General features: G+C 47.2%; 1 protein-coding gene across 2 annotated transcripts; it reads left to right on the top strand.

Moving 5' to 3' along the window:
- Positions 1–8,722: 8,722 nt before the first annotated feature.
- Positions 8,723–51,851, top strand: LOC144124666 (uncharacterized). 2 transcript variants are annotated; one of them, XM_077657485.1, is made up of 10 exons: positions 8,746–8,838; positions 17,384–17,591; positions 20,948–21,068; positions 24,500–24,642; positions 32,240–32,345; positions 34,399–34,550; positions 36,438–36,582; positions 41,158–41,297; positions 46,933–47,053; positions 51,365–51,851. In XM_077657485.1, the coding sequence occupies exons 4-10, from the start codon at positions 24,528–24,530 to the stop codon at positions 51,510–51,512; spliced, it is 927 nt and encodes a 308-aa protein (XP_077513611.1). In that variant the 5' UTR covers positions 8,746–8,838; positions 17,384–17,591; positions 20,948–21,068; positions 24,500–24,527; the 3' UTR covers positions 51,513–51,851. The 2 variants fall into 2 exon arrangements, with proteins under 2 accessions (XP_077513610.1, XP_077513611.1); XM_077657484.1 differs by lacking the exon at positions 17,384–17,591 and having other exon boundaries at positions 8,723–8,838.
- The last annotated feature ends 291 nt before the right edge of the window (positions 51,852–52,142 follow it).

The following is a 52,142-nucleotide window of genomic DNA, read 5'->3' as shown; positions in this document are numbered from 1 at the left end:
GCCATAAAAAGCGGAGCGCGGAGTCGGCTTGCACAGTTCTAAAGCGGTGCACCGGCGGCACACACCTTAAAACGTATTCCTGCTTTTGAAGCTGACAGCGCAGTGACACCTACCCTGACCGGATTGTCTACCGGGCCGGGCCACCTACGCGTCTACTGGTATGTACTGGCACTGCAGCGCATCAGGAGCTCGACAACGACGACTGCGCATCGACAGGCGCCTGCTGACGCCATAAAAAGCGGAGCGCGGAGTCGGCTTGCACAGTTCTAAAGCGGTGCACCGGCGGCACACACCTTAAAACGTATTCCTGCTTTGGAAGCTGAGAGCGCAATGACACCTACCCTGACCGGATTGTCTACCGGGCCGGGCCATCTACGCGTCTACTGGTATCTTCTGGCTCTGCAGCGCATCAGGAGCTCGACAACGACGACTGCGCATCGACAGGCGCCTGCTGACGCCATAAAAAGCGGAGCGCGGAGTCGGCTTGCACAGTTCTAAAGCGGTGCACCGGCGGCACACACCTTAAAACGTATTCCTGCTTTTGCAGGTGAGCAAATTTTTTCTAATCACTTTCTTTACTTTATTACTTATGCGCCGCTGCCGAATAGTGCCCTATATTTGCATCTTTTTTTGTTGTTTTTTCTGCTGAAATCTGATGACGAAAAATGCGAGACTTATCAAAGCAGCTTGATGAATTTCGACGAGAGATGCGCGTTGAAATGCACACACTCAAGGACAGTGCCATGTTTTGCTCGGACACTTGTGATAATGAGATATAAATTCAGAAAGACATTAAAGAACTGAAGGACGACATGAAACAACTCATTCGAAAAAACGGAGAACTTGGAGAGAAAAATCTGGCCCTGCAGGCTCGAGTTGAGGAACTAGAACAGTAACAAAGGTCGAACAATCGATAAATCGAAGGTCTACCTGAAAGCTGCAATGACGTGGCTGCAGTTAAAACCATATCTGAGACACTGGGTGAGGAACTGACAGATGCTGATATTGACATATGCCACAAAGTTGGAAGTGCGAATTCCAGTGATAAAAACGTAATCATCCGCTTCACTTGCCGGTCAAAGCGAAATAGCATCTTGGCAAAGGCACGGAAGACACGCCTAACAACTAAGTCCATTGGATCTGATGGCCCAAGCAAGTCAGTTTTTGTTAATGAACATCTAACTCGAAGAAATAAAGTGCTGCTTGGTGCTGCTATTTCTCGTAAGAAGGCAGCAGGGTGGAAGTTTATTTGGACCAGCAATGGCAAAATTCTTGCAAGGCAAAGCGAAACATCAACGTTTCTACGCATAATGTCAATGCGTGATTTGGATCTCGTTACGTCTGTAACCGTAGACTCTTCCGCAACTGTAGGCTCCTCATGAGGTAAAATGGGTGGTAACTATAGAAAACTTCGACAAATGCCAAAATGCCTGTCCCAGTCCTTCCCGCAGACTTAAAAACCGCACCTTGGAATTGACTATCTTTTCGACGCTCCCCTTAAATGCTTTCATATTAATTCCCAGTCTCTTTGCAATAATTGTGATGAACTTTCCATGCTACTGGCAAGTTTTGGTTTCGACTTTGCTGTACTCATGATATCCGAGACGTGGTATGTAAATGAGCATGTGTTCACGCTTCCCTCATACGAATCTTTTTTTCTAAATCGTCAAAGTAGACGGAAAGGTGGTGGTGTGTCCCTGCTGGTGAATCAATCCGTGAAGTGTGAATTGCTCCCAGAGCTAAGCTTCATAACTGATTGTTGCGAAGTTCTCACAGTTCTCAGCAACTGTACTGTTTTCAGTTTTTTACCGCCCTCCCAGTGGTGATGAGAATGCTTTCCTGGAATGTCGGACTCCCTCTTTCATTTCATTGATGATAAGAAGTATAACATTGTATAGGGCGTTGATTCCAGCATTAATATGTCGTGTAATACTACTATTCAGAACAATTTTGAAATTCTTCTTTCCTCAAATGGCTGCTCAAACATAATAAGAGAACAAACTGGCATTACTTCCGATACGGCAATTTTGTTTGATCTTTTTATTTACTAATTTTGATATAGCCCACATTAAGAGTGGTGTAATCTGATGCAACATTAGCGACCACGTGGGAATTTATATGTGTGAAGAAAAACATCGTACAAAGAGGTTGTCTGGTCAGCCTTATTACCGCCAAATAATCACTGAGCGTAGACTGAACACCTTCCGCAGAGCAGTAGAAAATGAGACATGGGATGACATTTGTTCTATAATGTGTCCTAATAGCGCATACCACGCTTTTTTACGCAAGTTTGTCGCTCTGTATCAAAATAATTTTACCCTTACGAAGGTAACAAAACGAAGAAAAATTAGGAAGCCATAGATTACATCGTCTTTGTTGCATCGCATCGAGGTAAAAACAAGCTTTACTGGAAATTTATCAAAACGAGAGAGCATGATGGCTGGACACAGTACAAAGGTTATCGCAACCAATCAAACCGCGATATTAGAACCGCTAAGTACTGTTACTAGAGTGATATCTTTGAGAGTAGTGGTGGTCGTACGAATATATTGTGCAAACAGCTTTCCAACATCATTAACCCTTCAAGTATTACCAAAGCTCCTGATATTTTAACAGTTAATGGTGTTGATATGAGTAGGTTCGACTTGGTTAATGCGTTTAATGATTCCTTCCTTGACAACTCGCGGTCACAATATAACCCGGAAGCGATCGAATTTCTCGAGATTAACAATACGCAGAGTTTTTTTCTTACTGCAGTTGACAATGAAGAAGTTCGATCAATCTTCAGGGAACTACACAATAGCCCATCGCGTGATGCGGACGGACTTCAAATTTCTCCTGTTAAGTATTTTATAGACGTTATTTCACCCTCACTGACTCATATCTTTAATCTATGCTTTAGAACTGGTACGTTTCCCACGAAGATGCAAGTTGCTAGTGTACTGACTGTATTTAAAAAAGGTTATTGCAATAATATCGCCAACTATAGACCAATATCTCTTCTACCAGTGTTTTCCAAAGGCCTTGAAAAAGTGGTCGCTAAACGCCTGCACCAATTTTCTGATCGCCACGCTTTTATCACCCGCTCTCAACGCGGCTCTCAGAAAGGCTCTTCTACTGAAACTGCATTGGTGGCCCAAAAAGAATTTATCTTAGAGAACTTTGAAGAAAAAAAAGGTTGCACTTGGAGTTTTCATAGACCTTAAAAAAGCATTCGACAGCATTCGTCATGACACTCTTCTCGCGAAAATTCAGAGATATGGTATCAGGGGCCATGTGCTACAGCTAATTCGTCCTTGTCTTTCGCACAGATATCAATACGTCTATATCAATGGATGCTCCTCGCACATTACTCAGCTCAAAACTGGCGTCCCGCAAGGGAGTACCTTAGGTTCACTTCTCTTTAATTTGCACATCAATGATATTACAACTATTAATAAGAATGCATGCTTAATATTATACGTGGACGACGCAATCATATTCTTCAGTGGTTACAACCCCGATGACCACATTATCCTCGCAAATAAGACGCTTTCAGCGCTTGTCCACTGGGTCAACTCTAATGCTCTACAAATAAATCTTTCGAAAACGAAAGCAACGTTCTTTCGTCCCAAAAGCAAAATATTAAGTTTCTCCAGACAACTTTGCTATGCCTCGAGTAGTATAGAAATTGTTTGCAGCTTTAACACATTAGGAATCTGGTTTACGGAAAAACTGCTCTGGGATACACATATTTATCATATATGCCTTAAGGTTGTTCGTGTAGTTGGCGTACTATCACGGTATCGCCATTTTTTCTTTACCTCAATTAATGTGCTCCTGATTAAAACTCTCTTTATGTCACATTTGTATTAGTGCAACCTAGTTTGGAGAACTGCTCCAAAGACCACTCTTCATAATATTTACCTCCTTCAAAAGAAGGCCTTAAGAATTATTTTCAACCAACCATATGATAATCCTTCCCCAGCCCTTTTTTACAATAGTAACGAGCTGAGAATATTTAGTCTCTGTGGTATACGTCTGTCCTTGCGCTACAAAGAGGAAACACGGGACAAAATTTCAACAATATCTCAAATCGCTAAGCTTGAGCTCCTAGTGCCTACATACCCACTACGCCGTCCACGGCACTACACCCCTAACAAGCCACGAACTAACTACGGGCTACAGATGCTTAGACATTACCTTCCCGCACTACTCAACCGTCTCTTTGATGCAGGCATTGACTTTAATAAATGCAGCAATGCTGACCTCTGGGCGTTCTTTCACTAAATCTCTTTTTTTATGGTTTGTGGTTGTTATGTATTTCTATACGGTCGAAATATGAAGGATCGTTGAATGCTAAGCGTAACCCGTCATCACGCCAATATCATGTTGCCTTCATTCATGTATGTTGAAAATTGTTCTTTATGCGTTGTCGATGTGTTCACTGCAGTAAAATTAAGTGCTATAATCTCTGTATATAGAATGTTTAAATAATGCTTTCAGTGCATGCTTTGAATTTTGTGTATTACTTGTCCTTTATGTTATATCGCGCGCTTAGTTTGTGTTTCCGCTGTTCATTCATAGATTGTGAATTATGCCTTAGGTTTATGTATGCCTTTCTTGTTTGCGTGTGACCAATGGCACCACTAATGCTGGAAGTTGTGGGGCTCGGGAGCTTGTCAAGCAACGGCTTTTTTTTTCCCCGGGGCTCACTGCTCTCTGTAGCAAGAAATAAAAAAACTGAAACTGAATATCACGAGTTTGAATTGAGTGGGCGGAGAAGTATTAATCTTTTGAAGAAACCATGTTGCGCATAAAAAGACAACCACAGGAAAGGCCAAAGGAACAGAAAGAGCGCTCTTTCTGTTCCTTTGGCCTTTCCTGTGGTTGTCTTTTTATGCGCAACATGGTTTCTTCAAAAGCAATGTACCAACTTGCCCAACAAGAAGTTCTTCTAAGTATTAATCAATTTCAAAGTCGCAATTTCACAGCAATAAATACGTGTTTTGGTGCCTATTGAACTTCATCATGCGCACAAAAGCCCCACATTCGAGAGAGAGAGAAAAGTGGTAGATGAAAGGCAGGGAGGTTAACCAGTAAAATGTTCCGGTTGGCTACCCTGCACTGGGGGAGAGGAATGAGGGGGACGTAAAAGAATAAGTAGTAGTAGAAAATGCGGTCCGTAGCAAGTACGACAGGCAATGACACAAGCACTGTAAGTCACAGGCCGCCGCAGCTGTAGCCGGCACACCTTGAGGGTTGCCGACTGCTGCAACCTTAGTAGAAACTATCGAGGGCCCTCCATCACAACAAGGCAGCGCAGACGTTTCAGTGTCAAGAAAGGCTGCTTGCCGTTGAGGCTGATAATGTTGATGACAACATAAGCATCGCACTTCCTCTAATAAGGATGAGGCTAGAGGATGCGTTGTGTCAGCTATTGGACAGCTGCAAGCACTGGATTCAACAAATCCAGAATCTGCAGTGCATTCTGTACAGCTGGTATGTGCATGCTGGGAAGCAGCACACGCATTGCATTCATCACAGGCTTTAGCTTTGCAATCACTTGCTCGTCTGCGACCTGGTCCGGTTTCTGACCTACTACCCGACCAGCAGTAGGCTCAACACACTGGGTGCGCGGTGCTGGGGTGGGTGCTGGGTGCTTCGGGAGTGATGGCCAAGTCACTTCGCGGTCCCGGTCTTGGACCGGAGTTGTGACTTGTGCCTGATTAGCAATGGGCTCGGGACTCTGAGTACGCAATACCTTCTTGGTCGCTGCGGGTGTGTGTAGCTCATTCAGAGATGGCCACGACCCGTCTGCGACAACCGTCTGTGCCTCTCCGTTCATATCGCTCCCAATCCTTGTTGTAGTATGCGGAGGGGAAGGACAAGTTGCGGAAATTCTTGGACGATCCTTTCCAATGCTCGTTACACTTTCGGAAGGTCTTTGACGAGGGCGACGACGTCGTCGCACCTTAGCGGCAGCTTCCCTATGTGTGGAATTGTCTCTTGTCAATTGTTTGAGTATCACCCTTTCCCTTTTCAGGCGAGGACCATCTTTCGAGGCAGCGTCATGAGGACGGCGGCAATTGGCACACGTAGGGACTGTTGCCCGGCAAGAATCGCCGCTGTGTGGCTGAGTACACCGTGGGCACACGATGGGGAAATTGCACACTCTACTCACGTGTCCTATCTTCATGCATTTCCGGCACTGGAGAGGCTTCGAGACGAAAGACCTAACTGCACGCCGAAAGTGCCCAACCTTCACGTACGTTGGATTGCAGTCCCCTTGTGTTGTATCCCGTACCGTTGGGGAACTGCCCGGTCCGACTGCCCGGAGCAGCAGGAACTCGGGCGGTTGATGCAGGCTCATTGCTTCCGCGTTCGGTTACTTCACCACTCGTCGCCAACTGTTGTATCCCGTACCGTCGGGGAACTGCCCGGTCCGACTGCCCGGAGCAGCCGGAGCACCACCACGTCAAGCACCCGCCACGTACATACTTCGACCAACTCCCCTTTTATTCCAGTTCAATGATGAATATATATACAGATGTGCGAGTCAGCTGACCAGATAGGGCGCATGCCTAGCGCCACCTAGTTTATACAAACATAACTACAGAATACAATACCACACCTTGGAAGGTCAACTTAATGCACTCTGTCCTCCCAAGGCGCTGAGCTTGCAGTATGGCTACACCGTCGATAGCTGGTTGAATCAAAATGGGCAGATCAGAGTCACGGATGGCTACGTCGACGTCGTAAATTACGCCTGCCGTAGTGCCACTGCCTAGAAGGACATGCGAACGAACGCTGATGTCGCCGAGCGTTGTGATGTTGCTCAAACTCTCAAGCGCGTTCCGGTCCATGACATCAATGGCGACGACATTCCTAAAACTATTCACCCTCACATCTTTAATTGCTCCCGGGACGCGAGCCTCCAGGAACGCAGACGTGACTTGCCTATTGATGTGGTTGAAATTGTCGGTGGGAGTCTCTGGCACAAATAGGACAGTATGTGCCGATGATCCTCGCTCCGTAGTAATCGTGGACGTACTGGACGACGACGAGTCCTCACCTTTGCGCAGTCTCCGTTTGACCTTCTTGCCTACGACTCTGATGAAGCCGTCGTCAGCAGAAGGGTCATCACTGGTGGCCGTGTACACCACGGTGGCCTGGCTGCTTGCGTCATTCTGGAGGCCAAGACGTTTCCTCTGGGCAGCAGCGGCTGACCCACCGAACCGAAGTTCAACAACGTCCACTTCCATCTCCGTCAACAAAATACAAACAGTGGTTTCATCATAATTTCGTTAAACTGGAAAAAACTGAAGAGGCAAAGGGACGGCGTTCTGGTCTAGAGACACTTCATCGTCTTCTCTCCACATTCGAATTTCGTTATAAAGATTGCATGCAGTTGTCATCAGTAACTGCCACAGAATGACTCTTTCGATGTTGCTTTACGGTTATATTATATTTCGCCTCGGCCACGTGATCGTACCTCTCGGTTATAAAATGGAATGAGAAAATGCTGTTGGGTGAGGTCTCTAAAAATCGGTTATCGCGTAGTGTGCTACGGTCAGCTTGAAGGAAGGACGCCGCCAAACTAAAAGTTCACCGCGCGCATGACTTGGGCCGGAAGTCTGTGTTCAGATCCCGGAGTTCGGCTGTTAGCGGCGCCTTCTCTACTTGGGAAAGGCGTCACTCTCTCACGGCTCGTTACTGCCGGAAACATAGATGTCTACCCAGTAGACGCCCGTCGTCCCGGCTTTCTCCATACTGTCACATTGATCCGGCCTACGTCGCGTGGCGGCGTTGCATTCAACAGAACTACTGCAGGATACTCAGTTTCGTTAAGACTTCGGATCGATCGTAATAAAGCCTGCGATTCTCTTAAGATGAGATTTCTCATGATGGCGATGATTGGAACATGCACAAGACATTAATATAAATCACTTGAACTAATGAAGTTTAGAAATATCATAACTAGTAGTGCATTTTTTATGCGCTAATAGATTAGTTTTCCAGTGCGAAACACAAACTGTTAATTTTCTACCCGAATGTGCAGAATTGTGTACGACACCTTCTAGTGATTTGAAACTGGAACTTTGAAATGCCAGGTTTTTCTCAAATGAGAACCCGAGTGACGGTGGGATAACTCTTGTTTCGAACATGAAAATGACGCTAGAAGCGAAGGAAAAAAAAAGATATAACTGGAGACAAAACCTGCCAACATGAAAATGGCAGACTAGGTGGTACAAAGGACACTGTTTCGAAAACTGCTATTCGCGGTGTTCGCTATATAATATAAAGAAGCGTCTTAATTGCGATACCAAGGCCGGAAAATTGACCCCAAACAAAGAACAAATCAGGACTAGGTGTGGCCCAATCTCATGAAACGCTGATTAGTCCTTTGACTACAAAATGGCATTCAGCACCGGAATGAATTAACATGCCGAGCTGTTTGAACAAAATGATTCTACGCAGGCATTCTGTGACTCCGAGCTACGTGGACGAATGCTTATTTGGTGCACTTAGAGAACCGTAACCTGTGCTTCTGTTTCGTCGTAAGCCCAGGCGATAACAAAGTCAATCCTCAATGCGCCGGCAACACTCATCTGATGGCGTACCTTATCTACCGCTGGAGGATGATTGACGCAGCCACTGCACGACATGTGACTTGTGGCTTACTGAAAAGAAAGAAAATCTTATCGAGGGCGTATCTGTCGCGCGAGCTCATTGACTGCAGCAGATAAGCCGCATCAGACCCCCGAGAAGCTTGGCCGAAGGCGCTTCCCTCTGCGTGCTGCACGATGCTGCGTGCGCTGCTGTTCGAGCTGCTGCTGGTCGTCTCCACGATGAAAGGTAGGCTGTGCCCGAAGGAGACCTTGCTCTCCGGGCCTTGCTCGGATGTAGGCTCTTGCAAAGATTTCGAAATGGCTTTGCAATCCTACATATATGGGAAACATATCACCTCGCAGAGATGCATGCACGAAGTGCGAATCCCGTGTATATTGACAGCGAGTAGAAGTAGCTGCAACACTCATTTCATCACTGTGGAAGCCAGAGAAGAGTGCTTTTTTTTCTGCAAATGCTGAGTTGTCACACTTGGAAATATTAACTTTACATTCTAATGGCCGATAGCTGCATAATTTTGAATCACTCCTTAACGTTGAGACAAAGATACAAGTTATTATAAGCCGTATGGCTGAGGCATTCTGCGCGCTGGCTCAGTAGTCGTGGCGCTCGGCTGCTGACCCAAAAGACGCGGGTTCGATCCCGGCCGTGGCGGTCGCATATATTCGAATACCACGGTTACTGCCCTCTCGGCGTTGCTGAATTATATATATGTTGAGGATCTTTCCTTTCATAGCTTCGACTGCATTTTACGTTCCTGTTGGCCATTACAAAATCTGTTTTTTTCCTCGCCAAGCAGTTCTCCGTCGATTCCTTTTCTTTCTTTTTTTGGCAAGGCAATTACAGTCACAACCTGGCCTTTTGGCCGGCCGCACTTCCTCGCTAGAACTGGCACTTTGATCAGTTTCAATGCGTCTCTGACTTTTCCAGCTAGGCCTTGGCAGCTTTAGGTGCAAACAGTGTCAAAGTCTGCTCTGCATCCCACGTCAATGCTGCCCAGTGCATCCACCTCATTTGACAGACATCCACCCTGTCTCTCTGACTCGGTACTTCTTAACAAAACATTCTGTGTCTCGAAATTTTCTTGGTTCTGCACACTTGTCTGCTGAAATTCTTTTCAGGCAGTGTACATTCATCAGAAGAATTCTCGCAGACACTTCAATGATTGCACATCTCTGCATGCATCGCCTCCGAAACACAGACTTCATTCCCAGAGTTTCAAATTTTGAGAATGGTTTCAAGAACACTCAGCCTCTTTGTGAATTTCACTGCTGAGCTCTCCGATACAATGTCTGCCGCTGTGGTTGCAACAGCTGCTGCCTTTGTGAATTTCCAATGTGCGGAAAAAATTATTTCAATTTTGTGACTCGATCTTTGCACTGGCTATCCACCGTACCCACCACCGCTCGCAATGCCACAACTTTCCCCATCACTGTCTAAATAACAACACTAGGCACATGGGGTGTTGACAAGCTCGCAGCAGTGCTTTTTTAAAAGCGTCTGTGCACTGTCCTACACTTGCACAAAATTTGGCTGCCTCGGTGAGTGCATCGGTTGTCTTGTTCGCAGATGTCGAGGTTGAGAGTGCGGTGCAAACATGGTCATAGGCATATGGTGCTAGCAACCTTGAGTGCAGCTATTTGCGCCAACTTCATATGTCACAACTATTCGCTTTTGTTGCATAAATGCTGCCTTGTGTTCATTTCATTTCATTGGGCGTTTGTGGCAAATTAAGGACCTGTCCACAAACACTTTAGGGAAGCTGAAACATTTTGCGAGCTGCCTTAGCTTTGAGCTCAGGCTTTTAGATCGATTATTTGTCTAGTTGAAATAGTGCCACACTCCCATTTCATAATCATTAACCATTCTTGATGGATGGAGTGCCGGTTAGTGTTGGAATACTCCACTGCAGCTGTTGCTGCTGGTGGTGTGTATAGCAATGCCTAGAGCACTTCATTGGCTTCTTTGTCCTTGCATAAACCATGCGTTTTGGGATATCTACAGCTGTTTCCTGCTCACCTCTCGTGATGCCCAATTTCTGCATGCTCGCTTCACTCCGGGAAGCCTGCAAGGTCTGAAATGCACACAAGTGAAGCGCAGATGGTGGGAACAGCCCTCTTGCAACCCTTCGCTACTGTATGCCTTGTCGGCCATGGTTACTCTTGCTGCCTTCCATCTTTGGTTGAAGTCCTTGAAGTTTTCAAAGAACCATCGTAGTATTCCGCCATCTTGTACTGTAAAAGGTCCGACAGCAGCACGTTTAGTTCCACTATTTCCTTTCTCAATAATTACCAAAAGCATGGTATTCTTATTATCGTAAGTAGCATCTGTAAACAACACTTCCGGCCAATCAGAACCCCCCCCCCCCCCGAAATTCTCTCATTGGTCGAGAGAGGTCACGTGACCTTGCGACATCATCACAACCTGTCCACCGTATTATGATCAAACTGCCCACCACTGGCAAATTCATTGCAGTTGCCACCTGCCCACCATGCCGCTGCACACGAGCTTTACGGCAGTTCGGGAAGAGCAAATTTGGTCTCACAAGCTCCACAGTGGCTGTGTTGCTTGTCGCGGAGCAGTTGCATATTGCTTAACCGCTGCACCACTGCACCAGTAGGGGTATGAGGACACCCGCGATCTATGAATGCGATTTAGAGGGTCGTGATATCAACACTATATGATTACCAGTGTACCAATCATTGGGCACCGCATAGTTTGAAAATCTGCGGACCCCAAATTTGGAAGTTGTCCGATCTCTCTATGTTCCAAAGGAGCCCAGTAGTTTTGGAAGTGGGCCCAACCGAAAAATTGATGAAAGTGGATTAGCGTGAATTAGTTGGTGAATTAAGGTGGATGAGTGTGTCGGATTACCACAATCCCATAGATGATAATCCAATGGCAGGTGCTCGAACATTCCAGTTAATGACTTAAGCATGGCATGTTAGCGCAATGAAGCCGGTTTCAACCAGAGTAATGGCTGAAAAATTGCAAGAACATTAATCATTAATTGTAGACTCTATAGCCGGGCACCTAAATGCTATGCCATATTTTTAGGAATGTGGTTAGACAGCCCCAAAATTTTTTCACAGGTCTTTAAGAGGCACAGCATTGCCACTGTCTTTTTCTATTTCCTGTCTATCATCTTGCTGGCTTTGAGTTGCAGACGGTTGCGAGCATCCTGCTGCAAACCAGGTGCAAGTCGTTTCTGCTGGGGCAGCTGCATAAACAATACTGCGGTGATGGCGTGATCATGTTCGAAATTTAGAGAGCGCACTTCAACGTGGGCACCTTCGCTGCTTGCACTAATATAAATATTGAAGCTGCAGCCTTGGTTCAACAACCCGAGAAGCTGTGAAATGCAGAAGAATAGAGAGATTCATAATGCAATGCGAGGCGCTATACGCCAAACACAACTGAGCTTGAAGTGGAGAAAGCATTGCAAACTTGCTAAGAGGTGGAAGCCATTGCAAGTTAAACTTTCAGATACTGTTCCTGACCATTTGGTGCGCAACAAGCAGCTCAGATCGTGGTTTGTCAATGCTAGGTCCTATGTACATTATGGTCTAAATTGCAATCGCGTCCAGCAACCAGAGCAAAGGAAACGGAAGTAGGGCCTGTCGGTAAACATCACGGGGCAGGGGCGAAAGGGTGGAAATACGGAAAGGCTGGCAAGTAACGTACTTGGCAGTACTTCAACGCTTCCGGCGTCTTGGTCGATATCACCCACCCCCCCCCCCCCCTTTTTCTCGCTTCAGTGGTCCTGGAGCCTTATTCTATAGCTGACCATTGTCTATTTCACGTCAATTTGTTCCTTTGTTGTTGGCCACTCAGATATACACACGTCTTTCAGGCGTCTCTGGGAACAACCCGGCCAGTGCGCTGTTGACGGCCGGGCATCGCCATTGGCTGCATGTCGCAGCCAATGGAGAGGTCTGAGAATGCCTTGTGTATTCATATTTTATATTTCTTCTCAGTATTGAGCTTTTCCCACAAAACATGGGAGGCACTCTAATTTTAATTTCGCCTGCTACAAAGCCTGCTCCAAAATGCTGTTGTCCATTCCTGCCACTGGAACAATGGTTACAGAGAAAAATGTTTTAAATGCATCTAGAAGTGGCATCTCTTGCGTCGACCTAAGTAATCCAGGATACTGAGTGTTTCACGGAAATTTCAGCCAATGTTCAAAAATAGCGGTGAACCGAAACTAAGAGGTAAACCAAATTCATGTTATTTGCTGTCGTTTTGCGCAACTCAAAGTATTTTTAAGTTGATCTGATTGGTTTATTTGCGATTAATAATGTAAAAATTATAATATTAATTCAAGGCTCAAGCTCGTTCAGTGAAATTGTACAAAGGTTCAGAAGCAGTTGATTGAGCTTACTCTAGCAACATATTTCTTGCGTGGTCCCTTCTCCGGGCTTTAAAAAAAAGCTCGCGAGAAATGAAAAAAAAAAGCACGCGACTGCGCTTCTGCGGTACTGTATGGTAGCGTTTTAAACAGTGTTTTGAGTGAAATACGCGTGTTCGCTGACCGTGTCGTATATGCCTTGTTATACCGAAGCTTTATTTAGCGTCTGTGTATGAGCTCTTCTAAATAGAATTGCAACTTTGCCCAATGAACTGTTTATTTATTTATTTATTTATTTACCCTAAAGACCCAGAAGAGGGCATTACATAGGGGGGGAATGATGAAAAGAAAGCACACATAACAAATCAACTCAAAACAAATGATGGTAAATATACAGAGGGCAGAGTTTGGGTAACATTTGGTTAAGTGCAGTATAACATATTGAAACCACAAAATTCAACACGTTCAAACAAGTGAGTAATAATTAGGGCAAAATAAGTAACTAAAAATACAATGGCACATAAAAGAGGCTCCGGAGCTGTTCAGCACACAAGAAATGGCAAAGCAAAAAAGGACCGCCAAAAGTCACGGACACGGTAAATCATTCAGCACTCTATGACGCATTTTCCGTGTTCAGAAATGTTAGTAAAGCTGTTTGAAAAGATGATAATTCAGTATGGCCGACAATGCTGGGTGGCAATGAGTTCCATTCATTTATTGACAAAACCAGCGGTGACTTCTGATATTTTAGTGTGCGAGCGAAAATCGGACGTACCTTATGCGCATGATCCAGGTGAGCTGAACAATGAGGTGCAGGAAAGATATGATTTCGGGAGAATGGCGTTTCGCTATAGTATAAGGTGTGAAATAATGACAACCGGGCGAACTTTCTACGTGTAGCAAGAGGTTGAAGATTCATGGCTTGCTTCATTGCTGATACGCTTTGATGACGTGAGTAGGATGACAGTATGAATCTGACGGCATTATTTTGTACTGCTTCTAGAGCATTTGTAAGAATCGCGTGGGAGGGGTTCCATATAACAGAAGCGTATTCAACAGATGATCTGATAAGCGTTGTATAAGCGCTGTGCCGTTTTTCAGCGTTCGCAAGGGGTAAACGGCGTTTCAAGAGACCAATTTTTTTAAAGGATTTATTAGTTATGTATTCAATGTGAGCATCCCAGGTTAAGTTCTGACTGAAAAACACTCCCAGATATTTTATACACGACACAGAATCAATTCCACTATTATTTAACCGGTAATTATTCTGTGATGTTTCTGCTACGCTAGAGAATCTTACATGCTTAGTTTTACTGATATTATTATCCATCTGCCACGTTGAACACCATTCAGTTAGTTCTGTTAGATCTGATTGGAGAGCTAGTGCATCAGTCGGGGTGGTTATCTGCCTGTATATTACGCAGTCGTCTGCGAAAAGCCGTATTGATGAAGTAATATTAGAGGCTATGTCGTTTATATAAGTTAGAAAAAGGAATGGCCCTAATACTGAGCCCTGTGGGACACCGGATAATACGCGAGTGGGTTTAGAAATGAGGTTCTCAATTTTGACCGACTGGTAACGATCGGTTAGGAATTGCTCGATCCATGTAGTTGTTTTGTCGTCGAGCTGTAAATTTCGGGTCTTTAGCAGTAAGCGTTTGTGGGCAACACGGTCAAAAGCTTTTGTAAAGTCAATGAAAATGGCGTCTGTGAGATGAGACATGTGTAGGGATCGATGAAGGTCAGTCATAAGCTCAAAGAGTTGCGACTGGCATGATCGGTTTTGCCGGAATCCGTGCTGGTTCTCGAGAAGTAAGTTATTTAGGTTCAGATGGTTCGTGATGTGGGAAAAGAAGATATGCTCTAGTAGTTTGCAGCAGATACAAGTAAGTGAGATAGACCTGAAGTTGTTTGGATCGGTGTTACTTCCTGATTTGTGTACGGGAATGATGTGTGCTTGTTTCCAGTCGTCCGGGAGCTGTCCTGTATCCAGAGATTGTTGAAATATCAGCGCGAGCAAACCAGATGATTCTTGACATGTTAGTTTCAGAATCTTTGTACTGATCCCATCGGGTCCTGGGGCCTTTTTTAGTTCTAGCTTGTCGATTGCGCGGGCGACGCCGTTAGATGTGAAAGTAATAGGTGCAAATTGAAACCGTATGTATGTTGGAGAAATGGGCGGTATATTATCAGTGGGGAGTTCATTTGTGAACATGTCACTAAAAGATTTGTTGAAGATTTCGGCGCACTCGTCTAACGGTAAGGGCGAGCCCTCTCCTGTAGTTAGTGCTGGTAAAATGTTGCTGCTTTTAGGATTTACAGTGCGCCAAAACTTGTTGGGATCACTTTTTAATAGTTTCGGAAGTGTGTGGTTATAGAATTTTTGTTTCTCGTCTTCGAGTTTTCTTTCAGTAAGCGCAGCAATTTCCTTATATTTCATCCAGTCGAGTGGTGCATTGGTTCTTGAAGCTCTTCTGTATCCCCTCTTTTTTCTGCTTAAGTACCTTTTGCATTCATTAGTGAACCAGGGATCATTTATTCGGTTTGAGATTGTGAATTTGGGAACGCATATCTTCGCAAGTTCTTTTAATTCATCACGAAATAAGCACCAGTTTTCATTCGTAGTACGTTTAGTGAAGTCGTGGCGGAAATAAGCTGCAAAGCTTGTTAGGATGCTATTCATTTTAGGTATATCTGCACGTGCGTAATCCAGTATCTCTTTGCTGATCCTTGCGTTATCAGGGCGAGGCAAGCTGAAGCGGCAATGAATAATCTTGTGGTCGCTGATTTCCTCCAGCACAGAAGCAGACGCATGGTCAGGATGGTTGGTGAAAACTAGATCTAAGGTATTATCGCCGCGTGTGGGTTCACGAACCAGCTGAGTTAGCTGATAAAGTTGCAACAGATTGAGAAAGCAAATACATTCGGCTCGGTTATTATGATGGCTGACAGAATAATCCTACCAGTTGATAGAAGGATAGTTGAAATCTCCGCACAGGACAAGAATTTATTTGGGATGTTTAAGTGTTATCTGCTCTAAGGCTTCATTCAGGGAATCAGTAAAATCAGATGCAGAGTCAGGAGGTCTGTAAAGAACTCCTAAGATAATTTTTCTAGTTCCAACATGTGCCGAGACCCAAATCATTTCCAGTCCTGTGTCAATAGTGCAATGGGACCGACAGGCGCAGCGTAGCGAAGAAGCGGACGAGTTCAAGCGGGACAACGAAGAAGCAGACGAAGTGCAGCTGGGTTTTTTCGAACGACGCCTGTGAGTGTGCCCGTCGTGTCGCCGGTCAACCAAGACCAACCGACCTGTGCTTCGAATAAACGCCTTGACACTTGGTGGAGGTGCCTCGGTTCCCGTCCCGGTCCTCATCCTGGAACTTCGAAGTGGCACGCTCCTCGTCTCCGCCACCATGCCGGAAGGTCCGAGTGAACCATCGCAGCCCATCCCTGCCACCGTACTCTGTCACGGGGTGCAGCGCCAGCGTGACCCTTCTCCATTTAGTGGCACCGATGACCAAGACGTCGACGATTGGCTGGCCTCCTATGAGCGCATCAGCAGTTACAATCGGTGGGACGATTCCGTGAAACTTAGCAACGTCCTCTTCTACCTAACGGACGTTGCCAACCTATGGTTTCGCAACCATGAGGCCGATCTTCCCACCTGGTCGTCCTTTAAAACGAGCTTCGCCGACGTTTTCGGCCGCCCCGCCGTCCGGCCGCCCCGCAGTCTGAAATTTTGTTTGGTTGTTCTTCGCTTGGCTGAGAGTTGGTTTGGCTGGTTTCGGCCGAGGCTAGTTTGTCTCGTTCTGTGCTCGGCCTATTTAGGCGTATTTCTACGACACTGCTAGTAGCTGCATCATACATAAAGGTGCTCCCCCTAAAATGCAATTTGTTGAAGCGTATGCGGAAACGTTCCCTTTCGTCCCGATTTGCCTTGACGAAGTCTCGCAACTTCTTGCGCGCTAGCTGAATCTTGGGAGAGAAATCCTCCTCCAGCCATACTGTCATTGATTCCAAGTCCTTCAGTTTGTGAGCGTTGCGCAAAGCTTCTGTTTTTGTTTTAAAGTTGAGAAATTTCACAATTAATGGCCTGTTAATTCCTGGGCGGCGCTGTCCTATACGATGAGCACGTTCGATGTCAGTGACGTTTAAATCGAGGTGGGTGGAGAAGAAATTCTTCACAATACGTTCAGATTCGGCAAAACCCTACTGTTCTTCGGGGAGGCCTTTGATGAGCAGATTGTTTCGTCTCATGCGGTTATTCATGTCGTCTACTACATCTGCCAGCTCTTCACTTGTTTTTTCAATGCCCAACTTCACCGCCTCGACATTGTTCCCAATTTCGGGGACACTTCCGATGTTCTGTTCAATGTTTTTAACCCGCGTTTTTATGCTGATTGTCTTTTTTGATTGCAGCTAGGGTGGCTGTGGTTTCACTATGGCATTCACTGATAAGAGCTAAAACGTCGTCCATCTTTGGACCAGGGTTTGCCTCGACATCCCCAGAACAAAGCAGTAACAGTGAAAAAAGAGTCAGCAGCACCACAGACGGTCTTGGGCAAAGCACGCGGATTAGTCCGGGTGCCCCTCTCCAGCCATAATCATGAGTGTGATCACGACGCTCGTGAGCGAAAATGAACTGTTGTTACTGATCCAAGGATCAAAATGATTTCATTCTCTTTTTTTAAGTGTTGGATAGGAATACTTAAAAGAATGTGTTTGGAATGGATAGTCGGTATCAGTCAAAGTGTGATTATTGCTGGTGAACTTAGCTTCTCGCATGCAGATGCGTGCTGAAGTATATATGTTCAGTGTGTACTAATCAGGACAGAACTTCAGCCACCATAGCATAACACGGTTTTGTAAGCTAAGTACGCCGGCTTGCTTAATTACCGGAGATGGCGAATCATTTCCCATGTATTTGCTAAAGGTAACCCAATTACCCGTAATTGCGTTCCGTCTAGTTTTCTATTGTGCTACCATAATCAAAATGGCTGTGCTAGTATATCCAAAATTTGACCGCGTAAACGCATTGTAGGCTAATAGCTTCGTTTATAATGGCACTTCTTAGAAAGCGTCTCCTAAACAAGAAGAGCGTCTTCAAATAATTCATGTAGTAATGCCAGCTTGCAAGGCCCCTCTCAAAACCCTATAAGCCGAGGTATTTATGTTTGTGAACTTGGGTGAGTTGTTCATTAATATTGTACGAATATTGCACTAAATCAGGCAGTTCTTTACAACTGTACTAGAAAATGAGTTTTTTTCTTTTTCATGTTGAGATCCATTTGCATTTTTTGCACCACTTTGCCATATTACGATGTGCGGCCTTAAAATCTACTCGGTCACTAATGGTTAATGAGGTCGTTCCGTTAATAAGTTAATTATACGTGCTTAAAGTTCGATACTCGAGTCTGCTAACGGCATTTATGACCATCTTCACCTGGACAGCATCACGACCGGCCAGCGAGTGAAAGCAGTGGCTTTCAGTGAAGGCGCACGACAACGCCGCCAATGTTGTTGACATTTATGCCTCTCTCTGAAAGGGAAGGAAGGTATGGTGCTCCTTTCAAGAGCTGCACTTGAGCAGAAGGCTGGCCGAAGTAAGCCTGTCGGTGTATTTTGATAGAATCACGTGATCATATGCAACTACTTCAAGTCGTTCAAACACCATCTTTGACAGCCGATTCAAAACACAGCGTATCTCCTTGTGGTCGAAATACGCATAGATCGGTATCTAGAAACTAAATAGTACTTTTGTGTACTTACTACGCTGGTAGTGCTATTTCCTGAATATGTAGGTATCGCTTAGGTAGATTAAAACTTAGGAGCTTCGAAGGTGTATCTAAGGCAGTTACCAGAGCTATTGAAGTTACCTTCTGCAACGTATTGTGAAATAAACGAGCGCAAATATCGTTTAATATTCGCAAGAGGTCCTACAACTGTCTAAGGCTCTCATAGGGGCCCTAATTACGTTCCTATATGTATTCAGCTATGATAATCTTCGCAAACGTTAAAGCCAAGCCCCCCCCCCCCCCCCCCCCCCCGCAAAAGGCGGTAAAATTCAAACCAAAACCTACTCGCCTTCCCACAGAAGGCAGCCAGTCTGCAAGTACAGGCCGGTGACTAAAATCTTTGCAGTGCATTGAATTCGACCACCATGCTGATTGGCAGGAGGTGCGTCTCATCTGTGCTTCAATGCGTCCGCGATGCATCCCCAATAACTTTGGCTCCAAGGCATTATTTTCAAATTGGAACAAGTGTTTCAGGTACCTTTCTTGTATATTTTTGCGAAGGATGGGTTAGAAGTGCTTTCCCTTTGTTATTTTGCTTTATTTTGTGTCGCAGCTTCCTCGCCCGCACAGAGGCACGCTGTCTTTAAAGTGGGCATAAGTATGGCGACCCTGCTTTGCAAAGTTCTCCAGTAGCGGAAATAGTGTAGCGCTATTCGTGCTTCGCTATCGTGGCCGTTGTGCCCGGGCGACAGGTAAAACCTAACACCTGGCGCTGTTCAGACGGCACGTATGACGCGCTGTGCCCACGTTCTTTGCCTCTTCCCTCGCAAAGGGTGAGAGAGAGAATCTGGTTTGGTAAGGAAAGGAAATTCGACTGGCTCACGCAACTGTTCACCAAGATAAGTGGTGTCGCGGCAAATGAGCCAGGCTGCAGGGGTAGGCATTACAGCGCATTGCAGAGCATTGCAGCGCGTGGATGAACGCGGAGAAGGGATTAGGAGGGGGGGGGGGGGGGGGAGAACTAAGGGGTTGATGGATCGACAGAGTACGAAAGGGGTCTGAATGGCCTCTGCAGAGAGTGAAGGAAAACCCGACATACTCGTCTGACGCACCCCGTCAAGAGGTAAGACAGGAGTGTAACGCTTTTTGAGGCAAGTGAGCCGATAGTGGAGAGATACTGCGTCGAAGTGCGAACGACTGAGAGGACCCCACGAATTTTATAAACTACGACGGCTCATCTCTGCTGTTAATGTGGTGTTCAAAAGTATTTTGTGAGTTGCTCAGGTTAGCCGTGCGCTGCCGCGACATTTCTGCTAATTACACATCGCTGTCACCACTGCAAATATTTAAATTCCAGTCCATGTCATTGGAGACGAGGCAGTTGAGGCCCAGCCAGGCTTTAGGCTATTTACCTCGTCTTCCAGTTTCATTTAAACAAGGAATAAAGTGAACTGAACTGAGCCAAATAAAAAGAAATGGAAGTTTTAAGGCCGTTAAACCGAGTATGACGAGCGAAAGCGCTTGGTTTAGAATTAGCTTGACTATTGCTTGCACACATCCCTAACTTCTCCTTCGAATTCGCTTGACTCTTATCTAGACATCGCCTTACATTCTGCTTCGAATTCGCTTGGCGGCAACTTTGGCACACAGTCGCCAATCTCATTTGAACTATTCATACCGGGAGACCATACAGTAGCCACCACATCTCAAAGACAATTTCTCTTAAACTTTCATACCACGTGACCTCTCCTAGCCTCACTGTATCCAAGTCATTTCATCTAAAAGGTCAAGGGTCAAGGGTCGAAGCTTCAGAGACCCATCGGCTTCTTCAGAACTGCCAATGAAGTAGTGCTCTCGCACTGAAATATTCACAGGTTAAGGCTGAGCTTGCGCGTCTTGAGTTGCTTTCGTACGTGCGCATTCTGGCGGTTGTAAGAGAGAGACGTGGTTGGAAGATGCCTCAAAATACTTCTGTAATGTTGGAAATCACTACGCAACACAATGTTGCCTAAACCATGAACGCGCCATAAACTCAGGTATAAAGCTATCAATGTGGCAACTTTTTCTGCAGGCCTCCAGCGTCGTGTATTCATGATGCAAATAAAATCGTTGTTGTTAAAGCCGCTGCATTATCGCACGGTAAACAGGTGCTGGCCACTCGCGACATATGCCACATACATGACAGGCAGCCAGCGTTCTTGAACTGTGACTACTTTCGTGGCCAGTTACGTGAACTTGCTTTTTTCAGGCGGCATCGAAGCCTGCGACTTAGCCAAGGTGCGCACTTGCTACGAGAACATCCTGGAAAGCGTTCCACTCTTCTTCGCCGTCAACTCAGCGCATGGTGACGCCGCGGAAGCCTTCTGCAGGTAGGGAACCATGCAGAAGGGATGAAGTACTGATGCCCGCGTTCCCTTCACATGGGTCACCTGGGCTTGGTGCTCCACGCAGCCTAACTCCCCTCACTCTCCTCCGTCAAAATGCCAGAGAAGCACCCAGTCTACCGTTCGCCCTTGGCCCTGTCAGCTCCCCTTATCGCGCATCTCAAATCCACATGGGAAGGTCAGAACGCTTAACTGATGGCACGCATTTCGTGGGAAGATTTCGTGCGCTCTGGCAGGCCGGCCAGCTTGGTTTGTAAGCAGAATTTCGGGCAATGGATAAAAGAAGTGTGCAGAGGATTCCTGACAAGAGCTGTTTTTATTATTTTGCTCTTAAGGTCTGTTATTATTATTAAATAAAATTAAGGCTTATTGGCTCCAGTAAACCAAAAAGGCGAGGATTGCAAAGTCAAACGAATGTACCAGGAGCGCCGGGAAGCTCGGTATACATGTTGACGACACGATGACCGAACAGTACGTTATGTGTGTAGAAAAATGACCCGATACTTTTTCTTTCCGCGTACTGAGAAACCCGATGGAAGCAGTAGGGGGCCCGTTTTCCGACTGCAACTTCGTTTGTTAAAAGGGGTGACACCGCCCAGCTCTTAGTGACCGCTGCGCCGTCCGGCCTTAACCTTGTGGCATGTGACGTTTCTTTTCACTTCACTAAACACCAACACCACGTCATAACCCAGCGAAGTCAGACATAAATGAGCGCTCGGAACGAACAACGCAGAAGTGACCGTTACCGTGCGCGTCTCTCAGGGTAGTTGATGGCATCCAATCGCCACTAATTCCGCTCGCAGGCAGCGCCCACACCGGCGCTGCCTTTCTTCAAGGTTCTTTAAGGTTCGCAGCTGGACTGACTGACTCTTTGGATACATGAGGATACCCCAGTACAAGTCCATCTCTTTTTCCAACCCCATGAGGTGCAAGTTAGTAGCATACTTTCGCAGAAAGAGCGCAGCGTACGTTTTAATTCTGGGAGAGGTTGGAGCTGTGTTGCTCTTAAAGACGATGACTGCAGTTTCTTCAAGTGGTGCGGGAAGTTGGGGCAAACATGGGTGTGTCTAAACCCTGTAAAACCTGCAAAGGACACAGCAATAATTCGCCATTCCAAACCTCTAAACAACGCGATCTTACTTTGACGCGCAAGTGAATCATGATTTCTCTTTCTTTCTCTCAATTATTAGCGTGCAGTTTGTTTCCACGAAATGCGATATGAGTGAGAGAGAGAGAGAGAGACGTCCTTTTAAGGGATAATTTAGCTGGCATTTAAAAATCGCTGGCATGCTACTCTGCGCGGGGAAGGGAATTTGGGAGGTAAAGGCGGGAGGAGAGCGGTGTGGAACAGATAAAATAAAACAAATAAAAGGCCGAAGATAAAATGCAGCATTAAATGCGTACTAAGCTGCATCGGCGAGTAATTATGTTGAATGTGAAATAATTGCAAAACATGATCAATGGCGTAGACAGGCAGAGCAGAACGGTGGGTCTAAAAATAAACATGGCGAATACAAAAGTAAGGCTCAACAGGCTAGCAAGAGAGCAGCAGTTCACAATTGGCAGCGAGGTGCTGCAAGTGGTAAATGAATAAGTCTATTTAGGGCTAGTAGTGACAGCTGATCCGGATCATGAGAGGGAAATAACTAGAAGGATAAGAATGGGGTAGAGCGCATATGGCAGGTTCTCTCGGATCATAAATGGCAGGTTACCAATATCCCTCAAGAGAAAAGTGTACAACAGCTGTATCTTATCGGTACTCACCTACGGTGCAGAAACGTGGAGGCTACCGAGAAGAGTACCCGCCGTGGCGGCTCAGTGGTTAGGGCGCTCGACTACTGATCCAGAGTTTCCGGGTTAGAACCCGACCGCGGCGGCTGCGTTTTTATGGATGCAAAACGCTAAGGCGCCCGTGTGCTGTGCGATGTCAGTGCACGTTAAAGATCCCCAGGTGGTCGAAATTATTCCGGAGCCCTCCACTATGGCACCCCTTTCTTCCTCTCTTCTTTAACTCCCTCCCTTATCCCTTCCCTTACGACGCGGTTCAGGTGTCCAACGATATATGACACAAATACTGCGCCATTTCCTTTCCCCCAAAATCAATTATTATTATTATTACCGAGAAGAGTTCAGTTTAAGTTCAGGACAACGCAAAAATGATAAGTGTAACGTTAAGAGACCGCAAGCGGGCAGAGTGGGTGAGGGAACAAACGCGTGTTAATGACATCCTAGCCGAAATCAAGAGGAAGAAATGGGGCAGGGCATGTACTGCGAAGGCTAGATAACTGCTGGTCCTTAAGGGTAACGGAGTGGATTACAAGAGAAGGCAAGCGTAGCAGCGGGCGGCAGAAATTTAGGTGGGCGGATGAGCGTGAGAAGTTTGCAGGCATACGGTGGGCGCAGCTCACAAAGGATAGGGCTCATTGGAGAGACATGGAAGAGGCGTTTGCCCTGCAGAGGGTGTAGTCAGGCTGATGATGATGATGATGATGATGATGATGATGATGATGATGATGATGATGATGATGATGAAATGATGAAATGATGAAGTGCATAGCCCGACAAATGGGCTCACAATGTTCACTGTGTGAAGAATGTATGAGGATAACATGCAAGGTGAAATTACAGCTTGTGAAGAAGTCCAATGTCCTTTAAATATGCAAATAAAAAGTTCTTTGCATGTCTCTGTTGCCTAGCTCAGACTAAGGGACCTAAAACACTGTCCATTGTTAGAGGCATTGTGGAGAGCTCCATGCGACGTTCACAATACGCACACTTGTCAGCAAACGCAGGGCAGTCAAGCAGGATATGTTCCAGAGTTTCGATCGAGCCGCAGTTTTCACAAAGCGGACTGTTCATTTGACCGAAACGGTATCGCAAGCCGTTTGTAAATGCAGCCTTCAGGCGAAGTCGGTGAAAAGTGTTTCCAGATGGCGAGGAATTCTGTGTGGGAATCTTGATCCGAGATGTGGGTAAATTGAGTAAAGGAATCGGTAGAGATGTGTCGGCAAGCTCCAGAGTTGATACATTTCTTCGGAAGCAAATCTTTAACCACTTGGGATGCATCAGATTTCGTGAAGAAGGTTCGAATGTATCTGCAAGCTATGCGATATGCACAGCTGCTATTTCGTTTGCTGCCTCAGTGCCCTTTCGCAAATACGTTCTCACCGCGATCTAGAAGCGATGTTTCTCTAAGTTTCCCGAGTATGGAAGCTAAAACTAATTCGTGCTCAAAACTATGGCAACTATGCTAAGGGCAGGCCCAGGCGGTTACAGAGAGTGCGTTGCGGAATTTTTTTAGCCCCGCATATTCGACAGTGTGGGCGCTTATTTTCCCTTTAGCTAGTAATCTGCGCAGTTTTGGCAGTAACGCGGACAGAGGCACCGTGAGCTTGGCGCTTGCGCGTTTCTCGCAGCCACTACTGGGAGTACTCGTCGTGCTTCATGAAGCCGGAGACCAAGGCCTGCCGCGAGGACGAGCTGGTCGGGAGGATGGAGGACCTCTACCGGCAAGTGAGCGCCGAGCTTTGCAACGACCCGGAGCTGAAGCTGCTCAAAAGTAAGCACGTCGGAGACGGGGCCTCTCTTGCCATACTCCAGTGCCGGCTGCAGGAATAACAAGGCACTCGGGTTACCGCGGCATTGAAAATATCTGGATTTATTTTGACAGTGTAAATGTATAGCTTACATACTGCCAGATGTACATGGTTAATGCTCGATCACAGGCACTGCTGCACCTTCCTTCAGCTATTGAGGAAGCCTGCCATTCGAATTACACATTTGTCTTGAAAAAAAAAACGTCAAATATTAACTTTTGACTCGAGCGTCGCGTCCTGGAAGAATGTCTTGGACCCCTCGTGCTGATTGGCGGGAACGGGCATTGTGCATCACCGTCAGGTGGATTTGTTGGTTTGCTCGTGTCCAGAGCTTGAAATTCGGCGCACGATATATAGTGCTGGTTGACTCGCTATAGCACGAGTGCCTTCTTGGACCAGGCGAGTCTCCTCTGGAAATTGTTTTGGTTGGTATCTTTGTTGCGATAGTAGGAGACGTCGCTCTCTGCACAGTTCTCTGCCATCCTCTGTGACGATATGGTACGAGCTGGGCGCGACCACCCCTTGGACCTGTGCATTCTATCAGCGGGGTCACTTCTAATGCAATCGCAGTCGACAAGAAAATAGTCAGGGGCGATCCAGAGTTGACTGGGGAAGTTGGGAAGAAGGTTCATAAAGCTAACTTCTAATAATGATCTGGTATTAGGATCGCACCTGTAACGAAAACGAGGGAACGAGCAACTGATTGTCTCTCACAGAGGTGCACCAAATCCAGTCCACCAGCAGAATCATGCCAGAAAAGGCTATTGTGTGGCATCGGCTCGTAACTGGAGGAACTTAAAAATGGGGCAAATGTTCGGTGGGAGCTTTGGATATATCGTCTAGCGCGTTGGAGCAGCTGCAGTACATAAAATGTTTTTGTTACCAGAAATACGTTACAGGCTAGAGTTCTACTAAATATTGTAAGGAGGCGTGGAATAAAACTCTGCGCATAATTCTGAGTGGCCATGACGCGCTCCCTCCAGTAATTTGCTCTTGAATGCATGAAGCGGAGCACCAAGATATTTTAGGTGGGAGGGGGGACGCAATACATTTCAATTAAAGCATAGCGAGGTAGCATTAAGCCGTATGAGCCGAACTACACACCCGAAAGCCTAGACATTCATCTGAGCGCCGGAGAAGGCTCCAAACAGTTCAGTCGGCGCCATGGTTTTGTCAACTCTGGGCTTACCAATGTTCAATAAGGCGATAATCAGTATAGGCAGAAACTTTCATTTCTTTTGCGAAGAGAGCATAACTATGGATATAACTGTTTTGCAGAACACTAAAAAAAGCAGCTCCCGTTAAAGGGCAAACTGTAGCGGTGACAAACGAGCCTTGCTTCACGGATGTCCAGATCGTCACTGCAGGTTCTGACAGGCGACCATAAAAAATGAAACCAGTAAAACGGTTGCTGCAACTAAGTTGCGTCCCTTTAAGTACACTTGACCCGGAAGTCTCATATACATCGAAGACTTTTAGTTTATAGACAACGAGAGGCATCTATAAAAAGTCAGTATGGGCTCCGTGCGCTGGTATGGTGGCGCCAGCAGCGATCACATCGCCAGCGCCGAATCGCGGCACTCGCGGCATTAACCGGACGCTCAGTCATGGCCGGTCTCTCGAGGGGAGAGCCCGCGCTCTCCTCGATACTGGCCGTGGTGGCCCTGCGCCTTCCTCCATGCCGGTGCGTTCGCATCAGCCCGGCCGCATAGCAGACGAGCACTAACCGCGATCAACGCCTGCTTCTCTGCGGATTTGAAGCATTGACGACACCGCTGCTATATTTAGTTTCAATTGCTTTCAGGTTGTGCTGATCACCGATGCCGAGCAGCCATGATTGTGTTGCAGTCCCGACGGCACTGCAATATTTGGCAGCGCAGTTGACCTTATTGAGATTAATTAAGTACCTTTACAGTTTGAGAAACAAGTCTCTGATTGACTCAGATAATGAAATCAGCTAATTTACACCCACTGTGACGTCCACTATGTGAATGGTCGGCTAGAATTGCTAAAAACGCACTTACTACACATATCAGATTACAATGCTCTACATCCTGCAGGATGGTCACTGCTTTACTTTGTGTATTCCCCTCAGAGAAGCATAGCTCTAAGCATACAAAAATACGATGGGTTTCTTGCTAAATATCTTCCACAGTTAGAGGACTTTCATTTCAGGGATTTCGTGAAGGCACCAATTACATGAATTATTTCGGTCGTATTTCGCTTTTGGTAAATACCTAACTCTAGAAAGGCCGCGGAGGTGGCTCAGTGGTTATCGTGCTCAGCTGCTGACCTAAATGACTCGGGTTCGATCCTGGTTGCGGCGGTCGCATTTCGATGAAGGCATAATTCAAGAGGCCCGCGTACTGCGCGATGTCAGTGCACGTTAAAAAAGTCCAAGTGGTTCAAATTATTTGGAACCTCCTACTTGCGCCTCTTATAGTCTGAGTTGCATTGCGACGGTAAACTTCATTAAAATCAAAATATTAATTCCAGAAATTAAGGGTTTAGCGATGTTGTGAAATCCAAGAAATATATATAGATAAATTTGAACCACTCTCTATTTTTACTTTCCCTCGTCCAGAACAGGATTTGAGATCTCAGAAATGCAACAAATAAGGATACAAAATTTTAAACCACTGTAGGAAATAAAATGATTGAAATAAATACACAAACCTTAGGTGAAACAATGTGAAAACAACATAAGTATACTCAGAAGTACGACGTCGCTCCCACAGCATACACACAAGCACAAAAAACTAGAAACAAAATTGACTCGCTGAACCACAGATGAGCATAACAAACGAAGACTCAGACTTCAGATGCTAGCTCCAAGAACTTCACCGTAGACCATTTCCTGTGACTGACTGAGCGCATTCCTTCCCTCTACATAAAGACCTAAAGCAACTCCTACCAATGATGGCACGTTCAAAACACCCTATTCAGTGTCAACCCTTTCCCATTTCACACTCAATTTAATTCCACAGTGTACTCATTTCCAGCAGACCCTCTGTGCGTGAGCGAGCATGCACGATGTCCAAAGAAAGTATTAAAATATTGTTACGGGGAAATACTATTTACATTTAATTACAAGTGTTGGGGGTTAGAATATAGAGTTCCTAGCAGGAAGCATCAACACGAACAATGGAGCTTCTTCTTCTTCTTCTCCTCAAGTAATATGGCACATACCCACGTGGGGGGGATTGGCCAAGGTATAGGGTAGAATGCCAATGAAGCATTTGCGCGGGGAAGGAAACGTCAGAAGACTGAATCAAGATAAAAAAAAAATTGGGAAAAATAAAATGAATTCAAGAGGTATGAGTCATCCGGAATAAAATCAATCTAGCCTTTTTTGGACATGCGAAAGAATTTTGTGTATAGCTAACAAGATAATCGATTAGTTGCACTTATGTAATCGTGAAGGTAGCCGCATACACTGCTTAACGGGAATCCCTTGGCACTCGCACCGAACGATAGAAGAACTGTAAGAGACAGAGGCAGTCCTAGTCTCGAAAGAGGAACCTCCAGATACTGCTTTCTCTGAACCGCGAACCGCCGGCAAGAGAGGAGAAAATGATCGATTGATTCAACTTGCCCACATGATACACAAAGGTTTGTCGCAGCGAACCCGCACCTGCATAAGTACAAGTTTAAGTGAGGGATTCTACATCGCAGGAGCGTCATGGACACTTCACAAAGCCTTGACTTACACCACCGGATATTCCATGGGTACTTTAGGTGTTGAAAGTCCACGGTATTCAGCAACGGATCACTCAAAGTGGCTGAAATATGTTGGAACCGCTGGAAACGTGAAGCTGCTAACAGAATGAGGTGAGGGACGGGACATATTACAGGTGCGCTGAGAGCTGACCTTGCCAACAAATCAGCCACCTCGTTAAAATAGACGCCTGAATGCCCAGGTACCCAGACCAAACGGATCTCGCGCACTGTGCTCGGAACAAAAAACCTAAGTGAACGAGTCAAGAAAGATTTTTCCGAATTTTGGAGAGAGACAATAACTGAAAGGCAGTCTGTGAGAATAAGAACCCGTGCGACATGTCTGGGAATTTTGAGAAGAGCCAAACCAATGGCCAAAAACTCTGCGAAGAATATAGGAGTATAATCAGGGATACGAACGGAGTAGCTCCAATCTAGATCCTGCGAATATATGCCAATCGCCGCCTTCTCACAGCTGCCGGAGGCATCAGTGGAGAGAACAGTATGATGTGGAAAATTCTGTAGGTGTTCAGTAAGAAGACCATTTAGGGTATGTGCGGGCATATGCTTCGCATGGGACGGGAAAATAAAGTCGTAATAGAAGACGGGATCAGCCTGCGTGTCAGCAACTCGTTGCAAGGAGATCAGATCAACCTGAAGCGGAGCTAACAGATTCTGCGTGAACCTAACTTGCGGAAGCTGATAACGTGGCCAGTGATTAGTCAAAAAAAGGTGTGGTTGGGATACAAAAATTGGAATACTAACGCTTCTTCTTCTTCTTCTTCTCCTCAAGTAATATGGCACATACCCACGTGGGGGGGATTGGCCAAGGTATAGGGTAGAATGCCAATGAAGCATTTGCGCGGGGAAGGAAACGTCAGAAGACTGAATCAAGATAAAAAAAATTGGGAAAAATAAAATGAATTCAAGAGGTATGAGTCATCCGGAATAGAATCAATCTAGCCTTTTTTGGACATGCGAAAGAATTTTGTGTATAGCTAACAAGATAATCGATTAGTTGCACTTATGTAATCGTGAAGGTAGCCGCATACACTGCTTAACGGGAATCCCTTGGCACTCGCACCGAACGATAGAAGAACTGTAAGAGACAGAGGCAGTCCTAGTCTCGAAAGAGGAACCTCCAGATGCATTAACCTCCTCTTCTTCGTTCGTCCTTTCACGCGAGAGGCCACTTCGTCTTCCACTGCCACTTCATCGTAACAATATATTCGGTACCTTTTGCTGCAGTGTTTTTATAGCTGTTGTGACATTGCTAAACAGAGCAGTAGGTCGAGCACCCATAATTATCCAAGTTTGCTTTCGCCTTCGAACGAAACACCTCACCGCTCGCCTCGCTCACTGCTAACTGAATCAGAGAGCTGCGTCGGCTGCGTCCGCCTTTCGCCACCGCTGCTAACCAGGTGGCGCCATTCGCGCGCATCAAACTGCAGCGCACGGAGCCTACAGTCTATTAGAGTCTGGAAATTCTATTGTTGAATTCCAATGGCAGATCCGGATCAAGCTTTTCTCCTCTGTTGGGAGCAATCATATTCCAATGGCAAAATGGGAGTGCGAGTTGTCTGTTCCAATGGCAGATCGGGATCAGACGTCGATCCCTGATCGCTCCGTGGAGCAGCGATATTTGCTCCGCCGAAATCGGCAGATTTGACCGGAACCCCGCGCGACGTTTTAGTTTCCCGCGTCTGCTTCCGGTCACGACCGGCCGCTGCCTTCTTGTCGTGGCTACGCGGTGATCCGGGCAACGTACAAGCAGTATTTTTGACTTTTTTAATTGAATTCTCCCAAATGTAATTATTTTTCGTTTTGTTCGCGTCCGCACAAGTTAAAACAAAAAACTTTTCTTAACAGGATGTCAATTCCATCGCGGTCAATTCTTTGTGAGCGCTTTTTAGACCAAAATCGTTGACTTGTTTGAACCTCCCGCGCTTTCTGACGTCAGACGACGCGTACTATCTAAGCCTAGCAGCTCTGTAAATAAGGAAGCAGTCTGAAAATTTGGCGTGTTTCATCACTAGAATATTGTGGGGCGAGCATCATCACACAAAGCGAAAGCTTCGTGCGCTTTTTGTTTGCCGTGAACGTGAGAGACAGAGTGGCGGCAAGGACGAATCGCTGGTGAAGCGAGAGGCCGCGCTTCGATGGGCGCCGCCATGTTGCCTGAACTTGGAGCTATTCTTGCGCTGAAGTGCCCCCGCGGGAGAGCATGCATTTTATTGGCAAAATGGGAGGGAGTGATCTCCGCCTGAACTACGCGCTCCGTTTGTGATCCGGCGGAGCGCTCTCGATCTGCCATTGGAATTCAACATATATCTCTTTTTTTTTTTCAAGGCCGGTGTAAGGCCGCGCTTCACTAACGCGTACATTTTTTTCATTCCCTTGGCTTGCGGTCACTGCGGGCCTCCAGTCTACGCTCCCCCCCCCCCCTACCCGCGTGCCTTCCCCTCCCCCTTCCCCTACCCCCGCAAGCAGTGGCAAAGGCGCAGAAGGCACTGGCTGCTTGACCGCTTTGACGGCCAAAGACACCTTGCTTTGTTAAGCGCACCAAGAAAGCATGCGAGGCGCACACAACGAGCACGTGGCGCCGCTTGGTCTTAGGCAGCATACCCACTGCGGCAGAATGCGGACCACCTCGCATTCCGCGATGGGCCTCTTTTTTTTCTTTTTTTGGCATTCTCGATGGCACCGAAGCGTCGCGGTTCTCCGCCGTCTGACATTTCTGCGGTGAGCCAGTAGATCAGTGGTCCCACCAGTTAGCTAAAAAAAACGTTTCATCCTTCAAGAGGCGACGCGCGGGTGCGGCAGGGAAGGGGGAAAGCATCAAGCAATAAGGGTGAGAACTCCCCCCCCCCCCCCAACCAGGGAGAGGGTTTTCGGAATGTTTTCTGTATGTGCTTCTTTTTCTTTTTAGCCAAGCCCAGGGCTCAAAGTTGGGTCCAACCTTCAGAGGCTGTGGCTACTATCTCCATTGGTTATCGAAGCTTAGGGCGGGCCTCGAAATATGCCCGCCCTAACTTCTTTGTTTGAAAAAGCTTTAGCATTGCATGTAAAATCATTGTAGGGCAGTCTTGTCTTGTTGAGCTAGAGGCTCCTTGCAGTGGCACGTAATTGTACAGACCTAGACTCTAACCTCGGGTCGATGAGTAAGGTCTTGTCGAGTTTCTCTGTGTGAGATCTTTTCTTTTAAGTTACAGTTTGACTAACTGTGTGACTCAACTTGTAACGCAGTTCGCCCTTGTACATTCTGTAAATATATTTTCTCTTTGTCTTCATCATCTGGCATCAATCATCGTCTGCTCCTTCAACACCGTCGAATTCACGTTTGGAGAGGTCCTGTGCCCCTCCGAAGAAACGCAAAGAACCATCTTTGAATTTACTGGCGGGCAATTGATGACAAAGGAATAAAACTGTTCAGGATGGAAAACAACAAAAATAGATAATGGTATATTTATTTGCGAAAGTTTCTCTTTACAGCGCTCTGTAGCGTAGAGCTCGGGGTTCAAGTTTTCAAATTTAGCGTGAAGCGTAACGCACCTTACAGTTAAACATAGTCGCCATAAAAATGCAACCGCCGCGGCCCGGAAATCAAAACAAATTATCCGTCCATAAGATAAATTCGGTTCAACAGCACATCTCAAAGCTTATAAGTGCAGAAGATAAACGACTACATGCCCTAGCAGTATGCATTTGATACGAAGAGGGGTCACGGGGCATGCAAGTCGCGGATAGACGTGGTTTTCTCCGTCCACACACGCTTCTGTGCTTAGTGCCAAATTTGCAGAGAAAGCGAGCCTCTGTTCACGCTGCCTGCGGGTATGCATGCAGGCTTCGGTGTCGAGGGAGACTGCAGCCCGTTGGAGGTCATCAGGCAGTGCGCGGACCAGACCCTGCAGACGTTCTACAGCACGAGAAACGAGTCATCTGCCTGCCGGTATAAGCCAAAAGCTCAGCGGCATACCATCAGGGGACGGTCGCTCTTTGCGACACCTTTCTGTCAGCCACTCCAAGTGAAAAATGTGGCGCCTGGCTAACTATAATCTTTGAAGAGGGTTTTTCTTGAACTCGCAACAACACTCCCTAAACACAACTTCAACTTTCCTCAACCTGCTGCTCCTGCTGTGATGCCTCTGCCGTGTACACGTCCAATAACTCTTAGCCGCTTTCCTGCTTGGCTCAGTAGATCTGCCACAGCAAAGAGAAATCTTGCACATTGCTTTGCATTCAGAGAACTTTGGGTCGCCGTCTTCCCAAAGCAATGCGCGCAAAAATTTCAATCTCCTTGCTTTGGTTTGGTTTGGTTTAAGGGGGTTTAGCGTCCCAAAGTGACTCAGGCTATGAGAGACGCCGTAGTGAAGGGCTCCGGAAATTCCGACCACCTGGGGTTCTTTAACGTGCACTGACATCGCACAGTACACGAACCTCAAGAAATTCGCCGCATCGAAATTCTACCGCCGCGGCCGGGATCGAACCCACGTCTTTCGGGCCAGCAGCCGAGCGCCATAACCACTCAGCCATCTCGGCGGCTCAACCTCCTTGCGTCCTGTTGAAAGAAGCCCAAAATAATGGTTTTGTAGAGCTCGGCCAACCTGATGTTGAGGCGGTGGAAACATTGTTTCTGATGCCCCTGTGGAACAATGCCTCATAAACCTTGTCTTCTGTTCGCCGTTATTTCGAAGTCAGAATCGTAGCAAAATTCAGTAGCTGATTTTTCGTGTAGCGGCATCTAAGGGTTTTAACATAACCAATTTGATAGCTCGTTGGAGGTGACCAAGGACAAACTGTCCTCGTCCTTGAAGCGGGAACAGTTGTAATTGTCCACTGATACTTATGAGCTGTGCCAACGACGTACTACATGCGTAACACAAGAGGGTAGATGTGTACGCCAGTTGGTGAGACATCACGAGGCTATACACTGCAGCAGCGGAAGGAGGCAGGACGACACCGCCCTGCGTCGTCACCTTCCTCTGTCCTGTGTCTGTGCTCCTGGCTGTATCCGTATTTAGGGCGAGCAGAACAAAGTTTCACAAATCTGTAAAAACTTGAATTTCACAAGACTCCTGCAGTGAGCAGCACCCATTCTTTTTTTTTTTACTGAGCCCATAGCAACGAACTTCTAAGGCAAATTTTTGCAGTCACTGTTCCGCAAGCTATATTTGCATATTGCTGAGTAGAATGATAATATCAAGTCGGATGTATGACATTTTAGTGTTCCCTTGACAGATGTATGCAATTATTTTCGTGTTCTCGAAGATACTTCCATGCAGGGTCTAGGTGGCCTGGCTAACATCGCAGGAGTGATTTTTATGAGCATGACAGTCGACTAAACTGCGCTTTAGGAAAACAGGTGGTTGAAATGGTTTACTTCTTAGACTTGCGCCAAGCTTTCCATGTTCCCCACCTATGTTGGATGCCGAGCCTGACATCACGCACGCGCTGGTTGCTTTCAGAATGGACCTGCTTCAAAAGCAGTAAAGAGTGAGGATGATACCAATTATGGTTTCGTGTTTCACTGCAATAGTCCTAGTAGCATCAGTTTGCATGACCGTAGTCATGTTTGAAATACATTTTAGGTGTGGAGGGTAATATATCGGTCTTATAAAGGAGTTTCACAATTCCGGCCGCCGCGGTCAAATTTCGATGGAGGCGAATTTCTAGAGGCCCGTGCACTTGCGATGTGGGTGGACGTTAAAGAACCCTTGGTGGTCGAAATATCCGCAGCCCTTCTCTACGACGTCCCTCATAGCCTGAGTAGCTTTGGGAAATTAAACTCCCATAAACCAAACCAAAAGCTTTACAAATGGCGTGAAAAGCTAGGCTGGATGTGCACAATTTGCTTAGTGGATAATCACTTAAGATTCACTCTTTTCAAGCCAAAGCTCAGAATCAGGTTTCTTAGAGCCTCAAAGGACATTAAAACTGGTTAAACCTGAAAGTTAAGGATCTGTGTGTGAGGGCTGCGAGTCAGCTCTTGCACCTTTTCGCAGCACTCTGGAGCTGGGCCTGGTGCGCTGCCTATCTGACCCGTCCAGCATGTGTCGCCAACCCATCCAGCGAGAGCCGCTAGCTAAACGCTCCGTCGCCGCTTTCATGAGTTGGCACGGCTGCCAGGGACCTCCGCCTGCTTCCACAACCCCTCGTAAGTGCGAGAACCCTTCCAACGCAGTTGTCTGCCGTCGTCGTGCTCGTATCATGTTCTTTGCTCCAAACACCGCTTGGGGAACTCGTTTAATATTGGCTCATGACACCGCATTTGTTTCGTGCTCAAGAGTGCACCATCGATGCAAGCCAGATATACTGAAACCTGAAACAGCGCCCTAGGTTTGTAATACCACCCTGTAAAAAACTACGCGGTCAATAAGGGATTTGTTTTTCGATAAAGCAACGGGCTGGTCTGCGGAAACAAAAAAAGCTACAGCCATTTCTGGATACCCGAAAGAGGTCTAAATCATGGAATGCTTGACGGAAGTCGAAGCGCTATACGAACGTAGCTGCAGCTCTGGCACATATCAAGTTGTGAGCTGTCTATGCGTGCACTTTTGAAAGAAAAAATTATCGTGCGCACGAACACTCCAGAGTGCTTCGTTTACTTTACCACACCTGCACTTAAACTTCATATAAATAAATCCTTAAATTTCTGGGTCTGTGACATCTAGCATGCTTCCACGGTCAAACACGAAGCATGCATTTAGTCAATACAGGCATCAGCGTTCGCTTTCCTTAGTCAAAGCGCAGGGGATCAAAAGTGCCGCATTTCAACCACGTCGAGTCGCACCAGCGAGGTTTGCGGTTTATGAACGATTCCTGCAGCTCATTGCCATGGCGAATAATTCATAAGTACGTAGTGCGTGGCTTCCTGAATGAAACCAGATTGAACTTGACCTGATATTAGAGTTTGATTTATTGAAGCTGCAGTACCCCGTCCCATTGGTCTTGAACCGCTAAGGAAACGCAGTTGCGAGAATATGCATTTATCGCAAAATCCAAAGTTCTGCTCCGTTCCTTTCGCAGTGTACACAAGGTGCGTCCCATAACATCGAGTCGTGGCTCCTACTTCTTCGTGGGCACTGCGATGACAAATAATGCGCGTGGCTGTCTAAAAGTACTTCATTTCTTGTTTCTTCTCCAAGACGTAGCAACGGTAGTAGTATGGCAACTCGCCACGATAGTACCTGCTGAAAAAAAAAACATTATTTTTGGATCACATGGCCCCACGTGGCACATTTAGGGGACGGCTCTCTCCTTGTCGCTCTCGGCTTTCCTGGGCCAGGTTCACTCGGATAATGCCCCAAGTTTTCAGTTGCGACACATCATGGCGACGTCACTCGCCTAAGAACTAGCCCCTTTAGGACTCCTTCGGGCGCCATTATCAAGAAGATGCAGATGATTACACTTTCTAAGTATTTTCTATTAACTCCAGGAAGTGTTCCCTGCGCCCTGCTTACAGCCACACAAGCGTGACAGCGGAAGCGGAAGTGCAGCCCACGGCAGCAGCAGCGCGGAGCAAACACGGGGGGAAAACCATTCGCAAAGCGCAAACATGACTCCACAGTCTTTGCTTGTATCGTGAGCATGCTTTTCTTGACATGAGTTCCAAGTGTGCCCCTTTAGCACGCAAAGGTTACCGCCATCGTAACGCGGTGAACGCCCGAACTCGCTGGATGTATTTCCCCGCATTCCATGACGATTCCTTTCATTTCACTGGCCAATACAGAAACTCGCATGTACAGAGGTGAGCAATATGGGAGTGAATAAAATTTATGCACAAAACTGGGATTTGTTCTTATTTCTACGCTAATCCATAGAACGACTTTTAGATTTTATATGCCAGGAAGGAAACTAACGAGAAAACAGAACAAAAATCTGTTCTTGGCTGAAATAGTTATGGAGCGATCAACCAATCAACGCTCGAACTTTGTCCCCTGCCATGATGCTCGGCGATTGTGCTACTCGCGTCGCCCCCTGTGCTCGCCGCGGGAGCTACGAAGGATCACGAGCACAATGAACTCGGTGAATGCGCCTGCAGGACCGGTTGATCCTTTCCTGGAGGAGTGTCCCTTCCAGCTACACGAGCTCTGCTTGGTGCAGGGCTTGGACGTGGCGCGGGCCATGCTGCTGCTGTACGGACAGCCCGGCAGGAACCTGAGCCACTTCTACGCTGAGACCTGCGGGTGAGTGCAGCCGGCACTCCGAGTTGTTGTTGTTTGCCTCACAACGAGTGGGGAACGTGTGCAACAGCATCCAAATAACTTCCTCTCCTTCATCGCCTGAGCTCGAATGACGCTGGCACTTAACTGAAACTTATGTTACTATTAAGATTGCCTCGTGCCATCAGAACTGATGGCATCGGGTGTTCACATATCGCTTGTCTGCAGCGAGGATTGTAAACAACCTAATTTTCGCGTTTATCGCCTGTCGCATTCAACTGACTAGACATTGGCCCTGCGAATAATTTCGGAAATGTGGCTGTCTGCAGTAAACATCAAAACTGAGGTAAGAAAATGCGAAATAAATCTCTTTCAAGATGAACACCTTGCTCCAGACTAAAACCATACCTAACAAGTCTGGACAAAGACGTTTTTGAAGGGAAAAAGCTGATGCGCGCAATTTTTTTCAAATATTGCAAGATTTCACTGTAAAATTCAATATATCTGCAGGCTTGAATTTCTTGCTGTTAACGTTTTTACAGTCATCAAAAGCGTCCCCCTTTGATTTTCTATCGCAGTCTTAAGTGCTTACTGCGAGCGATGGAAACACTGTAAAAGAATTATTTTGCTGCATATCGAAAAAAATGGCCGCTACTTTACAATTTTTTAATATTAAAAATTTCTGTCCAATAATGTTGGAGATGATAAATGAAAAATGCGGCAGATCTGCCTGTGAGCGAGTTCTTCTCCAGAAAGGAATTTCCCGCCGTTTGTAGAAGCGGCTGTCCTTGCACTTCACTTCTGAATACTTCAACAGTCGCTGGAAGGGAAACGAAGCTGCCTTCCTGACCCTCCACTAAATATTCCCTTTCCTCGTTTTACGATCATCCGATTCTTCGTGGGCGCTCCCTCCTCTCTCCATAAAGTGTTCCTCTCCATCCCGGAGCACAATTGTCGCCACCGCTTTTGACCGCTTTTGTGAGTCGGACTTCGTATTCGCCCGCGGGGATGACGGGAGTTTATAAGAAAAAAAAGCGTTTAGGTCCGGGCTGAGAATGGGGAATTAGACAGAACTTGACAGTCACTTCGAAACATCTCCTCCTTTTATATACTGATGTGGTTTATCTGTACGGTCAGTGCCATGACAGCAGGGCACGACGTAGAGCTGTGGCTGGTTCCTGTCTTCGCAGCGTCCTGAATCTCGCAATATTTCGCCGAAGAAACGAGCGTTAAGGCGCCTGCCACATGTGCGTTGCGAAATGTAGCGCACGCCAAACACCCTTAAACGGCGACTTTAGTCGAATCTGCGAAGTATTGTGCTCGCGAAAATTAAGTCGTCTACTGTATATCCTCCTTCGTTGCTAAACAGTGCGGGAAGACAGAACAGAACAAAGAAAGACTACGTAACACAAGCGTTGACTCGCAAATGATTTGTTATTCGGAGAAATGATCCTTATAAGCTTTCCTTTCCAGGAAAGCGAGAAAATACGTGCGTTTTTTATTTGTTTCACACGGAAAGTAAAGCTTATAAGGGCCGTTTCTCCCAATCAAAAAATAATTTGCGAGTCAGCGCTTGTGTTGCAGGTGCTTTCTTTCGTCTGGCCTGTCTTCCCGCACTGTTTAACAACAAATCAGTACCAATTTGCTCAAATAGCTGCCTTATGTACAGTGTATCCTGATCGGCTGCTTTACTGCGAGGCATAACCGAAGTCATCTCAGAACACGGACCAATGATTGGCTGCGTGTCATTATACTTTTAAATTATTTTAGCTCTTATTTCCTCCGCCTCCGCCCCGAAAGAGAGGATGAAGCTCAAATTCTTAAGAAATTTTACCACTTCACAACTTGTGAACTCATTATTGATCGTAAACCTGTTAAAATTGGCACGCTCTATCTCTTGGCGGTTCCAATGTGTATGCCTCGTATCAAGGCGCATGCGTGACAACGAGGTTTTCAGCCTCCAAAAGAGGCTGTTGTGTTGAGATTCCTACCTGTCGTTCGGTTTGATAGCAGAGATTCAGAAGTAACGGATTCGCGTAATGGACGGGCGGTTTGCGCAGAACAAGAACGCACTGAATGGACGCTCGTACTTCAGGATGATGAACGTATCTGACGCGGAACGTTCCCAAGAAGGCAAGATTTGCTTTGTCTCGTCGAATGGTTCTCGTGGCGTGCATAGTAAGAGAGCAAAAGAAGTCTATAACGACCTAAACCTGTGTTCTGAACCTCCCAAAGCTGCTGCGACTGGGAAGGAGAAAAATTATGATGAAATCCTATGAGCGCATGCTTATATCCAGGCCATTCTAACCAGATGTTGTCGCAAGATATCTGGTGTTAGTCCGAAAACGCCCAGAACTTATTCTAGACAAGCGTTTTGCCCTCTGTGCATGAAACACATCTTCAATAAAGCCAGGGAGACACCACATTGGCGCTAAAAATCAGAGAATTTATTTATTAATTTTATTTCAAAATACTTGGGACCAAGACCTGTCGCAATGCTGAAGGGGGCAATGCAAAGGAAACAAACACGTCAACCACAAAGATAAGCAAGTTCACAACGTCACGACCTGTATATCAAAGCGATACAACATTGTGTCAATCAAAGCGATGCTGTTCAAGGGCGTCACCAACACTAAAAGACTGCAAACCGGGAGAAAGTTCCGATAAGAAGCGGTTCGTGGGAAAAAAAAAATCTCTCCGTGAATTCTTCAGTCCTTGCAAAAATGTGTTCTAACAGACTACCTCCTGAATACCTTGTTTGCCTTGAGTATCATTGCTTAAGAATGTTGTGTTGAGGTGCGTTTCGTTTATATATTGAAATATTATGCACAAGAAATACACGGACCATTTCTGCTGCGCATTTCATGCGATGCATCTGCGTAAAGTAATGAAAGAATGGGCCAGGGGAAGCTGGGGTAGTGGCTAGAAGCAGGTATCCAGCTAGGAAAAACCGTCGCTAGCGGTTTGGGCGTGCTTCGCGAATTAGCGCTTGCAGCTGTCGGCTGACTGCACATGAGCAGTGCACCTGCTGCCTTAGCCAACGTGCCAACGCTGAAGAGCTCGGCATCTCGGACGAGATTCAGTTAACGACCCCTATAAAAGTGAGGCCCCTAGGTTTCATGAGTTTCGCCGACGCCGCGACCACGGTCAGGTCTACGCGATGGCGAAAGGAGGAAGACAATCCCTGCTCCGGCGCCACCAGCCTAACTAGGAGAAAAAAACTGAGAAGCACAATCGGCTAGCGTTTCTTAGCGTCTGCTTATAAACACATAATGAACGGGTCGTATTACCGTCTGTCCACATCATTTGAGGGTTATGACAATTGGCCTTGAATTTTTGTGTTTTGCTGTCGTTCTCAATACACTACGACGTGTTCTGCAAAACTACATCGAACAAATCTGGATGCGTCTTGCCGCTCATGATAGGCCCGTCTCTTGGTGTCGCTGCGCGCAAGGGGGGCTTACTGTGTCCAGGAGCGACAAATATACGCGCATCAACCCATACCGACAAATTCTGAACAAACACGCTTTCCAACAGGAAATTGTTCATGACCACAATTTTTTCATATGTCGCAAGGTTCCACTACTACAATCAATATATCCGCCGGTCTCCGCTAGGCAAGTTTAAATTTTTTTGCTATTAAGGTTATCGCTATCATCAAAAACGTTCCCCATTGGTTTTCAATGCCAGCTTTAACTACTCGATGTGAGCGATGGACAAATTAAAAAAAAAGTTTTTGCAACTCATCGGAAGAATGAACCACTGCTTTCAATAGATCCGTAACAATACTTTAGGATACTGCACAGTTGGTTCACAATTAAAATTGATTTCCAAGAATACTAGACTTGGCGCTTGTCAAATGTTTCCTGCCTACAACGCTGCGAGATTATCGTGTCACTACACGATCGGCTATTGGATCCTTGCGCCCCGAATGCAAGATGGCGACCATAATGGGGGCAAATGTCCACAATAGTGAGGTACGGGTAATCCATTATCAGCTGCTTCAACGCAGCTTCTTCCGTTTTCGCTATAATGCACATGACCGACAATAATCCCAGCTATATTTCTACGGAATGTTCCCTATTAGTTCGTTTTTATTTTCACTCAGAGAAACATTCATGCTTCGAACAGACTGTCCCTTAATTCTACAAACATAGGGGAACGAAAACAGGACTCGGAATTTCGCGTTGGGGAAACAGTATCCTTTACCTGCACAGACGGGCTACTTAATACGGGAGTGCGAAAATCATGTTTAGCGAGATGAAACAATTTAGGATTATAGTAGAACAAACACTGATACATTATTCTGTAGTACTGTCCAGAAGTAGCCTTTTTTTCTTACGCGTGTACTTCTTGCATTGCCTGATTCGTGAACATGCCAAATTTTCTTAAGAGTGTCCTCACTGCTCACGTATTCTCAAGCAAATGCGTAAGTGGCTGAAGCCACTGGCCGCGTGCGCTCAGCTGCTGGGTTTACGAACACTTGAACCTCGTTTGAAGGGATTTTGTCCACGCTGAAACAAATTAGGGTAAGTGGGTCATAAGAGTGCTCTTCCGGGGATTGTAATGCCGCTGTACCATACCGGCGGTACCTTTCAGGGAGCCGCCGGAGCCGTGCCGTCCTGAGGACAGCCTGGACAAGTGCACTCTGGAGCAGCGCGCCACGCTGCAACGGTTCCACTTAGCGGCCGTTGCTGCGCAGGGGACCCTCTGTGATGCACCGCCGCAGCTACTGGCCAGTCAGAAACTTCTCATTCTCTTTCGTGCGTCTGTGGTGAGCGCGAGCGATGCCTATCAAATAGTGCGACTCCGTGGCGCGCATGCCACGTGACTGCTCCTGTACCACCCGCGCATAGATCCTCACTGCTCCTCGCTGCGCCAGCCGAGGCGTGGTAGGCGTGGCAGAGATAGGCAGAGAGCTCTAAGTAAGCCACGGGGTGACGCTCCTTGGAGTGACACTACTTGGTAGTGCGATTTCGAACTGCGAGGGCAATTGCCAAAATCTGCTGAGCCACAGTACCGACCGCAATTGCGCGCTTTTCGAAATTCCAAAAAACTCGTATGGGTATTGCTAACAGCTATCTAAAATATCTAGTTGCAACCGGGGCCCTGAAGCTAACAGTGAAGAAGTAATTATTAGAAACTAGTTAGGCAGCTTACTATATTTCGTTTCGTACACAGCAGGCAAAGATGCCAAATCAAGCGCTCCTGTTCACGCAGGCTAATTCCGCGCCCAAAACGTAGTTCGCCAAAAAACAATACTGAAGGCAGGCATTTTCGTTGCGACAAAACCTCAAGCACCGAGACTGGCAACTTTCGGCACTTCGGCTTACCTCTTGCCACATTTTCAAGCAGCGACAGATCGAGACTTCAAGGGGTAAGAATGGCATGTGGGGTATGATATGCGGCTGGTAGCGCCTCACAACTTCAACCGTGATTCCCAATGCTAGAACTTCGTTGCTTTCGTCCAAGCACTCACCGAGTCTTCAAGGGGAACAAATGATACGTGGGGGAGTTATAGTTTTTTGAGGGAGTACTACTTCCGGAGCCTCCACAGCGTTTGCGGCTAGGTGTGAAACGGAGTGTAGTAGTAAGTTGATTCACTGATTTTCTGGTGTCCGCCAGCACTGGTGATGCTACTCTGCAAAAGCTATATTTTTACCTAGGAAACCGCATTTGTAGAAATTTCTTAGTCTTCCCGGAAGCACCCTGAATGTGCGAAGCAGCGCTATTAGGGTTAAACGTGTGCTTATGGTTACCGTAGCAGCAGCTGGGCTGCACGCCCAGAGAGGAGGAGGAAAAAACTTTTATTGCTCTATTAAGCAGAGGTGTTAGCGGCTTCCGGATGTCTTCATCCCTTGGGCTGAAGTCCCGGTTGATCCGGAGGTTGGTTCCCTTGTTCCAGGGCCCCACTGAGCCGTGCCACCTCGCATGCGTGCTGCACTAGTCCTCTTTAGACCGACAGCTCTTTGCTGCTGGTGAGCAGGCCCTCCCACTGTTCCGCATTGGGCTCTTTTAACTTATGGAAGGAGAAGTTGTTCTTGCATTCCCATGTGATGTGGTATAATGTGGGGGTTGCCCCGCACCACGTGCATGTGTCCGCGTATTGGTTCGGATACATCTTGTGGAGTGTGTGTAAGTTATGGAAGGTTCCTGTCTGCAGTCTTCACCAGCCGACTGCTCCGTGCTGTGTTAAGAGTGGGTGTGGCGGGGGATACGTTATTCTCCTGCCTTTGTGATAATTCAGTATCTCCGCGAACGTTGGCTCCACCGTCGTGGTGGGTTCCGAGTCCGTTGATGTATCCGCTCGGTTAGTAAGCTCGCGAGCTAGATCATCGGCTTTCTGGTTCCCCTTCACTCCGGCGTGTCCCGGTACCCAGAAAATCTTACGTTGTATTTGTGTGCTCAGGGGCCCTGCTTGGAGGATTATGCGCAGCGCCCCTTTGCTGACTCTACCTGCGGTGTAGTGTCTGCATGCCGTTTTCGAGTCCGTGAGAATTGTGAGCGACTCGTTCCTACGGTACCCTTCCTCTACCGCTAGAGCTACGGCGGCTTCTTCCCCTCAGATACCATACAGCCTCTCAGTGTTGCGCAGGTGATCATGTCACCTTTGTGGTTCACCACCACTAACGCAACTATGTGTTCTTTAGAGTTTCTGTTCCGCGGATGTAGGGCCGCATCCGTAAATACTACGTTTTTGTCATTCGCGAGGTGCTTTTCTACATAATCTGCCCTTGCGGCTCGCCTTGCCGCATACAAGTTTGGGTCTATGTTCCTAGGTAGGGGGCACACCCTGATGGTTTGGCGAATGTAATCGGGGATGCTCACTTCCATATCCTCTGTTTCGTTACTGATGTATCCCAACCTTAGGAGGAGCGCTCGGCCGGTGGTCGACTGCTGGAGCCTATACAGCTGTGCACCGACTTGCGCTTCTTTCAGTTCTTCGAAGGTGTTGCGGATTCCCAGCTTTAGCAGTTTTTCGTTCGACATATTCCTTGGCAGGTTCAGCGCCGTCCTGAATGCCTTTCTGATGAGTGTGTCTGCTTGTTCTTTTTCATGTTGTGTCATGTTGTGGTAGGGAAGCGAGTATGTGATGCGGCTGACCACTAGGCTCTTGACCAGCTTGATTGTGTCGCTTTCCTTCATGCCGTGCCTTCTCTGCGATACCCCGGTAATCATTCTGCTGACTTGCCGCGTAGATTGTTAGAGGAGGCTTAGGGTGTGGCTGCACCTTCTGCCACATTGGATCCACATTCCTAGGACCCTTATCATGTTGCGTTCTGGGAGAACTTGCCCTTCTATCCGTATTTCGATCTTCTCCTTGGTTGGCTTTTTGCCGGAGAGCTGGACCTCCGATTTCTCGGTAGAGCATGCGAGTCCTCTCTCTCTGACATATCGTTCGACGCATGTCGCCGCTTGCTGGATTAGTTCTTCTGGCCTAGCGATCCGTGGTTGATCCAAATCGTGATATCACCCACATACATAGATTGCTGGATTCCCTCGATTCGGCTCAGCTCGCGGGCTAGTCCGATCATGGCTATGTTGAAGAGGACCGGTGAGATTACGAATCCCTGCGGGGTGCCTTTGTTTGGCGTTTCAAAGACATCGCTCCGCAGGTCTCCCAGTCCCACCGTTGCCGTGTGGTTCGACAGGAATGCCCTCACGTATTCGTGTACTCTTTTGCTGCAGTGGGTGATGGTTAGTCCCTCCATGGTGGCGCTGTGGCTGACGTTATCGAACGCGCCCTTGATGTCTGGCGCCATTATGATGTTCTCTCCTGTCTTGGGGATGGTGTCGATTACTTCCTCCTTGATTTGCAGGAGGATATTCTGCGTCGACAGGTTCGTTCTGAAGCCGAACATGCTGCGCGGATACAGATCTTCGTCTTCGAGGTACTGTTGTATTCTACTTGTGATTACCCTTTCGTAGAGCTTGCCCAGGCACGACGTTAGTGAGATGGGCCGCAGGTTCTCTATTTGTAGCTTCTTGTCGGGTTTGGGTATCATTACCGCCTCCGCGTGTTTCCAAGCTTTGGCACCATTCCCGCTAGCCACTGCACGTTCAGGTAGTCCGTGAGTTGGACTACCGCTTCGTCGCTGAGGTTGCGAATTAGGGAGTTTTTAATCTTGTCTGCTCCGGCTGCCGTGTTTTTAGTCACGGCCCTGATCGCTGCGTATACTTCTTCCTTCGTTATTGGTCTGTCGAGGTGCGGGTTTTCCTTCCCTTTATACTCTTCTTTATATCCTTGTGGCTTGTCAGTGCCGTAGCACTTCTTTTTGACCGCCGCGAAGATCTCTTCGTCCGTTCCATCGAATTTGTGAATTAATCTTTGTATGGCTTTGCCGCGTTCCGCTTTTGTCTTGGTTGGGTCCATGGGGGCCTTGAGTATACGCCATGTTTTGGCAGTGCTGAGCGTACCGTTCAGCGAGCTGCTCAATTGCTCCCACCCTTGCCTGGCCAGCTGTGTCGCGTACTCCTCCGCTTTTTGTGTAATCTCCGCGATCTTTTGCAGCTTCCTTTTTAGTTTCTGCCGCTTCCACCTTTTCGTGAGTCCGCGTCTTGCCTCCCATAGCCTGTGTAGCCGTAAGTCCACTTCCGGTGTAGCTCTGTTCTGTAAATTTCCTGCGTATGTTGCTCCTGTATTTGTCTGAGTTGCGTGCTCCACTCCTCAATTGAGGTAATTTCGCCCTGTAGCTGTCTGCTATTGCTTCGGAAGGCGTCCCAGTCCGTTATATGGGTTGTTACTATCTTGCTTTTTATGTTTTATGCCTCCAGCGTTACTTTTAGCACATAGTGGTCGCTTCCTAGGTTTTCCAGCAGGTTCTCCGACTCGGCCTGCCGCGCTCCCCTAACAAAGGTTAGGTCCGGACAGGTGTCGGGGCCAACGCTGTTGCCTAGTCGCGTTGGCTGATTTTCGTCCGTTAGCAGGGTGCAGCTTGTATTTTCTGCTCCAACGCATATTAGTGGCCCCTTTTTCTCCCCTTTCTGGTAGCCCCAGCTAGGGTCCCTCGCATTGAAGTCCCCGGCTATGAGGAGTGTGTTTGACTTTGCTAGGTTGCCCGCTTCAGCGAAAAGTTTGCTAAAATTGCCAGTTTTCTGCTTGAGTGGACTATATATATTTACTATGAAGGTGCTTTTCGCTTTGTGTTTCCTTTTGGGTATGATTTCCGTAATTACGTGCTCAATTCCCGTGTCTGCAATTTCATCATGTGCTATGGTAACTAGGTTTTTGTTAATTAGGGTCGCTGTGCGTCCGCTTTCCTGACATTGATATCCTTTTGGTGTTGGTATTGTGTTGGTTTCCTGTAACATTATTATGTCTGGTGGTGTTCCCTGTGTGTGGATAAAGTGTTGCAGGAGTCCCTGTTTACGCCTGTAGCCCCTGCAATTCCACTGCCAGATGCTTAGTGTGTTGTGTCCTGCCATGCTGGTGTGCTGTTGTTGTTGTCACTTCGGTTTTCGGTTCCGAATCTTCTTTCATTAAAAAGCCTGTCCCTGGCTTCGTTGGTGATATTTTGCGTGTTTTGGGTTTTGATAAAGCTGCGGAAGTATTGATTTTCTTGTTGTTGCTGTGCCTGTATACTCTGCACGCCTTGCATTTGCGTCTGCATGGCTTGCATTTGTATCTGCATGCTCTGCACAAAAATTTTCATCTGTTCTTCGAAGCTATTGCCTACTATTGGTGGTGGGGGTGTTGGGCCTCGTGGTGGTGGTGGTGGTGCCCGCGGGGTACTGGCTGCCCTAAGAGCCTGTAGCTCAATAATGAGCTCCCAGAGAAGTGTTTTCAAGTACAGGCCTATGGTGCCTATGGTGAGTTCCAACAACATGGTCTCAAGCACAAGTGACCTATAGCTAGAGTCACAATAAAAACTGCACCTAGCCAGGGACACCATAGACGGTGTGCCGTCTACGAACACCTCTCTCAGGAGAAAAACCGCAGATCCACCGAAACAGCGAAAACTTTAGTGCTGCTTGCTTTTGTCCGATGACCGCTACCTAAATAAGTTGACAGTTTTCAAAATGAACTAAATTTAGTAACCTTGTTCTTCAGGAAACCTACCGAACACTTGTCATGTCTCTTGAAACAGACGTGATGTGTTGTCAAAAAAGAGCAGTGCCATCTGCGAAATCAACTGCTATGGAAAAATCTGGACTGTTTTATAGGGGAGAGAGAGGGCAATAATTAATTTCTGTCTAAAAAGTAAGCCCGAGTGTATGCCGCAAATGCTGTAGTCATTCGGTGTCCGGATAAGTTTGGAGACTGATGCAGCATCAGAGCTGGCTTTCCACGGCTGCTCCTGCGAGAGCGAGAGACTTAATTCATTCATGAAGACACACGAGAAGTGCACTAAAAGGGGCGTCTAAACTCCGCAGACCTGACGGCGGCGCACTCGTGCTGGGACGAGAAGGCGTTCCGCGAGTGCGCGGTGGGCGACGCTAGCAAGCCGCTCGGACGACACCTGCTGGGATCCGCAAGGACGGACGAGGAATGCAGGTGAGGTACATCACGGCGCAAGCGGCAATCTGTGCAGACGGCGGTTCTGGCTAGGCGCCTCGATACCAGCGTCTTTGCGCATCGAGGCATATAGCCAGAACCACCGCCTGCACTGACGCAATGACGCTGGTATTGAGGCGCCGTAGTTGTGGCACCATCTTCGCGGCACGCGGCTTACGTTGCAGGCGCTGCGTGAAGTGCCTGCATCGGGCCACTTGCGTAAGCCAATCAAGGACTTTGTTTCACTTCAGTTCATTACATTAAACCTCCCTTGGGCACCCTATAGTCGGATACCACTCAAGAACGAATCGGAAATACCGCGAAGGAGCTCCTCCAGCCAATTGCGTCGACCGACTCTCTTCCTTGACCAACGTCGCCCCCACCCCCTTGACCGACCCCCTTGGACCTGCAAGCGTGAAATCGCAGAAGGTGGTAGATTAATGGGTAATAACTACGCCCTAATCGAATTAACCACGGCGTCATGAAAATGGGTTCACGCCATTGGCTGGGGGGCTTCCTTTGAGGGGCATCCGCCTCTTCGTTTTTGAGTTGTGTCCGAATGTGGTTGTGGCGCCATCCTCAGGGCACGCGGATGACGATGCACGCCCTGCGTGCAGTGCCGCCATCGCGCCATTTACGCCAGCAATCGAGGTTTCTTTTGAGGACAAAATGTAGTGCTTTTTATCTCCGTGCCGAGGTGAATCCATCGCTCCCCTTTTGTGTGTCATGAACTGTTGGGTGAAACTTGTTTTCTTTTATTTTATATTAAACCTCTTTCAGGGTATTATATATGAGGTGAGATTAAATATGCATGATAATTAGAATTTTTTATCGTGACTTGCAAATACCCATGGGCAGGTGGTGGCAGGTTGTCGCGAGCCTAACTTCTCAGACTAACTAGGCATAAAGAAAAATTTCTGTGGCCAGAAGACGTTTAACGGGGAGCGTACCATCGCTCAGGCGAGAGGGAAATTGTTTACTGGCAACTGCTAATACTTTCATTTTTTCCGTTCCTCGAGTTACCCAAGGAAGCGCATTCGCAATATTACAGCATGCTCCTTGCCACAGGCTTGTCAGCATCTGCGGCCTGCTGCGAGCACTCTTGTGCAGAAGCTCTCAAGTGCTCAACATCTCTTCATTGATTCATCGCTGCGTACAAAAGGCAACAATTCAGAAGAAGTTTTATAGAAATTGGGGTTAGTTGGTAAAGGTTCATAATGGGCAAACAGCACTATGAAAAAACGACAGATCGGGCAATACATGCAGAAAAAGCAATGATTCTCAACTCAGTTTTTAGTTTTATATGAATATATGCATAGCGCAGTTGTCATGCACGAATTTCTCACAATGAGCGCTCGTCCTCTCCATTTTGCCTGCACCCAGCCACAACTGATGAAGAGCGACAAGTTTACCTCTATATGTCCTCATCGGGATCGTCTCGTGTTGTCCCGCAGTACCAAAAATTTAGAGTGATTGTCTTGTTGCCACATTATCCTCATATATGTTACATGCACAAGTTATAACTGTAGCTGTTGTCATATATTAAGCTGTTAGGCGCATTGAAAATTAACTAATAGTTTTTCTGTTAAGGAATTTTTGGCTGGAGCTCATGGCCGCAGGTTTCCTGAGCTAAAGCAGTTGATTTAGGCCTTGATGCACTGCGTCTACTGCGGTAGTGGACCCAAAGGTAGCGAGGGGCTGAGTCAGATGTTGGCCTACAGGCACTCGCACAACGGTAGTTGTCGCCGAAGCAGATACTGGCCAAGCAGGAGGGAAAACGCGTATTTATTCACATGAAGAGAAAAAAGCAAAAGGAACATTCGAGAAGTTATCCACAAATAGCAAGGCATGAACATAGTCTGGGTGGGCCTTTTTTCAAGGTCCAGGGTGTCCTTTCGCACTTAGCACCGTCCTTCAAACCACTTAGATACAGCCCCTCCCTCGAAGGTGACCAATCCAATACGAGGCACATCCCTCCAGGATGGAAGCCAAAAAAAAAAAAACCGCACTGCATCAGGCGTAGTCACGTGCTGCCGAGTCAACCCGTGGAACGGGCGCGGAGAAATCTCAAGTCGGCTTGAAATTCCTACAGTGCAGAAAGAGTGGTGTAGGTGGCTCCGTTTCCTCGAAAACACATGTGGTCCATATGACGCCGCGGGCGCGGGAGTGAACTCATACCGACGGCGAGCTGTTCACGGTGGTGCCGGCTCCTAACGGAAACGGGCAATTGCTTGTTGGATCCGTCCCTTGTTCCCTCGAACAGCCACCCTTGTTGGCGTCCGACGTCCTTCGCTGCACCAGGCGTCCTTTTTTGGGAAGGCCATCACCACCAAGTGGGAAAACTTCCCAGGCACTCAGCAGCACGGCACCGCACTTGAGTCTTCGACTGGTCAGAAGGCGCGTCGCCAGCTGTAGTCGTCTCAATCGTAAGGCCACTGGATCGATGCTCAGGGTTGAAATGTAACAGCTTCTCCAGCGGCGGGCAGGTATCCCGATGTACTACAAAGGTCAGCAACCATTGTTCAGAGGTGCATTTGTGACCAATATCATTCACCATGTGTTTCACTGTTGCGGGTATTTTGTTGCCTCTGGCAGTCTTCACAGTTCCTCTTTGATTCTACTAAAGGCGGTAGACGGCTCTTTGCTCTCTGCAGGAAAGCTTATTTTCAAGGAATAACGCGTCATTTGGAACAACAGGAAAACCAGAACTGCAAAGACGGCAAGCGCCAGGACTCTCTTCCTGAAATTCGCCACGCTCTTCGTTAACCAAAATGATTCTAATCATCACACAGTTAAAGCTACAAATAAAAAGTGCGAGAAGCGAAATAAAAAGGGTGATAGTAAATCTAAGTCAGAAAAAGAAATGCATAGGCCAGAATCTCCGAGGCTGCTAATTAAGATAAAAGCAGTAACTTAACTATCGGCATTGCCGTTCAATTTGCCCTTTTTGTACCGATCCTCAAAAGAGTACTCCTGCAGCGCGAGACTCCAGCGGATCAGAAGGCCATTCTTAGGGGACACAGTCTGTGGCCACGTTAGAGGACAATGATCGATATTAGTGATGAACATCGAGCCGGCGAGGTAGCATGCGTGTTTCTTCACTGCTCACACAAGACAGGCCCATTCCTTATCAGAAGCGCTATACGCTTCTTCCTGTGACGTCAACTTAGCGCTAGCATACAGCACAGGATGATCGTCCTCTGCGTCGCTTCTTTGGCATAATACGAGGCCCATGCCGCCGTCACTGCCATCACTCTGTACCACGCATGGCTTCGTGTAGTCTGGTGCCTGCAAGACAGACTGACCCATTAACGCCTTTTTCAAGGCCCGGAAAACCTTTTACTTTCTTTCGTCCCCGCGAAAGGTGCGCACTTCGGTTTTTCAAGAAGCAATAGTGAGAGGACTAGCAAGCTCTGAATGGCCGCACATCCGTTGTGTTACGTGGCTGCGCCAAATTACTGATAGCCCACATTTACATCAGAAGGTCGGCGATGGCCTCCTCAACTATGTAACCAAGGTAGTTCACCACCTTAACACGTCCAAGCTAGCATTTCGCAGCTTTAACTGTCAAGCCCACATTGCGGAAGCGGTTAAGTACCCTCGCAGGAGCGTGATATGCTAGGACCATGACGAGGAAAACTCATCCACGTCGCGGGACACATAGGCTCCGCTTCAAGGGTACGGCGCAGTAGGGTTAAGTGGTCCCTTAAGCAGCCTGGGGTCCTCTCTGCATATCACTTCGCAGACGCAGACGCTGTTCCTTATTTTATTTATCTGCCACGGCACACAAGAAGCCTTCCTTTAACCACGGCGAACGAACGCGTCTCAGTGTTCGAGGCGTAGCGCACCAGACTCTGGACCCAAGGGCAGCGGCTCGAGTCCCGCCCCGACCGTTTTTCCTTTCAGCGCACTTGCTTTCCGTGCTTACAGGCGCTACGTAACGATGGTGGAATAACGTCTCGACCTTATCGACAAATGAGAAACTGTGTAGTGACGTCACCTGTGTTGTACTGTCATCGTTGTGGGCTGTTTCAATTACCCACAAAGTCATGTGGTTGTGACACCACGGCCCCCTCGACTAATCCAAATTTTCTCGACATACCAACGACGCCAGATTCTATAGCTGGACTTGAGGCCCTTTACGCTATCGCGTTAGCAGTGTGATCCGACATTACTCGGACAAGTCACTGTGGTGATACTCTCGTCTCTCCCTCAGTTATGAGTGTGTGGTGTACGAGCTGTTGTCGGGGCAGCAGCAGTGCGCCGTATGCAATGTTTGCGTAAAAGCGCCACTCAGACTTATTTGTGCAGGCTTCTGCGCTCTGGCTGGTCGGGCTGCCTGGAGCGAAGCTTCGTTCGCCGCTGCGAAGAGACGCCCGACGTGGAAGGAGCGCGCGGACTCCTCCTGAACTTCCTCGACAGACTCCAGCCATGCGGAGAAAGCAGGTTGCGGCTGTAGTACCGGGAAATTGGGTACCGTTGATGTGCAGGTGTCTCAGTGACTACCAAGAGTACCTCACCACACACTTCTTAGAGAGGAAGCGGTCCTCTACCGGCAAAGCTACACCTTCCAAGACCAACGTACAAGTCCCTCACCATCGAACAGCAGCTTCTGCGCAGGCCTTCTGGCCCTCTACCGCGTGATCTGGAATGCTCGAGCATCTTCTGCTGCCCACCGAACACCCATCCCTGAACTAGAGCCTCATGGAAACGCTGACTGTCGCGTCTGTTCCCCAGCTACCACCTGAGCTTATCTTCCAAGCGCGTAAATAAACTCTTTCTTTGTGTGTGAAACGAAGCACCGGCTCAGCTACGGCACAAATTTTACAGAAATAATGCTCGTTTAAGCAGTGCTTTCAATTCATTTTTATTTATTTTACCGGAAGTTTGGAAGGATATCTGGGCTAAAAGCTGTGAATCACTGCTTGACATGGCCCAGACAACCTCCACAAGACAGTGCCGACATAGTTATTAACAATAGTTAAGAGAAACAATGGAAAGATCTTGAATAGCAGATACTATACAATAATAACTTTGAGTAGTATTGAAAACATAAACAAGCTTAGTTTCAAAATATTATCAGAAATAA

This window comes from Amblyomma americanum, chromosome 3 (assembly GCF_052857255.1).
Source record: "Amblyomma americanum isolate KBUSLIRL-KWMA chromosome 3, ASM5285725v1, whole genome shotgun sequence".
Classification (NCBI taxonomy): domain Eukaryota; kingdom Metazoa; phylum Arthropoda; class Arachnida; order Ixodida; family Ixodidae; genus Amblyomma; species Amblyomma americanum.
The sequence above is the reverse complement of the archived record's forward strand: the minus strand, read 5'-3'. Positions and strand labels throughout refer to the sequence as shown.

Excerpts from the sequence above, each read along its gene's own strand:
- LOC144124666 (XM_077657484.1), top strand. The coding sequence starts at position 8,787 with ATGCTGCGTGCGCTGCTGTTCGAGCTGCTGCTGGTCGTCTCCACGATG. Across the intron at positions 41,298-46,932 it reads ACCGCCGCAGCTACTGGCCA|ACCTGACGGCGGCGCACTCG; the intron begins GTCAGAAACTTC and ends TAAACTCCGCAG. Across the intron at positions 47,054-51,364 it reads AGGACGGACGAGGAATGCAG|GCTTCTGCGCTCTGGCTGGT; the intron begins GTGAGGTACATC and ends TTATTTGTGCAG.